The sequence below is a fragment of the Pan troglodytes genome, chromosome 3 (genome assembly GCF_028858775.2).
Source record: "Pan troglodytes isolate AG18354 chromosome 3, NHGRI_mPanTro3-v2.0_pri, whole genome shotgun sequence".
NCBI lineage: Eukaryota > Metazoa > Chordata > Mammalia > Primates > Hominidae > Pan > Pan troglodytes.
In genome coordinates, this window is record NC_072401.2 from 147116236 (window position 1) to 147188324 (window position 72089).

General features: G+C 38.9%; 1 protein-coding gene and 2 pseudogenes across 1 annotated transcript; 2 read left to right on the plus strand and 1 right to left on the minus strand.

Annotated features, from left to right (window-relative positions):
* The first annotated feature begins 17038 nt into the window (after positions 1 to 17038).
* LOC129143900 (tigger transposable element-derived protein 1-like) lies at positions 17039 to 41849 on the plus strand (annotated as a pseudogene).
* Positions 41850 to 47792: 5943 nt separating this feature from the next.
* RTN3P (reticulon 3 pseudogene) lies at positions 47793 to 49446 on the minus strand (annotated as a pseudogene).
* Positions 47952 to 50472, plus strand: LOC101059801 (reticulon-3-like). Its single transcript, XM_063809928.1, has one exon. It carries the CDS (start codon positions 48060 to 48062, stop codon positions 48696 to 48698), a length of 639 nt encoding a protein of 212 aa, XP_063665998.1. The 5' UTR covers positions 47952 to 48059; the 3' UTR covers positions 48699 to 50472.
* Positions 50473 to 72089: the final 21617 nt, after the last annotated feature.

Sequence of the window (72089 nt, forward strand, 5' to 3'; positions counted from 1 at the left end):
CAGGCTGAGTATCCAGAGAATATTGCTATAACTAGCCGTGAACTATGACCAAAAAGGACAGCTCTATATTTACAAACTGTGGTGGCTTCTGGGATGGGTAAAGGAGGAGAAAATAGAGGGAAGTGAAGTTTACGGTTCTGTAAATTACAGCCCATGGCAGGACCAGGATGCCTCCCCAGCCTAAGCCTGGAGGCAAGTCAGCCAAAGGGCGGCTACTCATACTTGTGTAATTAACGATGCATTTTTAGTGTAATAAAAAGACTTACATTTTGGCTTATATTTCCTTGTTAACTGTTATAGTGACAGGCAATTTATTCCAAAGGACAACTGCCAGGATAGTCCCTATTATGGGAATACAGTGAGTAACCCAACTCTAAAGTTAGAAAAACAAGAAAACAAAACGAACAAAATGACTGAAAATCAAGAACTGAGGAGAGAGAAACCCACAGTTAAACTCTGAGATACAAGACATTTTACCTTTATCCATGCCATTCAGAATTATTTACCTGTCAATAGCAAAATTTAGGGTAGACATCAAGAAATCCCTTCTAGTACATTGAACATTGAACCCACCACAGAGTGAAAGATTGCTCTCCCCAAGAACTTTTTTTTTTTTTTTTTTTTGAGCTGGAGTTTCGCTCCTGTTGCCCAGGCTTGAGTGCAATGGTGCAATCTTGGCTTACCGCAACCTCCACCTCCAGGGTTGAAACAATTCTCCTGCCTCAGCCTCCTGAGTAGCTGGGATTACAGGCATGTGCCACCACGCCTAGCCAATTTTGTATTTTTAGTAGAGATGGGGTTTCTCCATATTTGTCAGGCTGGTCTCGAACTCCTTACCTCAGGTGATTCACCCGCCTAGGCCTCCCAAAGTGCTCAGATTACAGGCGTGAGCCACTGTGCTTGGCCTCCCAGGAACTTTTAAAAGAAGAGTTAGCTATTTCTTAGGGAATGTGGAAATATATGGAATTTTCCAAGATGTATGTTTCTGATGCAAAAGGAAAGCTAAGTAATTGATATACATTAGGTTATTTACTACTCTCTCTCTCTCTCTCTCTCTCTCTCTCTATATATATATATATATATACACACACACATTTAAGGTTATTTTACTAAGAATAACCATATAAATTGATAGGGTTTGGCTCTGTGTCCCCACCCAAATCTCATCTTAAATTGTAATCCCCACATGTCTAAGGGAGGTTATTGGATCGTGGGGGCAGTTTCCCCCATGCTGTTCTCATGATAGTGAGTGAGTCTGCATGAGAACTGATGGTGGTTCCCCCTGCCCCCCTCTCTTTCCTGCTGCCATGTAAGATGTGTCTTGCTTCCCCTTTGCCTTCCACCATGATTTTAAATTTCCTGAGGCCTCCTCAACCATACAGAACTGTGAGTCAATTAAACCTCTTTTCTTTATAAATTACCCAGTCTCAGGTAGTTCTTTATAGCAGTGTGAAAATGGAGTAATACATAAATGTGTGTATATATATATTTATTTATTTATGGTCCAAAGGGTCTGGAGCATAGCCATTGATTGGTCAGTCTCTGAGAACTTGGTAGCCTCTGGACTCCCAAGCCTTGAACTAATTGAGCAGTAATTTGACTTGCGTGGCTGGGCACAGTGGTTTGCACCTGTAATCCCAGTACTTTGGGAGGCCAAGGCAGGCAGATCACTTGAGATCAGGTGTTTGAGATCACCCTGACCTACATGGTGAAACCCTGTCTCTACTAAAAATACAGAAGTTAGCCAGGCATGGTGGTCTGTGCCTGTAATCCCAGCTACTCGGGAGGCTGAGCTCAGCATGAGAATTGTTTGAACCCGAGAGGTGGAGGTTGCAGTGAGCCAAGATCGTGCCACTGCACTCCAGCCTGGGTGAAAAAAAAAAAAAGGAAGTCCTTGGTGAATTCTTTGAAAGTAGGGTCTACTGATCTAAGGCAATTTGGTCATACACAATTCTTAGGTTATTTCCAGAAGATAATAGTAGCCATTGAAGAAGTTGAGGTGGGTAAGGGTTACTTAGTTATTCCTCAGCCTTGGTACAAGTTGATAAGTAATGCAAGTTTCAAACCAAATTCTGCCCCATATACAGATATTTATTCATCAAATATTGATGAGCAAGTAGGTCCAAAACTATTTACGCAGTTCTGTACATTTAATGAAGGCTCAGCTGTCTATCATCTTAGATTCTCTGAAAACTCCCATGCCTGCTTAGAGGCTGACACAGTCAGGATCTTTTACCCCTGTGTTATAGATCAGGCCATCAGAAGTCATCATAACCAATAGCTAGACACAAGACTGTGTAGGGGGCAAATCCTGGGCTCCACCTAAAGGGTAAAGGCTAAGTCTTAGTTTGCTTTTTTTTTTTTTTTTTTTTTTTTTTTGAGATGGAGTCTTGCTCTGTTGCCAGGCTGGAAAGTACCGTGGTGCAACCTTGGCTCACTGCAACCTCCTTCTCCCAGGTTCAAGTGATTCTCCTGCCTCAGGCTCCTGAGTAGGTGGGATTACAGATACCCGCCACCATACCTGACTAATTTTTGTATTTTAGTAGAGACGAGTTTCACCATGTTGGCCATGCTGGTCTCTACTTCCTGACCTCAAGTAATCTACCTACCTCGGCCTCCCAAAGTGCTGGGATTACAGGCATGAGCCACTGCATCTGGCCCTTTGTTTACTTTTTATACCCTACTCATGCAAGCTTGGAGAGAGTCTCTAACATATTTGTAACCACTCTCCTCTTCATGCATCACGAATACTTTTAATTTCACCCATGATGTCGAATAGCTAACATTCCATATTCATCATGGCAATCAACACCATTAAACCCAAGAGATTTGCTTCTGGCATTCAGTATGCTAATCAGCAGGTTGTAGGGTGTTGATTTTGAGGTACAGAAAACTGAATAAAACTGTAGTTGCTCCCTCTGGTATGTGGTCTGAACATCCCTGAACTGATTTATGATTAAGCCACTGTAATTTAATCAAATAATATTTTAAAGTAAATTACAGACTATTTTAATACTGACAAGTTCACCAAACAAAGTACCTGGCCTAGTGGAGCCACTCAAAGTTCACTGAATTGAATGGGGTGTTTAAAGGGCTTGTAAATTGGAATATGGTTATGTCAATTAGACTACATATTCATAGGCAGTTTGGGTGTTAAGATTTGGTTATAGTAACTCAATCAAATTTTGATTTGATTGATTTGGGCTTATTTTGATTTTCCAGTTCTCTTGGGGCACTCTGGAGAAAGCCCTTGGTTGGCTTCAGGCTCCAGAATTAGCAAATTCTGTCATGTTTCTTTTGGGAAGGTCATTCATTGGTAGACTTTGCCAATAATTGCTTTGAAGTGATGGTTCAAATTGTATATTTGTGAGAATTGCTTAAATATTTTCAGATAATAAGTGTAATTGTTTATAAAAGAGTGGGCTTTTTTTTTTTCTTTTTAGGGGAAGCAGAGTGGGGTAACATCCACACATTCCTGAGAAACAGGCCATATCACTGTCAATCTGCCTCACTATCTTCCTCTGATGTGCTTGGGCAATCCAGAAGTGGAAGCCATAAAGCGGATGATGGTGCAGCTGGATTGTTGACTGTCACATATGTCCTTTTCCAAACAACGCTAGGTGAAAGAGCTACAGAAAAGAGGTTCCAAGCCTTCCCCCACAAACATCAGCTGATCCACAGGAGTCACACATAGAACCCTCTCAGCTCCGACAAGGAAGTGAAGCTCCCAGGTTCCCATATCTGGATCTCAAGGCCTAGCATATGGTTCAGAGTCACGAAAAAGGATGAATATCATTTAGATATTCTTTTTGGAAATATCTTCACTTAAAATTTCGTTTAAAAAATTCAGAAAGTCATAAGCTATTTGCAACCATCTCTTGTTTCCTAAGTTACCTTAGTTTGAAAAGCTTACTCTTGGGATGAACGGTAATGTCTCTTTAATTAAAGAGGCTGTGTGTGATAAGCATCAATTCCATTTGCTTCCTCCTCACCCTAGAACACATATTTTCCTTCCCACACCCCAGTCCCTGGAGAAAAATCTGTGGCCGCACCTGTAGTGATATGTATCAGGTGTTCCCAACTAACAAATGCTTTGTCTGCAGGCTTCGAAAGCATCCTCGTGTTTTGCCTCCTCGCTCAAGAGAAAACACGCACTTCTGCACTCAAGCTTTGATTTCTTTCAGTCTGTGGCTTACTGGAATAACATATGTGCTTGCTCAACGTCTTTATTTTGCCAACAAAACACCCACAATCTCAATGATGTTTTCAACCCCTTGTATGGTATCCTGATGTCTATTTATATTGACATCCAGACATTTTAGTCTCACTACTGGCACAGAGATGACATTTTCGTGACTAATTATTATTGTGATAATGTAATGCAGTCTCTCTCCAGACAAAACCCCTTACTGCCAGCCACAGCTCAAAAATTTCCTTTTTGAAAGGTTTTTCTGATCATTGTCTTTGGCTTCTAAGAAACCATCCATTTAATGTTGTGTGATTTCAGGAGATTTTGAAGAGCAGAGGGCCATGCATTCCTCTTTAAAGCTAAGTGTTTGTACCAGCATCAGAAGATGGGTATTATTATTCATGTGACCAAAACACTTGACTTACACATCCTTGGCCTTCCTAATATTGGCTTATTGTCGGATCATATATATTACTTATCCTAGAATATGGAATAAAAGAAGCTCTACAATGATTTAAATATATATATTTAGCCTCTGCTGTTAGGTGAGAGCTTAACAGCATCCTAACATGCTGTTAGGATGGGGTGGGGGGAGATGAACATGTGAGGCTATACTAGAGTAAAATGCCATGATGACACACCCTAGGATAATGAAAATTTGGTTATAATCCAATTAGCTCCTATCTTCTGACCAGGCGCCATCCTTAAATGCAGGTGTGTTGATGTTCTTATGTTCTGGGAGGTGGGGTGGGACAATAAAGGGAGCATGAAGGTTGACAGGAAGGCAGCAGGTGATCCCAACTAGGAAGCAGGGTGCCAGGGCAGAGGTCTGCAGTATTCCCATTGGTCCAGCCTTTCAGATTGGGTTGGCAAAACAGCTTTCAACAGAGCAGGAGGTTCCTGGAGTTACTCTGCTTGTCGTTGGAAGTCCCAACCATGCACAAGACCCAGAAGCCTCTACACTGATATTTAGGCTGGGCAGCAGGGGGATAACTCCCACTAGGTGGTTCCCAAATGCATCAGGGACTTGGACGGGTTTGGATCATACTAAGAATTCCCTATGGTAACTCCCAGCCAGCAGGCAAGATTTTATTAGCCTCACAGTAATGCAAGCCCACAGGTGACACAATCTATAGTAAGTCTTTCTGGACTCCACTTATGGTGGGATTCTACCATAGCTCCCTACTTTCTATTAAAATATGACTGATGTTTCCTTAACATTATGGAACTCAGACAAGTGTATCATGACATTGACTCTTCAGTGCAAGTATCTTTTTCCTATTCCTCAAATATATTCTATCAAATAAGGTTAAGATCATGGTTTTCAGGCAGCTTTGCAGTGGAAGGGCAAACTACATTCCAGATTTTGGCACTGGGATATATATGAATGTGTGTGTGTGTGTGTGTGTGTGTGTGTATGCAATACATATATTTACATATTTAAATATGCTGCTATTTTTACTAATTAAATGCAAAATCATAGGTGAATTTAGCTTTGCATTTAATGTACAGAGCATGAGATGGTAATGTACAGGTTGCAAGTGACAAGTAAACCAACAAAGCAACACAGTATCTGTTATGGATACCCTACCAAACTAACACCCAGCTTGCAATTCGAGCATTTACATTTTTTCATCCTATTTTCTTTCTTTCTTTTTCTTTTTCTTTTCTTTCTTTTTTGGTGACAGTCTCGTTGTGTTACCCAGGCTGGAATGCAGTGGCGCAATCTCGGCTCACTGCAACCTCCACCTCCTGGGTTCAAGCAATTCTTGTGCCTCAGCCTCACAAGTAACTGGGATTACAGGTGTGCATCATGCCTGGCTGATTTTTGTATTTTTCGTAGAGATGGGGTTTCAACATGTTGGCCAGGCTGGTCTTGAACTCCTGACCTCAAGTGATTCACATGCCTCAGCCTCCCAAAGTGCTGGGATTACAGGCATGAGCCACCACGCCCGGCCTTTTTCATCCTATTTTCAAAGATAGAAGTTGGCAGCTGCTTTAGTGTACAATGAGTCTGTAGGAGAATTCAGTAAAGCAGGTAATTATTGTTTGGGGAAGAATCATTTAAGTGGTTTCCTCACTTCCGTAAGCGTGGTGTGAATAGACTCCATTTTCCTGATGGACAGTATCACTTTGAAAAAATTTTCCTTTTTCTGGGAAGGGTCATGCAAGTGGCCTTGCTTAGTCACTTAAGTGCAGGGCGAGTTGGCTGGTATTCTGGAAAAGGAGTATAATCAGAACTTTGATGTCTTAAGTGTCTTTATAAAGTTGTGAGGTCATTGCTGCAGAAAAAGGTGGGAATTTCCCTGGCCAAATGCTCCTGGGGTCATGTTCCATTCTGAGAAGTGACCCTGGGCAGGAACTGAAAAAGTTTAGTCACTAAGGGATTCTTGAGCTCAGAAATCTCAGATCAGGAGGATCTTGTAATGGGACAAGATGTTGGGGATGGTCTTTCTTTATAAAGAAGTGATGTGAAAGGAGGGAATAGAGGATTGAGCCTCCTCTATTGAGCTCCCACACTGCCCTCTGCATGTGGCTTCTAGGGTGTTGGTTGCTTTTCATCTTCTTGTATTGCTCCAGAGAACTCCAAACAAATATTCTGGGACACCTCTCACCCCAGGTTTCTCAGCCTTGAGCACCCCTGGATGTACTAACATTTGCACATCCAGCCCATGCAGGCAAACACAGACCTTACCTGCAGGGTTATCCTGAGAATTTTCCCTGGTTTGCTTTGGGCATATCTGGACTTAGTCAACACCTACATTATCCTCTGTAGTTACTGCTCTAGTTTTCTCTTCCTCTCTCCTTATGTTTCTCTTTTGTTGTTTGAAATTTTGAAAATTTGTTTAGATACTTGCACCTGAGGGCAAATAAGACAATTTCCTGTATGAAGGAATTTAACTTCATCTTTGAGCTCTGTCTGGGTGCTGTATGAAGGGGAGGACCATTCAGGCTTTGGATCCATGTCCATAGGGGTCATCTCATATCACTAGCTAAGAGATTCTCTTTTTGTGGTGTATGAGCCTGTTTTCATGCTGCTGATAAAGGCATACCTGAGACTAGGCAATTTACAAAAGAAAGAGGTTTAATTGGACTTACAGTTCCACATAGCTGGGGAAGCCTCACAGTCATGGCTGGAGGCAAGGAGGAACATGTCATGTCTTACATGGATGGCAGCAGGCAAAGAGAGAGAGCTTGTGCAGGGGAACTCCTCTTTTTAAAACCATCAGATCTCGTGAGACTTCTTCACTATCATGAGAACAGCACAGGAAAGACCTGCCTCCATGATTCAATTACCTCCCACTGGGTGCCTCCCACAACACATGGGAATTCAAGATGAGATTTGGGTGGGGACACAGCCTAACCATATCACATGGGGAGTCAGAGATTACAGTCTTCACCATTGTCTCTGGGGATTAAGTCGGGGGTGGGAAGAATTCAAATTTTCATTTTTTGTCTTTCTGCCAAAGATCAGTCATTGGATACTTAATGCCTAATCAACCCACTGGTCACTACAGGGCCAAGTATAGAGGATCTACCACTTATTCTCAAGTCTGGCTTTGGAATACAAGGACTCTGCTTTAGGGTGTGCTTCTTCACCTTCTCCAGGTCTTTGCTTAAATGTTGTCTACTCCTGAGGTCATCTTGGATCACACTATTTAGGGTTCCCACCTTCTGTCCCCAGCGATCCCTGTCTCTTTCCTCTGCTTTATTTTCTCCATAGCACCCATCAACATGTGACCTGCCACAAATGTAACTTACATACCTTCTTCATTGTTTCTCTTCCCATTAGATACCATAAATTTCATGAAGGTGTGATTTTTGGTCTCTTGTTCATCACTGCAGTCACAGTGACTAGAACAGTGTCCAGTTCAACACTATTTGAGGAAGGAAGGAAGGAAGGAAGGAAGGAAGGAGGGAGGGAGGGAGGGAGGGAGGGAGGGAGAGAGGGAGGGAGGAGAGGGAGGGAGGGAGGGAAGGAAGAGGATGAGAAAGGAGAGAGGGAGGGAGGAAGGAGAGGAAGTAGAGTTCAGGGAAGGAAGCCAATAGCTTCAAAGAATCACTAATGGAAGACAGAATTACTATTTTGGTCTCCTCTAAAGGTTCTAGTCTATGCTTGAGAGAAACACTCATAGACATGTGGACAAGAACCCAAGGGTCTTTTAGGACTTATCAGATTACCACACCTTAGAAATGGCCACAGAAACTGCTGTTATACACACATGCTCATACACACACTTAAATCTCTGCATGACATGTTTATTTGTGTTTGCAGCCTTTCATATATCTCTGCATGGAAAGGTAAGGAAAAAAAAACTTTATTTCCTTGAACACAATGTTAATGAGGTCATGACTGCAGGTTCAGTCCTTAGATAGCCCAAGTATATTGGTGTTGTCTAACTGCCCAGAGTGAGCTTCTAAGTCTAGCCATTGCCTGAAAAATGCTTTAATTAATTGTTTAGTTCCATAGTAATAGGGCAAATGAGTGAGTGTGGGAATGTAAATGGATTGATGCAAATCCATTACTGCTCCTAGAAAAGCAGCTCAAAATTTCTGACCCACTGCAGTTGGCTCAAGAGATCAGCAGATCTTTAGTCCCAAAAGCTAGCATATAATGCCCATTTCCCACCCCCTGCCAGATTTAGAAATACAACTTGTCTTCAAAGTGGCTAAGTACAGAAGTCAATTCAGAATAAATGATGAAATCTCTAACTTCTTCCAGCTAAGGACAAAAGTCTGATTATCAGACCCTTTTCTTCTAATGTTAAGAGGTGGATAGGCAAGCATATGAAAATAATATCCCTTTGGGGATAGTTCCCACTGCCTCTCACACTGTTGGCTAACAGTTAACAACCTTGGAACATCCAGAGGTTATTTTTTCTTACTAATATTATTCACTTCATTTATAAACTTTTTGAGAATTTGCTATTTGTAAGGCATAGAACTAGCTTTGCAGATGTCAAAAATGAATCTGACACAGACATCGCATTTATGAACTTATGGAGTCCATAAGAACTTATGGACCAATAAGCAGACAAGACAATAATGTCTTGTCAATATCCTGTTGTTTGCCACATTTACTACGCGATTGAAATCAATAAGAACACTATAAATAATTCTGTGTTTGCTTTTTTATTCAACATACACAAATGTGCTGCTAGTTCTTTGAACAAAAAGAAAAAAAACTGAAAGCATCCCCATGCACACCATTCTAGGTTTCCCTAATCATATTCAAACACCTTTGAGCAACACCCTCAAAAGTCTAAAATCTTGCAGCAACTGAGCTGTAGTTAAAGCTGCAAGGCTAGCAAAAAAACAACAGAGAAACAAGAGTGAGGTATTGCAAGGAGGAATCCCAAAAAATAATCTCAATCTGAGTTTTCCCAATTTAAGATAAACTTTAAAATGTCTGAAGTGAAGAAAAGATGTGGACAGTTATGCAGGAACAAGCTGGGTCTCCTGCTGAATTTTTATCAGATTATCAACTGGGAGAGGCAGTGGTAAAAGTAGTAAAAGTTGAAGTTGATTTTATTTTTTAAAAGCCTAAGAACAAGATTAAATGGCCAAAAGCATATGAAAAGATCTTCAATGTTAGCAATCATCAGGGAAATGCAAATAAAAAACACAAGGATATAACAACTTATACCTGTTATCAAAAAAGACAAAGATGACACCTATTATCAAAAAAGGCGAAAGATGACAGATATTGGTGAGGTTGTAGGGAAGCTGGAACTCTTGAATACTGTTGGTGGGAATGCAAAATGGTGCAGCTGCCATGGAAAATAGCATGGAGGTTCTTCCAAGACTAAAAAATTGAATTACCATACGACCCAGGAATCTCACTCCTGGCTATAAATCCAAAAGAACTGAAATCAGGATCTCAAAGAGATGTCTGCATTTCCATGTTCATTGCAGCACTATTCAAGATAGCCAAGATGCGGAAATAACCTCAATGTCCATCACCAGATGAATGGATAATAAAAATGTGGTATATACATGTAGTGAGTATTATCCAACCTTCAAAAAGAAGAAGATTCTGCCGTATGTGACAACATGGATAAACCTGGAAGGCATTTTGCCAGCAAAATAAGCCAGTCACAGAAGGACAAAACTGCATGATTCCATTTACATGAAGTGTCTAAAAAAGTCACACTCAGAAGTGAAGAGAGCAGAACAGTTGTTGCTGGGGGCAGGAAAGAGGAAAAAATGGGAGTTGATAATTAATGGGCATAAAGTTTCAGTTATGCAAGATGAAAAAATTCTACAGATCTGCTGTACAACACTGTGCCTACGGTTAACAATACTGTATTGGACACTCAAAAATCTGTTAAGAGGGTAGATCTCATGTTAAATGTTCTTGCCATAATGAAATAAAAATTGAAAAGCCTCAGAAGTTATCCTGTTATAAACGGACTTGGTTAAATAGGTAGAAACAGATTCTTATTGGCGTTCTCACGGTGGTTTCTGCAAGGATTGTGGAGATGTCCATCTCCCTTATATTGGAGCAGTATTTCCAACTGAGGTGTGGAATTGGGGGATACAACTGCTTCTAAGCATTTATTGCCAATAGGAGAAATGGCTGGTGGCAGAGTCCATGGGGTAGAACATCATTCTTGGTAGCTCTGTGTGCATGCACATGTGCATATGCATGCGTGCACACCAAACACACACACACACACAGAGTGGAAAGACCTCGAGGTCTGTCCTAAATTTCATCAGAAGCCCCAGGCCACCTTGGACCTGCTCCTCCTGTTTGTAGAGCCCCTACGAGCCAGAAGCAGGCGGCTTTTAGTTTAAGCAGCCACTGTGGGCCAGCAGGAGGGGAGGCAGCCAGTGCAGCGACTGCTTCTGTGGCCATTTCTAAGGTGTGGTAATCTGATTAGTCCTAAAACCCCTTTGGTTCTTGTCCACATGTCTATCAATGCTTCTCTCAAACACAGACTAGAACCTTTAGAGGAGACCAAAAGCAGCTATCTCCACCGTTCCTTTCAATGTGGCTTTCACCTCCAGCCCTCTTGACCTTTTCCCTTTTCCTAGGGTGTGTTCTTTTGGGCCCAAATGGTTAGAGTGTGGTGACAACTGTTTCTCTCAGCTTTTTTTTTTCCTTCTTTTTTTTTTTCTTCTTTTGAGATAGGGTCTCCTTATGTCACCAAGGCTGGAGTGCAGTGGAGCAATCATGGCTCACTGAAGCCTCAACTTCCCGGTCTCAATCAATCCTCCTGCCTCAGCCTCCTGAGTAGCTGGGACTACAGGCATGCACCATCATACCTGGTTAAGTTTTTTTTTTTTCTGTAGACACAGGGTTTCACCATGTTGCCCAGGCTGGTCTCGGACTCCTGGACTCAAGTGATCTTCCTGCCTTGGCCTCCCAAAGTGCTGGGATTACAGGCACAAGCCACCACACCTGGCCTCTCTGTGTTCCTTTGGAAAGAAAACTCCCAACCATCACAACCCCTAACTTTTGCTCTCGATGTTTCTGCTTTAGCTTAATATGGTGAGAGCTTTCAGGCCTTACTGTAGTGTCTGGTTTTTTCAATACTTACTATTTGGCTTTTCAAATGACCTGAAGTTCCTACTTAAAAAATGGATATTAGAGTCTTAGAAGAAATGAAAAAAGTGATCATGAATGTGATTGGGAAAAATAATTACCGACAGACATCTTCCACCTCTTGGCTATTGTGAACAGTGCTGCTATAAACATGAGTGTATAAATATCTCTTTGAGATGTTGCTTTCAATTATTTTGGATATACACTCAGAATTGGAATTGCAGGATTATATGATAATTCTATTTTTAATTTTATGAGAAACTGCCATACTATTTTTCGTAGCAGCTGCACCATTTTATATTTCTACCAACAGTGCACAAGGGTTCCAGTTTCTCCATATCCTCACCAACACTTGATATTTGCTGGATGTAGAGTGTTTTGCTTGTTGGCTTTTGATAGTAACCATCCTGATGGATATGAGGCAATATCTACTGTAGTTTTAATTTGCATTTCCCTAATGATTAGTGCTGTGAACCGAAAGTCCCCTCCAAAACTCATGTTGAAATTTAATTGCCATTGTAGCAGTGTTTAGAAGCAGGACCTTTAAGAGGTCATGAGGGCTCTGCCCTATAAAGGAATTAATGCTGTTATCACAGAAGTGGGTTAGTTATTTCAGGAGTGGGCTCCTGATACAGGGATCAGTTTGGCCACATTTCTTCTCTTTGTATTTTTTGCTCTCATGTTCTTCTGCCATGGGATGACCCTCATCAGATACCAGTGCCCTTGGACTTCTCAGCCTCCAGAACAGTGAGGCAAATAAATGTCTATTGTTTGTAATTACCCAGTCTGGATATTCTGTTACAGCAGCAGAAAATGGACTAAGAATTAGTAATGTTGAGTATCTTTTCATATGCTTGTTAGCCATTTGTACATCATCTTTGAAGAAATGTCTATTCAAGTCCCTTGCCAATTTTTATTTGGGTTACTTTTTGCTGTGTTGTTGTTGAGTTGTAGGATTTCTGTATACCTTCTGGATATTGACCCTTTATCAGATATATGATATGAACTTTTTTTTCCATTCACTAGGTTGCCTCTTCACTCTGTTCATTATGTCAAATGTTAAATTTGAAGAAAATTGTAACAGGGAAATCTCAAGGTCTAGAGTTTTAAATTTCCTCAACATTACAGAAAATAGATTTACTCCTTATACAAACAGGTCTGCCTCTGAATTTTCTAAAAACTATAGAACTCTAAATTTAGGAGACTAGATGTCAGGGTTGGAAGTTTCCAACTTTGATAAAGCACAGTGTATTTTTCCCCATAAAAAGCATGATTTTGCTTGATAAAAAAGAAGTGGTACGTAAAGGATGTAAAATAAACAGGCAGGTACAGATCCTGAGGCAAGCCGGCACCTAGAATAATGAAGGGAATGCAGAACAAACCATGTAAATACCATTGTAAAACACCAGGATTCTAATCTGGAAACCTAAAACAAGAAAAGGGGACCCTAATCAACTTACACAAAATCAGGAAGAATGAAGAGAGAGAACAGTCACAAGATAAGGTGATTTAAGATGTAAATTTGTTTAAGTAATTCATACAGGTTACAATCAAGTAAATCAGGAATATTTATAGTGTAATACCATGAAGACTGCCAGGAGAACAATAGGCTTCCGAATAGCTGCTTTGTGGCTATAAAGGAATAGATGGCAGCAAAAAATCACAGAAAAAAGAAACAACAAAACTTACTTTATATTTTAAAATTTTAGCACACATAACAATGCTTTATTTAAAAATTCAAAACCTGAGAGCACAGGAAATTGGACTCTTTTGACTCTCAATCGCCAGGCCTACCACATGGCCATTGGCAAAGAATTTGTCCAGAATACTCTGTATTTCCAGCTGGAGAGTCAGTCTACAGCCTCAGGTGACCCTGGCTGTACAGCAGAAAAATGGATAACTCACAATATTCTAGTTCTGTTCCACACTGGAGGCCTACCCAAGTAAACTGGCAGGTGCCAGAGCAAATAGAAACATCAGATATTGATTTTGGAAACATCCCAGAATACTGACCTGGACCAAAGGGAACTTAGCATTATGGATGTAAATGAGGAAGGCAGCAACCTGTCAGAGGACTGCTAAGAGTTAGAGAGACCTGAAGAGAAAGACTTCCAAACAGGCCGAACCAGATCTGAGCATCTGTTGGACAATGATCTCAATTTTTAAAGAACAGACCATTAGGCACAAGCAGAAACTGACTTAGATTTCTATTTATCTTACACTAAAAAAAGGCAAAAACAAAAACAAACCAAGCTTAAGCAAATAAAATGGAGTATTTACAGCAGGCTGCGCTCTGCAGGAGAATCAAGAAAGTCTAGGCCACCTAACTCCACTGCAAAGCATTCCTAGAAACACATGTAAAAATAGATCTTCATACAGCAGACTGTACCTTCTTGTAGGAATGAGATTGTAATTTGGGGTTCGCTTCCTGATCCAGGGTATGACCAACTATACATTATAAGGCAAAACTTCACATATGAATTTCTACAATTTTTAAAATTATAAAAGTGTGCTTCAAGTCCCTATAAAATGCACTTTACATACTGATTATATAAAAGCAAACTGGGCATGGTGGCTCATGCCTATAATCCCAGCACTTTGGGAGGCTGAGGCGGAAGGATCACTTGAGGCCAGGAGTTTAAGACCACCCTGAGCAATATTGTAAGACCCCATCTCTATAAAAAATCTAAAAGGTTAAGATAGGCATGGTGTTGTGCACCTGTAGTCCCAGCTACTCAAGAGGCTGAGATGGGAGGACTATTTGAGCCCATGAGCTCAAGGTTACAGTGAACAATGATCATGCTACTGTCCTTCAGCCTGAGCAACGGAGAGAGACCCCCATCTCAAAAAATGATAATAGGCCAGGTGCAGTGGCTCATGCTCATAATCCCAGCACTTTGGGAGGCTGAGGCGGGCAGATCACAAGGTCAGGAGTTCGAGACCAGCCTGGCCAACATGGTGAAACCCTGTCTCTACTAAAAATACAAAAATTAGCCGGGCCTGGTGGCGCGTGCCTGTAATCCCAGCTACTGGAGAGGCTGAAGCAGGAGAATCGCTTGAACTCGGAAGGCAGGGGTTGCAGTGAGCGGAGACCACGCCACTGTACTCCAGCCTAGGTGACAGAGCAAGACTCCGTCTCAAAAAATAATAATAATGATAAATAAACAAAATAATAATAAAAATGTTAAAAGCCAAATAAGCTCTAAACTGTCAACAGAGTACATAAAAATATAGATCTGTGATTTCAACTTTGTTTTATTTTACAAAATGTGCTGCTACAACATAGATAACACAACTGCCTGTATGTATTAAGCACTTACTAAGTGTCCCCACAAACTAAGAGCTTTATCTGCATCATCTTATTCGATCTTCTCAATGAATCTATGGGGAAACTGAGGCTTAAAATGGCAACATCACTCATCCAAGTACAATTATTTAATAAGTGACTGAATTGCAATTTAAACCCAAGGCATCTAATTCTAGAGCTAGTGAAACAAAGCTCTGAATTAGGGTGAAACAAAGTGAATTTTAAGCATTTCATAAATCTATGGAGTTTGAGAGCCTAAAGAGGCATCAGATAACATTTAGCTCAGTTCCTTTATGTTATAGATAATGATCATAATTTCAAGAGAAGTGAAATTACTTATAAGTGTTTCTTAGTGACAAAGCCAAGGCCAGAATTCTATTGATTTCCAAATTAATTTTTTTCCCACTTTATCCAGTTGACTCAAGACAGTCTCTTCTCACTTTAGTCCAGCAATTTTAAGATGTGTACAATTTCCATATACAGAATGACTATTCAAGTTCCCTGAAGGAATACTGCAGTCCCAATTGGTTACCTAATTAATCTATTACTTCAAAACTTAGTGGTTTAAAACAACGAACATTTACTGTCTCAGAGTTTTTGTGGGCAGGAATTCAGGATGGGCCTTGCTGGGTTGTCCTAGCTCAGAGTTGCTCATTCACTTTCAGTCAGGCTCTTCATGGGTCAGGACTGCAGGCAGCTGACTGGGCTTCCTCACTTGCCTGTTGGCAGGAAGCCTTAGTTCTCGCCACGTGGGCCTTTCCATTGGCTGTTTGAGTGGCATGGCACCTGGGGGCAGAGGGGACATTGTTCAACTTTTTGAAGTGGGAGGAATATCAGAGAATTTGTGGGCAGATTTTAAAACCACATCTACCTAGCAGACATTTTCTTCTTTTTCTTTTTTTTTTTCCTCCGAGTTTTAGTTTGGTTTGGTGGTCCTCCTCACTCCTATGTAACCTGGAGGTAAATTTTAATTAGTCTGAAACAATCATGGCAATCCTGTAAGGGACATAGATTCAATCTCAGCAAGAATATATCACGAGATGTCTGCTGGAGGCTTTACGAGAGTGGGTTTTGTACACCAAAAGTAAAATCCTAAGCCCCCCAACCAACTGGTGGACCCCCTTCTCAGCCAAGGGCATTCCAGAGAAATCTGAAAAACTAATTCAGCTCATGGTGGGAAGGGGGGTTGGACATACCTCATTATACCCTCCTCCCTGTGGAATTCAGGCACACCACTGTGTGGACCAGCATTAGCATTAAAACAGAGGCCTTAAGACTGACAAAACAGACTCTGTGTAGCAAAAGATACCAACATGATAGCTAGCAGGCCCTGAGATAAACTGAAGTATATTACCCCAAAATACATTTCTTTGACATATTTTGAAATGGCCCTGCAAAGCCATTTGCAGGGGGAAAATCTACATTCTGTAGAGAATCCCTTTCCCTTTCCAGGTCTTTTCCCTGATCCAGGAGAGATTTTACCAAGAGTCTGGCACATTTTTAAGTCTCATAAGAAACATTTATAATCTATTCTCTCTGAAGCCTGCTACCTGTAGTCTTCATCTGCATGACAAAAGCCTTGGCCCTCAAACCCTTATCCTAACCCAGACACTCCTTTCTGTTGATTCCAGGTCTTCAGATAATAGCTTAACTTTTTCAACCAATTGCCAGTCAGAAAATTTTTGAATCCAACTATGACCTGTAAGCCTCCCCACTTCGAGTTGTCCCACTGTTCTGGACCCAGCCAATGTATGTCTTACATGTGTTGATTAATATCTTATGTCTCCCTAAAACATATAAAACCAAGCTTAAGCCCAATCACCTTGGGCACCTACTCTCAGAACCTCCTGGGTCTGTGTCACAGGTCATGGTCCTCACATTTGACTCAGAATAAATCTCTTCAAATATTTTAGAGTTTGGCTCTTTTCTTACTCTTAAAAAGAGGCACATAGGAGGAGATGGCATCTTCCATCTGGGATCTTTTTGTGTCTCGATGGGACATCTGGAACTGCTGCAGCCATCGCACAACCATCAGGAGAGCCAATCTGAGGACAGAGGTAATGTGTTCAGGGGATGGCAGAGAGAAGACCTGGAGAGAACCTAGGTCTTCATGGTGGTGTCCAGTCACTCTCTTAACCAATCTTGGAGAATATTCCCAACCTCTGCCCTTTTTATTACATGAGATAATACATGGCCTTTATTGTTCAGGACATTTTAAGTTGTGTTTTCTGTTGCTTTCAGTTAAAAGCCATCTAATATCCTATGTAAGATTTCATTCCTGCTCCAAAATGTGGAGTTGCTACTTTTCTTGGCCTAGTCCCAGGCCAGAGCTGTATAGCACTTAATAGTTCAGAATCTAGAGTGAATAACACAGACTCAAGAGGGCTTTCCAGAATACAAGGACAAAAAATTGGTTTTCCCCATTCAGCCATTACACCCTCACCCCGCCCCCCGCAACAGTTTCCAATTATTTTCCATTCATCTTTGGAAATTAAGTTTGGGGTAACGAGAAGGAAGGGAAGGGAGGATAAATGCTTGACCTACTGGCATTCCTCTGCTCACTCTGTACTTATCACCTAAACTGTCTTCTCTCTTGTCCCTTCTAACTAGCTAAGTCTAACCTCCTCTTCATGGTTTTTCAAGTCACTTCTTGTTCAATAAATTTGAGAGCAGTGCAGTTCCTTTCACATTGATCTGTAATTCCTTTGGAGTCATAGTAACACATTTGCTAACCAACTGGAGCCATCTCTAGGGTTATATATTCCACATTGCTTTTCTCTTATTTCTTGCCCTCCCTTGTACATTCTAAATTTCCCTGAGGTCAGAGACTCCATATGGTGCCTACCTGCATATGGCGGATGTTTATAACTAGGTCTTGATACACTGATTTAAAGGAGAAGTGAAAATGTGGGGACAGAAAGAAGACAAGAAGAGGAAAATCTAGGAATGCGTGTAATCTTGATTTGGCCTATCTTGGAATTTACAATGTCTGGATCTGGTTGCAGTGTGATGCAGATGCCTTAGGATTCTTAACACAATCATGTTATTTTTCAGTCATAACTGCACCTAGATATCAGAAAAGGAAGATGGGGGAAGCTGAACTGAGTCATGAATGTAGATTTGCTGGGATTTCAGAGCTAGCCCCTGTTCTCCATTTTTCCACAGAATTTCCTAGGAGTATTTGCTAATACTCTTGGTCATGGCTTGTTTCACTTAAATGTGTTTTCAGCCTGGTCCCTCTAAGTAGTGGTTCTAACTGCTGCTCCTCAGGGTATAAAATAACAAGTAAAAGCAGTTGACACCACCGACCGTAATTTTTGCCAAGAAATTTTTAAGCAAGTTCCAAATGGACCTGATGAATGCTCATATATTAGAGTACTGGACAAGGAAATTTCCAGGGACAGTAGCCTCTGCTGGCACCTCTTCCAGCCCTAAAGAAGTGCCATTTACCCAACAGGCTTCTGCCAAATGCTTCACTGCTCCCTAGAGTAACATATATTTACCTTCAGGGTTGTAGCCGGAGCTGTAAACTGCATGTTTTCAGTCCCCTAGAAAGGGGAATGTCTCAATAGAAATACGTTCAGTGCATCTAGGGACCCCTTTCTAAAATTTTTTCCTTGTAATCCTTTGTGACCTTAAGTTGATCTAAGTTGATTCTTTGAAGTTTTATCTCAGATATACAGGATGCAGGAAGATGCTTACAATTCAATCAGATGTCAGGATTCTGTTTCTTTATATGCAAAGAAAAAAACTGGATGAAAAATTATTTAATTAAAACATAGGGTCACAGTTCTTTCTGGACAACTTCTGGTAGTGTTGCATCTGTAAAAAAAAAGAAAAGAAGAAGAAATCTCAAAGCAACCAGATTTCTTCTTTGTTCTCTCTCTCAGATTTTCCTCTTTTGTTTTTTCACATTTGTATTTTTTTCCAACTCCTATAAGAAGTACTTTCTCTGTCCCCTTGTCTTCTTCGTAGAATTATCAGCAGTATTGCTCCTGACTGATGACCTCAACAATAAACAAATGTTTGAACAAGGCACATGCCCCTTGTTTCAGCTTTTATACTTCACTCTGGCTCTTTATTTCCCTTTAGAACCATGATGGTCGGAGCATACACATTTTCTGATATTTCTTCAGAATATTTTATCAGGACACTGCTTTCATTTCCTTTCTTCATAAACTCTCGATTTCTACCAAATGGCTTCTGTGGTGAAAGAGTCTTTGGGCCTTCCCGTTGCCCATACCCAACCTTTGAGCCTAACAGTAGTTCTGGCTGGAAGATGCCCTTTAGCTCACAGTTAAGAACAAGGGGGCATTTTACCCCACCGCCGGTCTAGTTAATTTACAAACAAACAACAGAGCAAATGGCCCAGCTGCTGCATGGGCCTTTTCCTGTGTCCATGTCTCTGACCCCCAGAGGAGTGGGTTTCCCATCACTACTAAGGTCAACTGGTGCCTGATCATGATCCTGACTGCCCCTCAACCTTTGTTTTGAGTGATATGAATGTAATCCCATATATAACCAGACTCTAAATCTGAATTCACAAAGAACTAACATTTTCAAAATGACAGTGGCTGCTTCTTAACTGTTAGCAGTAATTCTTAAATCTTAGTGTGTTTCATAATGCAAACTCCCTGTTCCTTACCTCAGATAATTGAAACAGATTGTATGGGAAAGTGATTCCCAGGAATCTGTATTTTCAATAAGCAGCCCTAGGTACTCATGATGAAGGGAATCTAACAGACTAGTCTGGAAACATTGTCTTAGAAAGTGTATTTTTCTGGTTCTAATGATTGATAGGGAAAAAATGCTTATTTTAATAATAGTTTATTTTATTGGAAGATTTCATTCATCCAACAAATTATGTGCCAGGTTTGCACATTGTACTGAAAACACTGGGATTAGTAATACAGCATTTCTCCCATCAGAGAACCTCAAATAATCCACTAGTTTCTTTTAACCTAATGATCTAATATTTAAGAGCTCAGGCTCTAGAGCCAAGCAGACCCGACACTGCCAATTACTAGTTGTGCGACTTGAGCAAATTACTGAAGCCTTCTGAGCCTGTTTCCACATTTGAAAATGGGGATAATAATACCTACCTTATAAGATTTGTTGTGAGGAGCAAATAAGATAAGGCACGTCAAGGGTTCAGCACTTGTGATAAATGCAAGAGGAAGATAAGAGGGAAGGTCACCGGAGAATCTCCGACAAGCATGCTCACTGGGAGGATGGGGTGGAGCCACAGGAAGTTCTAGCCCACTGCAGCGGGGAGGAGCCTGGGCTCTCCTGTTCCTAGGTGGGAACCTGGGATTCAATCTGTGAGGCAGGAAATCTGCTAACAGGACTCTCTCTTGCTTTGTGGAGAATCATTTTTCCTTTTACTTTTTGCCCACTAAATTCCATTTTTCCTCACCCTTCAAAGTGTCTGCATACCTAACTCTTCCTGGTCATGTGACAAGAACCTGGTTTCTGCTTTTTTCTACAACACTTCTTTCACTCAAGTGTCTGGAACATAATAAGTGGTCAGTAAATGTTAAATAAGGATGAGGATGGCTAATGATAATCATGATATGACAACAAAAATACTATTTATAAGAATTAATTAGCTTCTTAAGAGTCTTACAAAGATAAATCCGTTTTCCTTCTCATATGAGGAAATTTTGCATTATTTCTTCTGACAGATATGCTACACAGACTTCACACCCCCAACTCAAAAGAGTGACCACTTATAAAAAATATGTATTTTGGGGGAAATCTAAAATCTGCCCCTAGGAAACAGTCACAGGAAGTTCTTATTCCTTGGCCTCAAGAACCTCTCATTTGCCAAAAACGAATAGAAGATCTATAGAACACAAACTAATTTAAAATAAAATTCATTATAACTTTAGTCCAATAGGTGAGGTAAACAAGAAAGATTACTTCCAAAACATTTCTAATTCATAAGCATTTACTGAATAACTTTCTATATACATGCTCAAAACCATTCGTAAATGTAAGATTTGTTTCTTATATACATGTACACAACAACTGAATTATTTAATAATAATTCTGGTAGTTTTTGAATAAGTTTCAAAGTCAGTGCTACAGACAGTGAGTATTCTGGGAGTAAAGAGAAGGAAGGGACATGGTGGGCAAGGAAGGTTCTGGAAAATAGAGGGGAGATTTCAGCAAGGCATTGAAATATGGGTGATAAGACTGGAATAAGGAGAAGATCTGTGCATGGGAGTGAAGCACCCCCTACCAAAGCAAAAAAAAAGAGGAAGGAGAATGCACTAGAGCATACCACATACCAAGTGAGGGAATGGCATTTTGAGTGACAGAACCATATTCTCATACATGCTTGTCAGTTGGAGCCAAGCACAAAGAGGGATGAGAAAGAACAATGACCCCACAAAGATGACTGTGTCTCAAAGGAGGTTTCTAATCTAAAACACAGAACCAGTTTTCCCCAATGTACAGGCTGCCTACTAGAAGTAAATTAATTAACTTTGGAAGTTATTGTTATCTACTTTGATTTAACTACGATTATGTCTATCTTATTTGATGGGGGACCCAGTGCATGCAAATTTAATTTTCAAAACACACTGTAGATATAAACATATAACCCAATTTTGATATTATACATTTATGTCAGTTGCTTACATCCAATCGTACCTACATGTGTATATGTCAGATTAATTTTGAATACCATATTTGGCTATAGTATTTTACTGTGTTTATTCAGACTTTACAATATCATAATTTCTTCTATCTTCTGAAAATATTAGAGACATCCAAGTCAGGTGTGACCAAATTACATTTGAAAAAATTATAATTTACAATTGAATATCTTAAAGTCTATTTGACCAAGGTCATTGGAGCATAAAGTTGCTAATATAGAGTGATCCAAACATATGTCATCAAAATACTTTCTCTGTAAACCATGAAATCCTCATTTTGACATTAATTTTGTGATGTATAGTCAACAGTAATATGATGAAAGAATTTGGAATGGATTATTGTGTTGTTTAAAAACCTGTACTGAAAACAATGTAATGAATATTGAAGTATGAACAAACTGCTATAATGCTACTGCTGCTGCTGCTGAAAATTATGGTGATGCCTAAACTTACTAGCATTCACTACCTACCTGGCACTGTTCTAAGTGCCACACACACATATGCATATATATTTATACTTCTTTACTTTGTTAGTGAGTACAAACACTATATAGAGACAACTAGCTTCTAATTTTTTCCAAGATGATGAGTTTCTACATTAATCCTGCATAAATTAATATATAAATGTAAGTATGAACATATGCTTATAAATGTCCTTACTGAATGTAGTTCTAATGCTTGTGAGGAGATGAACTGAATGGAAATTGAAGAGTAAGGATTATTATATATTCACAAAAATGAATAAAATAAAAATATTATGAGTATAAAATTACATTAGTTTTCAATTTTTTATTGTGTTTATATATAATTCTATTAAATATGTGATATTAAAACTCAAAGTGAATGGAACACTCACTGAATATCTCAGGCCTTTGTGTTATACTGTGCAATTTTTATTTGAAATGTTTACCTGAGTCTTAATTTTGTCATTTTTTTAAAATGGGAGAACTGCATTGCTAATATAAAGTGATCCAAACATACCTCATGAAAATGGTTTCACCCTCTCTGTAAACCATGAATTTGCTGTAGCTGTATCTAGATTTTACTAAAATTCCCAGATAGATCTAACTTTAATTTACAGTTATGATCAAAAAAGCAGATGACTATGTTGCAAGAACAATCTCCGAAGATTGTGTATTAACATAGCTTAAAGAGTAATTAATAAATACAGTAAAAACTTAATCTCAACTCCTGGTTTCCTGTCTGGCATGTAAGGAGCTTGGGAGTTGTCACTTCCATTCTCACAAGAAAAATGCTGAACAAACTAAACATCAACAACTTTTCTTAGATCCATGGGAGAACAGAGATCACAGGACAAACTGCTGCCCCAGAATTGAAAGACAGACATTCAGGTACAGAGAATCTCAATTTATAGGAATAGAAACCCAGGAGCAGGAACCACCACAGGAATCAACCAGGGTAAGAAAACCAAACTATAATTGTCAACTTGCTAGAGGCTAAGTGTGGACAAACTTGAGGGATAAAAGCTGCAGGGGGAAGGGGACCATACCTTCATAAGTTTTACCTTTAGGAGCTCCACCAGGTTCTCATCGTGAGTATAGGAAGAAAATCTCTTCATGCTTCTGACACAGGGAGGGAGAAAGTAGCCATTTTTAAATATGTCCAGAACATTCTGTTCTTTTTAACAAGGCCTGCCTTCAAGGCAAATTATTTTACCAGAGTCTAACCAATCTAGAGGAAGGGAAACACCTGAATTTAGCTTCTACTAGCCTCGGATTTCACTGGGAGAGGGAGGGCAACTGAGAAGCATATGTGAAGATGACAGCCCAGGGGCACAGGCTCTCTAAAAGACTGAGAACTAATCCTAGGACTATAGAAAACTTCTTTTCCACACCTTACCACTGCATCAACAGGGCTTCTGTATAACAACAGGGAATTACAGCTGTAATCTGAATATCTCAGGCCTTATTTAGAAGAAATCTCTAGGGAAATCCAAGAACAACAGAGGAAACAAAAATAAGGACACAAGAGGAAATTTTTGCCTCTGATCTACAACTCCAGGAAACAGTAAACACAGCCTAACGCTTAGCCAAATAAACATAAAACCTCACACTAAAGTCCTATTTACTTCACTTCCTTTTACCCAATATATCATGTCTGGCTTTCAATACAACTTAATTTCATGCATTTAAGGAGGGTCATCATTGTCATTCTGCTGTTTGGTCTTAGGCACAGAAGACCAAATATATTAAATGTATATATTATACACACATACTTATTCATTCATTTATTTATAATTGTGTTACCTTTATATTGTCAGAGGGTTAACATTTTCTTTCTTTCCTCATCTTATTAATTCCCTAGCATCAAAGGCCACAGATTTACTGACACCAGGTGAAGATTTTTTCTTCATACACTAAAGTTGTCATCAATCTTCACTCCTAGCCTCTTACTTTATTATTCCCTCTTCACTGCCACCAACTTATCTCAGGTTTGAGGCAGTGTCTGAAGCAGGAGCTCCAGCTACTTTCTAGAAGAGCAGCCACAGGATGCTAGGCACCAAAGGCCTTTCAGATAGTGGTAACTGACCCATGAGATTGTGGACAATTTGCTGCCATAAGGCCTTCTTGACATTTCTCAGAGTGACACTTTGTGAAATTAACGACAGGCAAGGGAGGCTCACCCTATTGACAAGAATAGGACTGTGACTGCGTTGCCTGATGACTCATGATAGGAACAGTAGAAATTATTCTATCCAGTCAAATTATTAGATTTCATTTAAAAATGAATTCATTGTACATTCCTGGAATGCTAAGACCATGTCACATGCCTCTGTGCATCCCACACAGCTAGTTAGTACTCAGTAAAAATCATTGAGGCTGGACTCAGTGGCTCACACCTGTAATCCCAGAACTTTGGGAGGCTGAAGTGAACAGAGTTCGTGAGTTCGAGAGCAGCTTGGCCAACATGGTGAAACCCTGTCTCTACTAAAAATACAAAAATTATCCAGGCATGGTGGCGCATGCCTGTAGTCCAAGTTACTCAGGAGGCTGAGGCAGGCGAATTGCTTGAGCCCAGGAGGCAGAGGTTTCAGAGAGCTAGGAATGCACTACTGCACTCCAACTTGGGCAACAGAGTGAGACTCCATCTACAAATAAATAAATTAATTAATTTTAAAAAAAAAGAAAAAAAAATCATTGAAAGGAGTCTTGGGTTCTGAGGCATGAAGTCATAGAGGAGATTTGAGAGGGTGGCCCAGGCACTGCCTGAGGTCTTTGGGTCCCTCTCAAGCAGTGTCTCTATTCCTTATCACTCTGTCATCACCTGGGCCTCTCTCTGTTCACCTGTGCCATTCCATGCTTCATGCTTTCCATGTGTCCATAACACTGTGAACACATCCAGGATACAATGCCTTCAACAATGGGGATCTCAGTGGACACTGAGAAATTTATAAAATGAACCACAGTTAAGACTGAAATTAATCATTACTGGATCAAAAATTAACTATAATGAAGTGTTTGAAGATGAGCAGCATCTGTCCACCACAAACAAGACTGGAGTCTAGAAACCAGAGTAAAGGCAGAAATTTGAGGTATATCACTCACCCCTAAGAATATCATCATGATTATGACTATACCAGCTCTGAGGACATTAGAATACCACTATATCAAAAGGTAGCCCAAGTCCTTAAAACCACACTCAAAAGCATATCTGGATACCAGGAGCTGCTAATGTGGTCGGTGAAATCATGTCCCAGGCATGCACTTCCAGTAAATACATGAAAAATATCCCTGATTTTACCCTAAAAAGTGTTATTCTCACACCAATGTTATCAGAGCTTCAACTATATTTTAAGTAGAATCTAGAAGTACATTGTAATAAAGAACCCTGAAAATAATGTTAACTTCAAAAATAATAACAAGCAGTGAGTATTTACTAAGCGCCAGGAACTGTGTTATTCGATTTATAGGCATTCTCTCATTTATCAGTCACAACAATTTTATGAGAAATATACTAAAATTATTCCCAATTTACAGATGAGTAATCTGAGATGTAAGGAGGTTAATTACCTTGCTTGTAATCAGCTGAGAGCTAAAGCTTGAATTCAGCATTGTTAAACGCATCCTCTTAAATAGTGTGTGTTAGCTCAGGTCTTCCAAGAAATCGACTTCAAGAAGGTTTTAGCCGTGTAAAGTTTTTTTTTTTTCTTTTTTCTTTTTTTTTTGGGAAACCGTCTGTGCGACAGCAAAAGAGCTAAAGAAGCATGAGCGCCATAGGGCGCAAGGCCAGAGTGACCTGGCGAAGGCGCCGGGGCTGGCGGGGCTGGCGGGGCTGGCGGGGCTGGCGGGGCTGGCGGGGCTGGCGGGGCTGGCGGGGCTGGCGGGGCTGGCGGGGCTGGCGGGGGAGCCCGGAGTCCCTGGGGGCAGGCGGTCGTCAGGGAGGGGTCTGTTGAGGCGGGCGGCGCGGGGCCCCAGGGAGACGCGTTGCCTTTGCTATTGGAGGGGCAAAATCTAACTTATCAGGAGGATTTTCATTTCTCAAGATAGAAACCTGAAAACCCACAGCCTGAGTTCCCGGAGCTGCTAACTCCCTCTCCTGCCACAGAGGCGTGGAAACGCCGTGGGGTCGGAGTAGCTTCCACTAGGAGCCCCGCGGTCCCCAGCGCCCAGGAGAGGAGGCCTGCGCGGCTTCTCCCTGCTCCCCAAAGAACGTTCTTCTGCAGATAGTCCCCTGGGTTCCCAGAAAGCCCTCACTTGAGAGAGGGGCTTCTCCTGGCCATCTTCCAGAAAGTTCTCCATGAGGCATTTCCTGCGCCCTGGAGCCCATGGAAACAGGCAGGCAGTTGCAGGAGGGCGTCCTCGCTGAACACGAGGCTGGGACACCAGTGGCTCTTCATCTTCCCTCTCTGATATTTTCTCTTGCCCCAGTCAAGCCAACCTTTGTTTTCCCACAAAATACAGACAAATACGACAACCGTTTCCTTGATTTTGTTCAAGCCTCAGGAAAGGCAGGCTTTGTCCACCGTCCTGCACCCACTTAGGCAGGGACTGGGCCAGGTGTGACATGTTAATCTTCTGAGCTCTGGCTCCAGCTTAGGCTGTGTGCACACAATATGCATGCAAGGGCACTCAGTGGAGCCTTTGGAATATATAACATATATTCCTGTATATCAACACGCACACAGTAACATACATACATGTTCATTAAACTACCTGAACGAAAGGGTGAACCCTGCTTCTCCCTGGCGCGCCGAGCACCACAACGCAATGCATGCATCATTTATCAGCTTTTGCCCTCTCTATGGTGTTCGCCTGATGACTTCAGGACATACGTCCTGCTCTCCCACCACCTCCCAATGCAAATTGGAGAATGAACAAATGGAAAATATATGGGACAATTCTCATTTGTGACTAACAGGAACAGAGTGACAGAAGAAGCTCAATGGAACAAGAGGCAGTTGGACCCTTGGACGCTGGGAACAAACTGCTCCAGCTTCTCATCTCAGCTAAAGGCAGCCATGCAGTGGGGAGTTAGCCAACTTGAAGAAATTGAGGTAGAAGTCTGGACAAAACAGTAACCAAAGCTTAAAGCCTTCAAATGAAATGTCTTTTTGCATTTAGTCTTATTTTTTAAAGGAAGAATTGCCTTGCCAGATTATATTGTTTTATATAAATTTGTTTGCTTGCTTAAGGACAGGTAATATTTTTACTATTGTCTTGAAAGTAGTGTTTAATTTTACTGCTTCTATAGAACACAAAATGATTCACTCTTTCATGATCTATCACTGTCTCTTGCAAAGGGTAAGGATTGGCTTTTTAAAGAGCAGAGATTTCACAGTTAGTGCTTCCATAAAGCAGTGTTTAAACTGCCAAATACGGCATAAAAAATAAATTTTCGTCCTCCTCCAATGTCTCAAATTCATCAGGATTGTGTGCTGTGGGTGGAAGTGGAGGAGGAAGGGAAGGGCGGTGGTGAGGGAGAGTTGAAAGGCCAGGAGTTCTGAGGTTATAAATATACAGTACAATAACCCGAGGTCACAACCAATGCTGAGACAGCAGCAGCACTCCAGGTTGAGGGGCAGACCTCGGAATGCTTGGAGTTTCTGTTCACTCATGCTTTCTTCCCTCCCCGCCCTCGAATCCAGCCAGCAATGAAATCCTTCAAACCACTTACAGTTAGGAAAGCTCAAGACATTCCACAAGTTCCTGGTTTTGACATGGTTAAAAATAACAGAAAATAAAAAGGGATCTCACAGAATTTATAGTTCTAGAGCTGTGGAATAGAATCAAGAAATATAGAATGATGATGGTATTTAGCTCTTACACAGAGCTTTTCATGTTCAAAGGACACAATAAACAAAAACTAATTTTCACTGCAGTGTTGTGAAGAAGTACACAAGTATTATGTTCGTTTTATGACTATAGGACTTGAGACCAGCCCACAGAGGCCAAAAAGGAACCTTGGAAAGTGGCCTCCATGGGCTTTGTTGGTGTAGGTGGTTTAGTCTTTCCTCCAGTTTTTTTTTATTTTTCTCTTGTCACCTGGACATTGCTGTTAGTTTAACACTCCTTGGAATTCAGTTTTACAACACTGGCAGCTTCTAAAGATATAGGTATATCTGCTCACCAGATGGAAGGCAGGCCTCTGTAACAGATATGGGACAGGCCTGGATTGGAATCTCAGCTCTGCTACCTCCTCTGTGTCCTTGGCTAAGACTCAGTTTTCTCATCAATTACATGGCGAGCCATTGCAACTTCCATTTTCTCCTAGCCACTAAAACTAAGGACTTCCCTTCCATATTTCAGCCACCCCCCGAAGTTTTCCAGAACCCACTTTCTCCGTTCTCCTTCTGTGGGCTCTGTGTCCCCACCCAAATCTCATCTTGAATTGTAATCCCCATAATCCCCACGCATTGAGGGAGGGACAAGGTGGGAGGTGATTGGATCATGGGGGCAGTTTCTCCCATGCTGTTTTCATGATAGTGAGTGAGTTTTCATATGGTCTGATGGTTTTATAAGGCAGTTCTCCCTGCTCTTGCTAGCTCCCTCTTGTTGCCATGTGAAGAAGGTCTTTGCTCCCACTTGGTTTCTGCCATGATTGTAAGTTTCCTGAGACCTCCCCAGCCACGTGGAACTGTGAGTCAATTAAACCTCTTTTCTTTATAAATAACCCAGTCTAGGGCAGTTTTTGATAGCAGTGTGAAAACAGACTAATATACCTTCTTTGCTAATACATCCCAGAGCCTATTAATTGAAAGAGAGAGCACGAGTTAGAGACTGATCCCAAATTGGGCTGTGCCTCAGAATTAGTTGGAAGGCTTGTTAAACCCACCAAGGTCCCAGCCCCATCCCTAGAGATTCTGACCCCATAAGGGCCCTAGAATTTTGTTGTTATTGTTTTGTTGCATTTCATTTTTAAATACCCAGGTAATTTTGATGCAACCCAGAAGATTATACCAGCAACCAAATCTCTCTTAGCACCCTCAGCTCCAGGGTTAAGGACCTGCTAGGAGGTTTCCAGCATAATGCTGCCTTCTGTCTTATCACCCTCCCTGACTTTAAACCTGAGGTCAGCCTTTCCAAATCAGTGTGCCTCATTTCTAACCCTTGTTCTCTACTTGAAGTGAAAGGAAGCAGAGTGATGTTAAGAACAACCTTGAGGAGGAAGAAGAAAGGGGAGAGAACAAGGGCATTGCTTTTGCAAGGGGAAGGAGATTCCCGTGTCAGTGAAAGGACTTGCATGCCCTGGAAAATCAATCTTGACTTCTTTGTTTGTTCATATGATTTTACCTTTTAAAATTTAGCAAATACTTTTTGAGTGTGCATTGTATGCTGGGCACTATGACAAGCATCAAGGAAACAATGAATGAGATGGAGGCTACCCACAAGATGTTCACAGCCTAAAGGAGAAGAGAGAGAAAAACCACAAACTAAAACATGATCTTATAAGTACATATGCTGGCCGGGCATGGTGGCTCACACCTGTAATCCCAGCACTCTGGGATGCCGAGGCGGGAGGATCACTTGAGAGCAGGAGTTTTGAGACCAGCCTGCGCAACATGGTGAAACCCTATCTCTACTAAAAATACAAAAATCAGCTGCGTGTGGTGGCTCGTGTCCGTAATCCCAGCTACTCGGGAGGCTGAGGCAGGTGAATTGCATATACCTGGGAGACAGAGGCTTCAATGAGCTAAGATCGAGTCCCTGCACTCCAGCCTGGATGACAGAGTGAGACCTCATCTCAAAAAAAAAGTACGTATGCTGAAGAAAGCACATATGGATTGGGAACACAGAGGAAGGGACAATTAGGATAAGGGAACAGAGAAGTCATAGTGGATAAGATGTCACATTGAGAGGGACATGAAAGTTAAATTCATGAGAGGTGGAAAGGCATGTAAATCAGAGAGAAGTTATCAGCAAAGATCCTGAAGCATGAAAATGCCCAGATCCCTAACATCTGTCTTAAACCATTAGCCCACCCAAGACAGGACAAGGCCCTGCCACTTGAATGGAAGAAGCACACAGCCATGAGAACGTTCTCAGGTTTACCTAACCTTTTTTTTTCAAACTTTCATGTTTTCAAACTAATTTTCAGCATCACATTGAAATTTCGGGGAAACAATTTCAGTACTTTCATTTAAGATTCTGCTTTAGTAATATTCACTAAATAATATATAGTTGAGTCATTAATGATTTCCTAGAACTCCCCAATTTTGTGACTTGCTTTGCTGCTATTTGTGTTGGGTAATTCCTTACATGCTCCTTAGGTTAGTAGTATCCCTGTCATTTTATAGATGAGGAAACAGGCATGGAAAGTTGGAGACTTTTCTAAGTTTATAAGTATCAAATAAGAATCAAATTAATTATCTGACAATATATTCCATTTAAGTATACAGAAAACTTGTGTGAATAAACTTTAAATGAAGAGTTAGAAAGCTGGATTTTCATTTCATTACTACTATAATCTCACTGAAGAAAATCTATTAACTTTTTGCACCCTATTTTTGTCATTTGTAAAATGGAGTTAATAATACCTGCCTTGGATCCTCTTCTCATAAACCTTGAAAAGGTAAATGAGATAACTTTGATGTGATGCTTTGCATGCAGAAGCAAAGCACAAAATAAATACAAGGCATGGCTTTTATCGCTAGCAGTTAAATGACACAGCTAGGCCACAGCATCAAAGGGATACCATAACCATTTTTTAAAAAGAATAAGAGGTAGTTTCTGATATAAGTAACAAGAGGTGGGAAATTATTTTTATCAGCTGACTTTACCTATTTTAAAAGGAGAAATAAAAACATTAAATGTAGGATTATCATATGATCCAGCAATGTCACTTCTGGGTATATACCCAAAAGAAGTGAAAGCAGGGACTTGAACAGTTATTTGCAGACCATATTTTAGCAGCCTTACTTACAATAGCCAAACGATGGAAACAACTCAAATGTCCATTGACAAATGAATGGATAAATACAGTGTAATATAAACCACATTGGAATATATGATGCAATATCATTCACCGTTAAAATGAAAGCAGATTCTGATACATGTTACAACATGGATGAATCTTGAGGACATTATACTAAGTGAAAATGAAACAGTCACAAAAAGGCAGATGCTGTAGGATTCCACTTATATAAGGTACCTAGAGTAGCCATAGAGACAGAAAGTAGAATGTTGGCTGCCAGGAGGTCAGGGAGAGGAGAACGAGGGGTTATTGTTTAATGGCTATGGAGTTTTAATTTGGGGTGATGAAAAAATTCTGTAGATGGATGGTGGTGAGGGTGGCAGAACAATGTGAATGTACCTAATGCCACTGAACTGCATACTTAAAAATGGTTAAAATGGTAAATATTCTGTTATGTGTATTTTATCCCAATAATAATAATAATAATAATAATAAATCTAGCTCATAAAAAGGAGGAAGAGAACAAGCCCACACTGAACTCAGAGTTCAGAGATCTAAATTGGCTTCCAGCTTAATTTCACTGTTACATATCTTGGATAAGATACATAGGTTCTCCTCAGTTTTCATTTCTATTATACAAAGACAATAGTACCTTCTTTACATGTTGTAAGGATTAAATATACATAAAACATTCTATAAACTCTGACTTCTATACAATATAAAATATTGTATTCTATCTTACCAGTTTGGGAAGTGAACAATTTTAGAAGCAAAGAAACCTGAGATTCAAAGAAGGCTGTGAGTGGCAGAGCCTGGTCTGGGACTGAAGGTTCTTGCCTCCACTCCAGCACAGCCTGCTGCCTTTCTTATTGCTTTGTTTTCTTAGGAAAGCAAAACAAAGTGAAGCCAGCCCCAAGTAGCCTACCACCACCATCTGACTTACTGGTCCTCATACAAATTCTTCTCAGGTTGGCAGTACTGGGAATTTAATGATAGACTGAGGAGAAGAAACATTTCTTTCTGTGGGGACACTTGGAAAAAACTATCCTCTTGTTTATCTGGATTCTCTTTTACTTCATAAATCATGTCATTCATTCATCCCAGTTGACCTACCTCAGTTCATTTAATTTTTCATCCTGCAAAATGTTCTTAATGTCTTGGTTCCTAAGGAAAAAGTTTTGGGAGTGGAGAGGGGAAGATGTTCAGCCTTCTCAGTGCTGAGGCTGGGAGAAGGGCAGGGTTAAATGTGACCCATCACCTCTCGCTTTGGCCAGAACAGACCCCTGTCAGTTAGCCACAGGGCCAAGAGACTGCATAAAGCTCCACACCTGCACTCCTCATCTCCTTATCCCCATGGCAGTATAAGCCATATCAGGTTTCATGTTCCAACTCATGTTCCAAAGGAGCAGCTCTCAATTTCTAGGGAGTCAGGGTAAAGTAGGGCATTTGGCACCGATGACAGATATAATTGTGTGTGTATGATACTCTTTTACTCATTAACAACGGCAACAGGAGCTGCCAAAAATCTTACAGAACAAGATTCATTTTTTTAAAAGAGTCTTTACAGATCCTGAGTCCATTTTGTGGAATCTCTGAGTGAACTTACACAAAGGATTTAAGTCTGTTTTCCCAGCACTGAGTCTGCATGGGTGAGGACCCAAGCCAGTCTGCTTAGAGACCTTGGAGATGAAAGGCCCAGCCAGGACAGCCAGCCAAACCCGCTGGAAGCTGGCCCTGCCACAAATGGAGCCAAAGGTTGGATTATTCCTGCTAGAATTTTCTTTTTCTGAAGGACTGGAATGTCATAGGAATAAGAAGTCCTGGTGAAGAAAAGTCACCTGTAACCTATGTCACCACTAAGCATTAATCATTATTTTCATCATCCTTGTGGCAAAATTGTCATTGGACATATGAGGATAGATAATATACTAGATATTTACAAGTTGATGCTGCCAACCAAAAATAAACAAACAACAACAAAATGGATTGCTGGGACTACAGACATGTACCACTACGCCCGGCTAATTTTTTTTGTATTTTTTTTTTTTTGTATTTTTAGTAGAGTCGGGGTTTCACCGTGTTGACCAGGCTGGTGTCAAACTCCTGACCTCAAATGATCTGCCTGCTTTGGCCTCCCAAATTGCTGGGATTACAGGCGTGAGCCACCATGCCCGGCCTGTTGCCCACTTCTTATGAGGCTGTATTGCCTAATGATCTGTCACTGTCTCCCATCACCCGCAGATGGAACTGTCTTGCTGCAGGAAAACAAGCCCAGGGCTTCCACTGATTCTGCATTATGGTGAGTTATATAATTATTTCATTATATATTACAATGTAATAATAACTAAAATAAAATGCACAATAAACGATGTACTCGAATCATCCTGAAACCATCCCCTGCCCCTCACTGATTCATGGAAAAATTGTCTTCTGTGAAACCACTCCTTGGTGCCAAAAAGGTTGGGGACTGCTGCTATGCACTGTAGTCAACTAAAGTAACAGCATCCTAAAACCTGTTAACCCTTAACATAATCCTATTTCAACTTCCATTTACCTTGTTAAATCTGTAAATTCACTTTGAATCTCTTTTAATTTTTTTAAATTAAAATTGAATTGGTGGCTTACATAAAACATTCACCCACATAAACCACATTCTGGGTCATAAAACACACCTAAACACATTTAAATGAATAGAAATCATACAAAGTATGTTCTCAGACCAGAGTGGAATTAAATCTGAAATCAATAACAGAGAGATAGTTATAATATTCCAAAATATTTAGATATTAAATGATATACTTCTAAGTAACAGATGAGTCAAATAAGAAGTCTCAAGAGAAATTTTAAAATATTTTGCACCAAATGAAAATTAAAAATACAACATCAAAATTTGTGGGATCCAGCAAAAGCAATAATTAGATGGAGATTTATAGTACTGAATGCATATATTAGAAAAAATGGAGGCCGGACACAGTGGCTCATGCCTGTAATCTCAGTACTTTGGGAGGTTGAGGCACACAGGTCGCTTGAGCCCAGGAGTTCAAGACCAGCCTGGGCAACATGGTAAAACCTCATCTCTACTAAAAATACACAAACTAGCTGGGGGTGGTGGTGTGCACCTATAGTCTCAACTACTTGGGAGGCTGAGGTGGGAGGATGGTTGAGTCTGGGAGATGAAGGTTGCAGTGAGCCAAATTGTGCCACTGCACTCCAGCCTGGATGACAGAGCCAAACCTTGTCAAAAAAAAAAAAAAAAAAAAAAAAGAAAGAAAGAAAGAAAGAAATAAAAGAGAAGGAAAAAAGAAGGATCTAAAATCAATAATCTAAGATTCCACCTTAGGAAACTAGAAAAAGAAAGCAATTTATACCTAAAGCAACAAAAAACTAATAAAAATTAAAGCAAATATCAGTGAAATTGAAAACAAGAAATCAATAGAGAAATTAATGAAACTAAAAGCTGGTTCATTGGAAAGATCAATAAAACAGATGAACTTCTAGCCCAGCTAACCAAGAATAAAAGAGAAAAGACATAAATTGCCAATATCTGAAATGAAAGAGAGATCATAACTACTGATCCCATGGACACTAAAATGATAATTAAGGAATATTATTAATAACCCTATGCCCATAAATTTGATCACTTAGATTAGATGGACTAATTCCTTGAAAGACCACAACTACCAAAACTTACATAGGAAGAAATAGATAATCTGAATAGTCCTATGTAACATGTATGTATACATGTTACATAGGACTATTCAGATTATCCTGAACTTTGTTATGGAGGGAGACAGACAGACAGAGAGAGAGAGAGAAGAGAATGATTGATTATAAGGAATTAGCTCACGGAATTATGGGGCCTGGCAAGTCCAAAATCTGCAAAGAGGAGAAGAAGGCTAGAGACCCAGGAAAGTTGATGCTGCCATTCTAGTCTGATTGCCATCTGCTGTAGAGCCAGGAAGATCCAATGTTGCAGGTGAGATCCAAAGGCAGTCTGCTGAAGAACTCTCTCTTGCTTAGATTAGGGTAGGCAGTTTTTTTGTTCTGTTCAACCCTTCAGCTGATTAGATGAGACTTTGGAAGACAATTTGCCTTCCTCAAAGTTCATAGATTTAATTTTAATCTCATTAAAAACGCTTTCATGAAAACACCCAGAATAATGTTTGAACAAATATCTGGGCATACCATGGTCTAGCCAAGTTGGCACATAAAATTAGCCATCACAGACTATATCTACTAAAGAAATTAAATCAATAACCAATAACTGAAAAAAAGAAAGCACCAGACACAGATAGTTTCATTGCAAATTCTACCAAATATCTAAGGAATAAATAATACCAATTCTTTACAATCTCTTCCAGAAACTGAAAGTGAAGGGAACACTTCCTAGTTTATTTTATTAAGCCACCATTACCCTAATACCAAACCACATAAAGACATTACAAGTAGGGACAACTACAGACTAATATATTTCATAAACATAGATGCAAAAATTCTCAACAAAATATTAGCAAGTCATATCCAACAATGTATATAAAGAATTATACATCACAAGCAAGTGGGATTTATATCAGGTATGCAAGACTGCTTCAACATTTGACAATCATTTCATCTAACTAATTACATTAATAGGCTAAAGGTGAAAAATTATATGGTCACATCAGCTGATGCAAAAAAAAAACTTGACAAAATACAATACCTGTTCAAAATAAAAACTCTCAGAAAACTAAGAATAGAGACAGCTTCCTCAACTCGATAAAGAACATCTATTATAAAAAAACATGGCTAACATCATACTTAATGATGAGAAAGAGATGACTTCTCCCTAAGATCGGATCAAGACAAAAATGTTTCCTCTCCTATTCAACATCATACTGGAAGTCCTAGAAAGTGCAGTAAGACAAGAAAAGGAAATAAAAGATACACGGATTGGGAAAGGAGAAATCAGATTGTTTTGTTTGCAGATGACATGATTGATTATTTAGAAAATTCCAAAGAATTGATAACGACAAAAAAACTTAGAGGTAATAATCTGATTTTTAAGTCAGCAAACTTCCTCAAAAGAAGACACACAGGCCAGGCACGGTGGCTCATGCCTGTAATCCCAGCACTTTGAGAGGCTAAGGCAGGCAGATCACTTGAGGTCAGGAGTTCAAGACCAGCTTGGCCAACATAGTGAAACCCCATCTCTACTAAAAATACAAAAATTAGCCAGGTATGGTGGTGGGTGCCTGCAATCCCAGCTACCTGGGAGGCTGAGGCAGGAGAATTGCTTGGACCCCGCAGGCAGAGGTTGCAGTGAGCCGAGATCATGCCACTGCACTCCAGCCTGGGCGATAGAGCAAAGCTCCATCTCAAAAAAGAAGAAAAGAAAGAAGACAACAAATGACAAACATGTTTATGAAAATGAGATATCATCTCACCCAGCTGAAGTGTCTTTTATCCAAAAGACAGGCAATAACAAATGCTGGCAGGAATGTGGAGAAAAGAGAACCCCCATACACTGTTGGTGGGAATGTAAGTTAGTACAACCATTGTGGAGAACCGTTTGGAGGTTCCTCAAAAACTAAAAATAGAGCTACCATATGAGCCAGCAATCCCACTGGTAGGTTTATACCCCAAAGAAAGGAAATCAGTGTGTTGAAGAGATTTCTGCACTCTCATGTTTATTGCAGTACTATTCACAACAGCCAAGATTTGGAAGTAACCTAAGAGTTCATCAACAGATGAATGGATAAAGAAAATGTGATAAACATACACAATGGAGTATTTTTCAGCCATAAAAAGGAATGTGATCCTGTCATTTGCAAGAACATGGATGGAACCAGAGGTCATTATGTTAAATAAAATAAGCCAGCACAGAAAGACAAATTTTGCATGGTCTCACTTATTTGTGGGAGCTCAAAATTAAAACAATTGAACTCATGGAGATATGGAGTGAAGGGTGGTTACCAGAGGCTGGGGCAGGTAGTAGGAGGTGTTGGGGAGGGAGGATGATTAATGAGTACAAAAAATAGAAAGAATGAATAAGATCTAGTATTTGATAGTACAACAGAGTGGCTACAGTCAATAGTAATTTAATTGTACATTTAAAAATAACTGAGTATAATTGGATTCTTTGTAACACAAAGGATAAATGCTTGAGGTGATGGATACCCTATTTACCCTGATGCAATTATTACACATTGTATGCCTGTATCAAAATATCCCATATACCCCATAGCTATATATACCTACTATATACCCACAAAAATTAATATTAAAAAAAAAACTAAAATGGGCTAATATCTGTACAGACATCTCACCAAAAAAGATATAAAGACAGCAAATAACTGTGTGAATAGATAGATGTGCAACATCATATGTAATTAGAAAACTGCAAATTCGATCAACAATGGGATATCCTACACACCTATCGGAATGGTGTAGGATATCAAAACAACTGACAGTAAATGGGACTTATTCATTGCTGGTGAGAATTTAAAATGATACATCCACCTTGAAGACAGTTTGGCAGTTTCTTAAAATACTTGACATATTCTTACCATATGATCCAGTAATCATGCTCCCAAGTATTTACCTAATTGAGTTGAAAACTTATGTCCACACAAAAAGTTGTTGCAGGGATGTTTATAGCAGTTTTATTCATAATTGCCTAAACTTGGAAGCAACCAAGATGTTTTTCGGTAGGTAATAAATAAACTGTGGTACATTCATACAATGAAATATTATTCAGCAATAAAAAGAAAGACACTATCAAACAATGAAAAGACATAGACAACCCCTAAATGCATATTGAAAGAAGCTAGTTTGAAAAGGAGAAAAACTGAAAAACACTAATTGAGCTAGGTAATTGAGGTCAATATCAACAGTCATATTAATAAGTCATGTAGATAGTATAATATGATTAACAAGTATTTTAACTTTGTGATCTTCCTTCCAAAAACTGAAACTATCTAATTATGAGAAAAACACTAGAAAAGTTCCCATTAAGGAGCATCCTACTGTAATCCTGACCAATACCCCTCACAGCTGTCAATGTCATCAAAAATTAGGTAAGGCTAAGAAACTCACAGCCAAGAGAAGCCTAAGGAGACATAGAACTAAATGTAAGATGGTATACTGAAATAAGAAAGGATACTAGGACAAAAAATAAGAAAATCTGAATAAGCTATGGGCTTTAATTAATAATAATGTTCCAGTATTTGTTCATTAGTGGTAATTAAGGTACCATACTAATGTAAGAGATTAATAACAGAGGAAAATGGGGTGAGGACTCTCCATATGGGAACTTTCTGTACTATCTGCTCAATTTTTTTGTAAATCTAAAACTCTTCTAAAAAACTACGTATACTTTTCTTAAAAACAGTTAGAAATTGAATTATTGGCTTTTAAGTGTCAGCTCTTTCTCTTTTCTTTAATAATGGAATCTAACATCATTAAAGTAGAAAAGTTGTCCTTCCAGTGTCCTATGTGGTATTCCTCTTTAAGTGTGAGATCACCTGATCCAATCTCTAATAATAGTAAAGCAACGTCAGAACTTTTGGCCACAAATGAAAAATCCTACATCAAAAATTTTACATTTTGGGGGTAGGAGAAGGAAGAGATATAGGAATTCTAATACTGGAGGACTTCAAGATTTCAAACTCTTGTAATTTATAAAGTTAAAATCCAATTTAAAAACCACCACTGTGGCATTTTCCAAGATGTTAATGTCATCATTCTTTTGCAGAAATAAATAAAATTAAAAGGACTTTAAACTTAACTTCCAAGTGCATGAAGGACACTACCACATTTGAATAAGCTCCATCAAACTCGCTTAATTTTAGCGTGCTTGCCAAGTACCTATTCTCCTGGCTTTTCAGTTGGATGTGATTGTGGCTAACCTGGGGCTCTTAGGAAATGACTGCTCCATTGTGCAAAAGTAGAAACGAAGTCCAGTGGATGTGTGAATGCTACATCAGGCTGTTGCCTTTGTGCTTTGTAGGATGGCAGATCCTGAAGAGTAAAAACAAACAAAACAGAAACCTTCCACTCTTTATGTGTACAAACTAAGGCTCAACAGGTATAAAAATTAAGCCAATTTCACAGAGTTAATTAGTAGTATAATAACAATTCTTGGTTCACGATGCAAGATCACTATTTCTGACACCTAGCTCAAGAGCTATGTTTCATTATCACACTGTCTCCTGGTGCCTGAATTCCAGATAGTTATTTAATTAACGTATGCTGTTGTGTTGACTACCCTAATACTATACTCACAAGCATGTGCAGGTATGCCTCATTTGATTGTGCTTTGCTTTGTTGCACTTTGCAAATATTGCATTTTTAATAAATTGGAGGTTTGTGGCAACACTGTGTCAAGCAAGCCTATTGGCACTGTTTTTCCAACAGCACGTGTTCACTTCATGTCTCCGCATCACATTTTGGTAATTCTTGCAATATTTCAAATATTTTTTCAATATTATTATATCGATTATGGTGATCTGTGCTCAGTGATCTTTGATGTTACTATTCTAATTGTTTTGGCATGCCACAAACCACACTCATGTAAGACAGTGAACTGAATCGATAAATGTTATGTGTGTCCTTGACTACTCCACCACCCGTTTCCCATCTCTCTCCCTCTCCTCAGGCCTCCCTATTCCTGGACAATCAACAATAGTGAAATTGGGCTAATTAATAATCTCTAAGTGTTCAAGTGAAGGAAAAATTTCACATCTCTCACTTTAAATCAAAAGCTAGAAATGATTAAGCTTGGGGAAGAAGGCACATAGAAGGATGAAATAGGCTAAAAGCTAGACCACTTATGCCAAACGGTTAGCCAAGTTGTGAATGCAAAGAAAAAGTTCTTCAAGGAAATTAAAAGTGCTATTCCAGTGAATGAACAAATGACAAGAAAGCAAAAGAGGCTTCTTGATGATAAGACAGAAAGTTTGAGTGGTCTGGATAGAAGATCAAGCCAGCCACAACATTCCCTTAAGCCAAAGCCTAATCCAGAGCCAGGTCCTTAATCTCTTCAAATCTATTAAGGCTGACAGAGGTGAGGAAACAGCAGAAGAAAAGTCTGAAGCTGGCAGAGGTTCAATCATGAGACTTAAGGAAAGAAGTTGTCTCCATAACATAAAAGACCAAGGTGAAGCAGCAGGTACTAATGGAGAAGCTGCAGCAAGTTATCCAGAACATCTAGCTAAGATAATTGATGAAGGTAGCTACACTAAAGCACAGATTTTCAATGTACAAAACAACCTTTTATTGGAGGAAGATGCTATCTAGGACTTGAATAAGGAGCTAGAGAGAAGTCAATACCTGGATTTGAACCTTCAAAAGACAGGCTGACCATCTCATTAGGGGCTAATGGAGCTGGTGACTTTAAATTGAAGCCAATGTTCATTTGCCATTTCAAAAATCTTAGGGCCCTTAAGAATTATGCTAAATCTACTCTACCTGTGCTCTATAAATGGAACAACAAAGCCTGGATGAGAGCACATCTGTTTACAGCCTGGTTTACCAAGTATTTTAATCCCACAGTTGAGACCTACTGCTGAGAAAAGAAGATTTATTTCAAAATATTACTACTCATTGGCAATGCACCTGGTCACCCATGAGCTCTGATACAGATGTACAAGGAGATTAATGTTGGTTTTGTGTCTGCTAACAAAACATCTATTCCACAGCCCATGGATCAAGGAGTAATTTTGACTTTCAGTATTGTTATTTAAGAAATACATTTTGTAAGGCTAGAGCTACCATAGATAGTGATTCTTCTGATGGATCTGAGCAAAGTAAATTGAAAATCTTCCATAAAGGATTTACCATTCTAGATGCCATTAAGAATGTTCATGATTTATATGAGGAGGTCAAAACATCAACATTAACAGGAGTTTGGAAGAAATTGATTCCCACCCTCATGGATGAGTTTGAGGGGTTTAAGATTTCAGCGAAAGAAGTCACTGCAGAAGTGATGGAAATAGCACAAGAACTAGCATTAGAAGTGGAGCCTGAAGATTTGACTGAATTCCTGCAATCTCATGATGAAACTTTAATGGATGAAGAGTTGCTTCTTATGGATGAGCAAAGAAAGTGGTTTCTTGAGATGAAATCTACTCCTGGTGAGGATGCTGTGAACATTTTTAAAATGACAACAAAGGATTTAGACTATTACATAAACTTAGTAACTGAAGCAGCGTCAAAGTTTGAGAGGATGGATTCCAATTTTTAAAGAAGTTCTCCTGTGGGTAAAATGCTATCAAACAGCATCACATGCTACAGAGAAATCTTTCATGAAGGAAGAATCAATCAATGTGGCAACCTTCATTGTTGTCTTATCTTAAGAAATTGCCGGCTGGGCTCGGTGACTCACGTCTGTAATCCCAGCTCTTTGGGGGGCCGAGGTGGGTGGATCACCTGAGGTCATGGGTTTGAGACCAGACTGGCCAACATTGTGAAACCCTGTCTCTACTAAAAATACAAAAAATTAGCTGGACATGGTGGCAGGCACCTGTAATCCCAGCTACTCAGGAGGCTGAGGCAGGAGAATTGCTTGAACTCAGGAGGCAGAGGTTGCAGTGAGCTGAGATCGCACCATTGCACTCCAGCCTGAGCAACAAAAGCGAGACTCCGTCTAAAAAAAAAAGAAAAAGAAATTGTCACAGCCACCCCAGCCTTTATCAACCACCACCCTAATCAGTCAGCAGCCATCAACATCAAGGCACGAAGCCTCCACCAGCAAAAACATTATGGCTTGCTGAAGGCTGCAATGATCATTAGCAAGTTTTTAGCAATAATTTATCTTTAAATTAAAGTATGTGCATTGCTTTTCTTACATTTTTTTTATTTCCGTAAGTTTTTTGGGAACTGGTGGTATTTGGTTACATGAATAAGCTCCTTAGTGGTGATTTGTGAGATTTGGGTGCTCCCATCACCTGAGCACTATACACTGTTCCTTGCTTTCTTAGACATAATGCTGCTGCCACAGTGATATTATACATATGTATATGTGCTTTACTTTATGTTTGTGTCCATGGTTCTTGGCTTATAACTCCCATAGCCCTTCTTACTCCCACCCCCCCACTTGCTCCCCCCGCCCCCCCACACACATTTGGTCACAGAAGTCTTTTGTGTTGATTGTTGTGCTGGTGTGAGAGCAAAGAAAAAACATAGTTTGAGTTTCTTCTTAAACATACATTTCATGAACTACAGTATAGTGTAAATATAATTTTTATATGCACTGGAAGACCAAAAAATTCGTGTGACTCTCACTTTATTGCAATACGGCGGTCCAAAAGCAAACCTGCCATATCTCCAAGGTATACCTGTACTATACACAGAATACGCTTGATACTGCTGATAGTAGAAAAACATTCTCATGGTTTCAACTCATGCAGTCTTTGAGATAATCCCATTTCTGAAAAGAATGTTTAAGCAAGGTAGTCATCAGGAGTAATTATAACCTCCTTCCCTGAGAACTGTGATTATTAAGCAGAAGATGAAAATTTACCCATGATTCAATTTCCCAACATGTCACCAATGTTAGAAAGGTAGTAACAAAAGCATAGGATGAAATTGCATATAACACCGCTTCCTTAAAGAGAGTGGCTGTAATCCTAGCTACTCAGGAGGCTGAGGTGGGAGGATAACTTGAGCCCGGGAGGTAGAGATTGCAACCTCTACCTGTAAGCCAAGATCGCACCACTGTACTTCAGCCTGGGTGACAGAGCAAGCCCTGTCTCAAAAAAAAAAAAAAAAAAAGAAAAAGAAAAAAAAGAAAAAAGAAAAAAAAGGTAAATTTCGGCTGTATAAAAGTATTCAATCTGTCGTTCAACACATACTTTTTTAATGTCTGCTCTATGCCAAACTGTTTGCAGAATTGGGAACACAGCACTGAACAATATATACCAGAATTGCTTCCTTCAGGGATTTATGTTCTAATAGAAAAGACACAGTAAATTAGATTATTTTTAAAAAGTAAAATGCATACCAATATGATAAAGGACATAGGAAGAGTTTGGTTGGGATAGAGTGAAACTTTAGGTAGAGAGTACTGGTAAGGTCTCAAAGAGAAAGATACTTACGGGTAATAAGTTAACTGAATAAAGACCAGGAGAGAGAAAGAGCAACATTTTTGAGGATTTCTTCATTTTATGAATATGAAAGTTGAGGGTGGGGGTAGACTGGCTCTAGGTCAAAGAGATAGTGTATGGTACAGTTAAGTGGGATAGATCTTCTGACTCCAATCCAGTGTCCTTGAGACTACACCACAATTGCCTCGCACAGGAACCAAAGAATAGAGACAGTGAATCTGCCATTTTGCCAACTCCCCAAGTGGGCTCTTTTACCTACCATTAAATGAAGTTTTTCAGACACCAACTATGAACACAAAGAACGTCAGAAGACAGGGGAAAATATATCCTCTTTGAACAGGAGAGGACGGGTAAATATGTTTTCTTCAATTGAAAGAAAAGAAAAACCTAGATTATTATCACATATTCTTTTATTTTTCTTTTATTGTTATTATTTTACTTTAAGTTTTAGGGTACATGTGCACAATGTGCAGGTTACATATGTATACATGTGCCATGTTGGTGTGCTGCACCCATTAACTCATCATTTAGCATTACGTATATCTGCTAATGCTATCCCTGCCCCCTCCCCCGACCGCACAACAGTCCCCGGTGTGTGATGTTCCCCTTCCTGTGTCCATATGTTCTCATTGTTCAATTCCCACCTATGAGTGAGAACATGCGGTGTTTGGTTTTTTGTCCTTGTGATAGTTTGCTGAGAATAATGGTTTCCAGCTTCATCCATGTCCCTACAAAGGACAAGAACTCATCATTTTTTATGGCTGCATAGTATTCCATGGTATATATGTGCCACATTTTCTTAATCCAGTCTATTGTTGTTGGACATTTGCGTTGGTTCCAAGTCTTTGCTATCGTGAATAGTGCCGCAATAAACATATGTGTGCATGTGTCTTTATAGCAGCATGATTTATAATCCTTTGGGTATATACCCAGTAATGGGATGGCTGGGTCAAATGGTATTTCTAGTTCTAGATCCCTGAGGAATCACCACACTGACTTCCACAATGGTTGAACTAGTTTACAGTTCCACCAACAGTGGAAAAGTGTTCCTATTTCTCCACATCCTCTTCAGCACCTGCTGTTTCCTGACTTTTTAATGATCACCATTCTAACTCGTGTGAGATGGTATCTCATTGTGGTTTTGATTTGCATTTCTCTGATGGCCAGTGATAATGAGCATTTTTTCATGTGTCTGTTGGCTGCATAAATGTCTTCTTTTGAGAAGTGTCTGTTCATATCCTTCGCCCACTTGTCGATGGATATCAAACAAATTTCTTGTAAATTTGTTTGAGTTCATTGTAGATTCTGGATATTAGCCCTTTGTCAGATGAGTAGGTTGCAAAAATTTTCTCCCATTCTGTAGGTTGCCTGTTCACTCTGATGGTAGTTTCTTCTGCTGTGCAGAAGCTCTTTAGTTTAGTTAGATCCCATTTGCCAATTTTGGCTTCTGTTCCATTGCTTTTGGTGTTTTAGACATGAAGTCCTTGCCCATGCCTATGTGCTGAATAGTATTGCCTAGGTTTTCTTCTAGGGTTTTTATGGTTTTAGATCTAACATGTAAGTCTTTAATCCATCTTGAATTAATTTTTGTATAAGGTGTAAGGAAGGGATCCAGTTTCAGCTTTCTCCATATGGCTAGCCACTTTTCCCAGCACCATTTATTAAATAGGGAATCCTTTCCCCATTGCTTGTTTTTGTCAGGTTTGTCAAAGATCAGATAGTTGTAGATATGTGGCATTATTTCTGAGGGCTCTGTTCTGTTCCATTGGTCTATATCTGTGTTTTGGTAGCAGTACCATGCTTTTTTGGTTACTGTAGCCTTGTAGTATAGTTTGAAGTCAGGTAGCATGATGCCTCCAGCTTTGTTCTTTTGGCTTAGGATTGACTTGGTGATGCAGGCTCTTTCTTGGTTCCATATAAACTTTAGTTTTTTCCAATTCTGTGAAGAAAGTCATTGGTAACTTGATGGGGATGGCATTGAATCTATAAATTACCTTGGGCAGTATGACCATTTTCACGATATTGATTCTTCCTACCCATGAGCATGGAATGTTCTTCCATTTGTTTGTATCCTCTTTTTATTTCATTGAGCAGTGGTTTGTAGTTCTCCTTGAAGAGGTCCTTCACATCCCTTGTAAGATGGATTCCTAGGTATTTTACTGTCTTTGAAGTAATTGTGAATGGGTGTTCACTCATGATTTGGCTGTCTGTTTGTCTGTTATTGGTGTATAAGAACACTTGTGATTTTTGCACATTGATTTTGTATCCTGAGACTTTGCTGAAGTTGCTTATCAGCTTAAGGAGATTTTGGGCTGAGACGATGGGGTTTTCTAGATAAACAATCATGTCATCTGCAAACAGGGACAATTTGACTTCCTCTTTTCCTAACCGAATGCCCTTTATTTCCTTCTCCTGTCTGATTGCCCTGGCCAGAACTTTCAACACTATGTTGAATAGGAGTGGTGAGAGAGGGCATCCTTGTCTTGTGTCAGTTTTCAAAGGGAATGCTTCCAGTTTTTGTCCATTCAGTATGATATTGGCTGTGGGTTTGTCATAGATAGCTCTTATTAATTTGAGATATGTCCCAACAATACCTAATTTATTGAGAGTTTTTAGCATGAAGCGTTGTTGAATTTTGTCAAAGGCCTTTTCTGCATCTATTGAGATAATCATGTGGTTTTTGCCTTTGGTTCTGTTTATATGCTGGATTATGTTTATTGATTTTCATATGTTGAACCAGCCTTGCATCCCAGGGATGAAGCCCACTTGATCATGGTGGATAAGCTTTTTGATGTGTTGCTGGATTCAGTTTACCAGTATTTTATTGAGGATTTTTGCATCAATATTCATCAAGGATATTGGTCTAAAATTCTCTTTTTTTGTTGTGTCTCTGCCAGGCTTTGGTATCAGGATGATGCTGGCCTCATAAAACGAGTTAGAGAGGATTCCCTCTTTTTCTATTGATTGGCATAGTTTCAGAAGGAATGGTACCAACTCCTTCTTGTACCTCTGGTAGAATTTGGCTGTGAATCCATCTGGTCCTGGACTTTTTTTGGCTGGTAAGCTATTAATTATTGCCTCAATTTCAGAGCCTGTTATTGGTCTATTCGGAGATTCAACTTCTTCCTGGTTTAGTCTTGGGAGGGTGTATGTGTCCAGGAATTTATCCATTTCTTCTAGACTTTCTAGTTTATTTGTGTAGAGGTGTTTATAGTATTCTCTGATGGTAGTTTGTATTTCTGTGGGATCGGTGGTGATATCCCCTTTGTCACTTTTTATTGCGTCTATTTGATTCTTCTCTCTTTTCTTCTTTATTAGTCTTGCTAGTGGTCTATCAATTTTGTTGATCTTTTCAAAAAACCAGCTCCTGGATTCATTGATTTTTTGAAGGGTTTTTTGTGTCCCTATTTCCTTCAGTTCTGCTCTGATCTTAGTTATTTCTTGTCTTCTGCTAGCTTTTGAATGTGTTTGCTCTTGCTTCTCTAGTTCTTTTAATTGTGATATCAGGGTGTCAATCTTTCCTGCTTTCTCTTGTGGGCATTTAGTGCTATAAATGTCCCTCTACACACTGCTTTGAATGTGTCCCAGAGATTCTGGTATGTTGTGTCTTTGTTCTCATTGGTTTCAAAGAACACCTTTATTTCTGCCTTCATTTCATTATGTACCCAGTAGTCATTCAGGAGCAGGTTGTTCAGTTTCCATGTAGTTGAGTGGTTTTGAGTGAGTTTCTTAATCCTGAGTTCTAGTTTGATTGCACTGTGGTCTGAGAGATAGTTTGTTATAATTTCTGTTCTTTTACATTTTTTGCTGAGGAGTGCTTTACTTCCAAGTATGTGGTCAATTTTGGAATAGGTGTGGTGTGGTGCTGAAAAGAATGCATATTCTGTTGATTTGGGATGGAGAGTTCTGTAGATGTCTATTACGTCTGCTTGGTGCAGAGCTCAGTTCAATTCCTGGATATCCTTGTTAACTTTCTGTCTCGTTGATCTGTCTAATGTTGACAGTGGGGTGTTAAAGTCTCCCATTATTATTCTGTGGGAGTCTCAGTTTCTTTGTAGGTCACTAAGGACTTGCTTTATGAATCGGTGTGCTCCTCTATTGGGTGCATATATATTTAGGATAGTTAGCTCTTCTTGTTGAATTGATCCCTTTACCATTATGTAATGGCCTTCTTTGTCTCTTTTGATCTTTGTTGGTTTAAAGTCTGTTTTATCAGAGACTAGGATTGCAACCCCTGCCTTTTTTTGTTTTCCATTTGCTTGGTAGATCTTCCTCCATCCCTTTATTTTGAGTCTATATGTGTCTTTGCACGTGAGATGGGTTTCCTGAATACAGCACACTGATGGGTCTTGACTCTTTATCCAATTTGCCAGTCTGTGCCTTTTAATTGGAGCATTTAGCCCATTTACATTTAAGGTTAGTATTGTTATGTGTGAATTTGATCCTGTCATTATAATGTTAGCTGGTTATTTTGCTTATTAGTTGATGCAGTTTCTTCCTAGCCTTGATGGTCTTTACAATTTGTCATGTTTTTGCAGTGGCTGGTACCGGTTGTTCCTTTCCATGTTTAGTGCTTCCTTCAGGAGGTCTTTTAGGGCAGGCCTGGTGGTGACAAAATCTCTCAGCATTTGCTTGTCTGTGAAGTATTTTATTTCTCCTTCACTTATGAAGCTTAGTTTGGCTGGATATGAAATTCTGGGTTGAAAATTCTTTTCTTTAAGAATGTTGCAGCCCTCTAGCTGCACTCGGCTGAGTCAGTCAGTCTGTCAGAGTCTGTCCTTGGAGCAGGCGGAGTAAAGGGACTTGAGCGAGCCAGTTGCCGGATTATTCTATTTCCCCTCCCTCTCTCCCACCCCGTGTCTCTTTTCACCCTTCTCCCACCCTCGCTCACGTAGCCATGGCGGAGCCATCGGCGGCCACTCAGTCCCCTTCCATCTCCTCGTCGTACTCGGGAGCCAAGGCGTCCGCGCCCGGCAGCAGCGGAAGCCCAGGAGCCTGCCCTGCCCTGGGGACGAAGAGCTGCAGCTCCTCCTGTGCGGTTCACGATCTGATTTTCTGGAGAGATGTGAAGAAGACTGGGTTTGTCTTTGCCACCACGCTGATAATGCTGCTTTCCCTGGCAGCTTTCAGTGTCATCAGTGTGGTTTCTTACCTCATCCTGGCTCTTCTCTCTGTCACCATCAGCTTCAGGATCTACAAGTCCGTCATCCAAGCTGTACAGAAGTCAGAAGAAGGCCATCCACTCAAATCCTACCTGGACGTAGACATTACTCTGTCCTCGGAAGCTTTCCATAATTACATGAATGCTGCCATGGTGCACATCAACACGGCCCCGAAACTCATTATTTGTCTCTTTCTGGTAGAAGATCTGGTTGACTCCTTGAAGCTGGCTGTCTTCATGTGGCTGATGACCTATGTTGGTGCTGTTTTTAACGGAATCACCCTTCTAATTCTTGCTGAACTGCTCATTTTCAGTGTCCCGATTGTCTATGAGAAGTACAAGACCCAGATTGATCACTATGTTGGCATCGCCTGAGATCAGACCAAGTCAATTGTTGAAAAGATCCAAGCAAAACTCCCTGGAATTGCCAAAAAAAAAATGCAGAATAAGTACATGGAAACCAGAAATGCAACAGTTACTAAAACACCATTTAATAGTTATAACGTCGTTACTTGTACTATGAAGGAACATACTCAGTGTCAGCTTGAGCCTGCATTCCAAGCTTTTTTTTTTAATTTGGTGTTTTCTCCCATCCTTTCCCTTTAACCCTCAGTATCAAGCACAAAAATTGACGGACTGATAAAAGAACTATCTTAGAACTCAGAAGAAGAAAGAATCAAATTCATAGGATAAGTCAACACCTTAATGGTGGTAGAGCTTTTACCTGTAGCTTGAAAGGGGAAAGATTGGAGGTAAAAGAGAAAATGAAAGATAGAACACCTCTGGGTCCTTCTATCCAGTTTTCAGCACTAGTCTTACTCAGCTATCCATTATAGTTTTGCCCTTAAGAAGTAATGATTAACTTATGAAAAAATTATTTGGGGACAGGAGTGTAATACCTTCCTTGGTTTTTTTTTGCAGCCCTCAAATCCTATCTTCCTGCCCCACAATGTGAGCAGCTACTCCTGATACTCCTTTTCTTTAATGATTTAACTTTCAACTTGATGAATAACTTATAAGTGATAGTGATAATTCCTGATTCCAAGAATGCCATCTGATAGAAAAGAATAGAAATGGAAAGTGGGACTGAGAGGGAGTCAGCAGGAATTCTGCAGTGGCCGTCACTCCCTCTGCCACTATCCCCAGGGAAGGAAAGGCTCCGCCATTTGGGAAAGTGGTTTCTACATCACTGGACATCAGTTCTAAGCGTTAGTTTGAGAACTCGTTCCCGAATGTGCTTTCCTCCCTCTCCCCTGCCCACCTCAAGTTTAATAAATATGGTTGTACTTTTCTTATTATAAAATAAATGTCTGTAACTGCTGTGCACTGCTGTAAACTTGTTAGAGAAAAAATAACCTGCATGTGGGCTCCTCAGTTATTGAGTTATTGTGATCCTATCTCAGTCTGGGGGGGAACATTCTCAAAAGGTGAAATACAGAAAGCCTTTTTTTCTTGATCTTTTCCCAGTTGTTCTTTTCTTGATCTTTTCCCAAGATTCAAATCTCCGATTCCCATTTGGGGGCAAGTTTTTTTCTTCACCTTCAATATGAAAATTCAGCGAACTTGAAAGAAAAATCATCTGTGAGTTCCTTCAGGTTCTCACTCATAGTCATGATCCTTCAGAGGGAATATGCACTGGCGAGTTTAAAGTAAGGGCTATGATATTTGATGGTCCCAAAGTACGGCAGCTGCAAAAAGTAGTGGAAGGAAATTGTCTTTCTACGTGTTCTGGGAAAATTAGTTAGGAATTTGGATGGGTAAAAGGTACCCTTGCCTTACTCCATCTTATTTTCTTAGCCCCCTTTGAGTGTTTTAACTGGTTTCATGTCCTAGTAGGAAGTGCATTCTCCATCCTCATCCTCTGCCCTCCCAGGAAGTCAGTGATTGTCTTTTTGGGCTTCCCCTCCAAAGGACCTTCTGCAGTGGAAGAGCCACATCCAGTTATTTTCTTTTGTTGCTGCTGTGTTTAGATAATTGAAGAGATCTTTGTGCCACACAGGATTTTTTTTTTAAGAAAAACCTACAGATGAAAAATTACTAATGAAACTGTGTGTACGTGTCTGTGCGTGCAACATAAAAATACAGTAGCACCTAAGGAGCTTGAATCTTGGTTCCTGTAAAATTGCAAATTGATGTGGTATTAATAAAACACACACACACACACACACACACACAAAGAATGTTGCATATTGGCCCCCACTCTCTTCTGGCTTGTAGAGTTTCTGCTGAGAGATCAGCTATTAGTCTGATGGGCTTCCCTTTGTGGGTAACCTGACCTTTCTCTCTGGCTGCCCTTAGAATTTTTTCCTTCATTTCAACTTTGGTGAATCTGACAATTATGTGTCTTGGAGTTGCTCTTCTTGAGGAGTGTCTTTGTGACATTCTCAGTATTTCCTGAATTTGAATGTTGGTCTGCCTTGCTATATTGGGGAAGTTCTCCTGGATAATATACTGCAGAGTATTTTCCAACTTGGTTCCATTCTCCCCATCACTTTCAGGTACACCAATCAGACTAGATTTGGTCTTTTCACATAGTCCCATATTTCTTGGAGGCTTTGTTCGTTTCTTTTTATTCTTTTTTCTCTAAACTTCTCTTCACGCTTCATTTCATTCATTTCATCTTCCATCACTGATACCCTTCCTTCCAGTTGATCGCATCGGTTACTGAGTCTTGTGATTCGTCACGTAGTTTTTGTGCCTTGGTTTTCAGCTCCATCAGGTCCTTTAAGGACTTCTCTGCATTGGTTATTCTAGTTATCCATTCATCTAATTCTTTTTCAAAGTTTTTAACTTCTTTGCCATTGGTTCGAACTTCCTCCTTTAGCTCGGAGTAGTTTGATCTTCTGAAGCCTTCTTCTCTCAACTCGTCAAAGTCATTCTCCATCCAGCTTTGTTCCGTTGCTGGTGAGGAGCTGCGTTCCTTTGGAGGAGGAGAGGTGCTCTGATTTTCAGAGTTTCCGGTTTTTCTGCTCTGATTTTTCCCCATCTTTGTGGTTTTATCTACCTTTGGTCTTTGATGATAGTGACGTACAGATGGGGTTTTGGTGTGGATGTCCTTTCTGTTTGTTAGTTTTCCTTCTAACAGTCAGGACCCTCAGCTGCAGGTCTGTTGGAGTTTGCTGGAGGTCCATTCCAGACCCTGTTTGCCTGGGTATAAGTAGCGGTGGCTGAAGAACAGCGGATATTGGTGAACCGCAAATGCTGCTGCCTGATTGTTCCTCTGGAAATTTTGTCTCAGAAGAGTACCTGGCTGTGTGAGGTGTCAGTCCACACCTACTGTGGGGTGCCTCCCAGTTAGTCTACTCGGGGGTCAGGGTCCCACTTGAGGAGGCAGTCTGCCCATTCTCAGATCTCAAGCTGCGTGCTGGGAGAACCACTACTCTCTTCAAAGCTGTCAGACAGGGACATTTAATTCTGCAGAGGTTATTGCTGTCTTTTGTTTGTCTGTGCCCTGCCCCGAGAGGTGGAGCCTACAGAGGCAGGCAGGCCTCCTTGAGGTGTGGTGGGCTCTACCCAGATCGAACTTCCCAGCCGCTTTGTTTACCTACTCAAGCTTGGGCAATGGTGGGCGCCCTTCCCCCAGCCTCGCTGCTGCCTTGCAGTTTGATGTCAGACTGCTGTGCTAGCAATGAGCGAGGCTCCATGGGCGTAGGACCCTCCGAGCCATGTGCGGGATATAATCTCCTGGTGTGCCATTTGTTGAGCCCATTGGAAAAGCGCAGTATTAGGGTGGGAGTGACCCAATTTTTGAGGTGCTGTCTGTCACCCCTTTCTTTGACTAGGAAAGGGAATTCCCTGACCCCTTGTGCTTCCCAGGTGAGGCGATGCCTCACCCTGCTTTGGCTCACGCACGGTGCGCTGCACCCACTGTCCTGCCCCCACTGTCCGGCACTCCCCAGTGAGATGAACCTAGTACCTCAGTTGGAAATGCAGAAATCACCCGTCTTCTGCATCGCTCATGCTGGGAGCTGTTGACTGGAGCTGTTCCTATTTGGCCATCTTGGCTCCACCCCCCGCCATTATTATATATTCTTATGCAGTCTCTGTATTTATTATAGTCAGGCCTGGAAGGGTTAAATTTTTCTCTTTCGCATATAAGAAAATCCACCTTAATAGAATTATTTCTAGTAAACAAACTGAAGATCAGAAGCCAAAACATGTGAAGTGCTCTGATTTCAAAAAGGAAATGTACATTTTGTTTTCTCTGTCCAAGAAACTGAATTAATCTTGTTCTGTCTCCAACTTTCAGATCCATTAGCTTTGACCACAGGATGGGCACCAATGGGCATATTTGCTTGCTATTTTTCATTAAGCATAAATCTAAAGAACAATATGCACTTTCAAAGTCTTTTGAATTTGCTTGACTGTGGATGAGTTGGAATTGTAACCCCAGGTTCCAGTCCAGTACCTGCAAAAAATTAGACCAAATGAAAAAGGATTTAGGCAGCAGTTGAGAAAATATATTAACAAGAACCGGTACACTTTAGTTGCTGGATTTCACTGCCTTTAGCCATATTCTGAGTCATACTGTGTCAGTGAACATAACAACTTTTGTTCCTTTAACATTGGAGTGGATTGTTGGGTATTATATAGGCTAGTGAATTATTCATAGAAATTTGAATTATTCAAATATATCAACAAATTTCTCTTATTCTGAAGCAATAAAATGTAAATTAATTAATACTCGACAGTTCTATTCAATGTTTTGTTAAGGAGCTTTCTAATACTATAAAAGTAAATTTACTAGGCCTTGAGTATTCTAAAATGCTGTTGTCACTGCTAGCTTTAAACATGTAAGGACATAGAAGCAACAAAATTGGCCAAGGACAAAGAGAGAATGTGTCAGCACTGAAACTGAAGTCTTGGATCCACATCTGGGTGTTACATTACCAAACAGGAGGAGATAAAGATGGATACTTTATCTGCGCTGGGCTAAAAGGTGCCATTTCAATGATTTGGGAAGAAATTGAGTTTGCAAAAATGAATGTAACATAAGAGGCAAGAAACAAGATAGAGGAAACTCAATTTTCATCCTGAAGAGAACATTTGGAGGGCATTTGAATGTGTTCTTTTAGTATATCTAAGAAAACAAAAATCTCAATAAGGTAGTTAAAACTATTAAAAGGTAGCTCTCTATTTGAAGAATCACTATGTGGAGGAAAGATAAATCAAATTTCTTACTTAGAAACCAAAACTTACCCTTCTTTGTCAGATAGGCTGGGTTCAGATTCTGATAATGTCATTGGCTAGCTGTGTGATCGTGGGCAGGTATCTTAGTCTCTCTAAAAGAGAGTTGCTAACAGTACCAAATGAAGTAACACATGGAAAGCATTTATCCATTTGGCCCATAGTATGCATCCAATAAATGGTAACTACACTACTGCTACTAATACTACAGCTTAAGCAAGCACATGGGGGAATCTGGGCATGCATGGAAAGCATATATTGCAGCTGAAGGGGGCTAGGAAGTCCTTTTATCCCTTGGGGATGATGAATAAACTGTGTTGTGCACCTGCATTTTGACTGACAACTGTCACATGAGATCAAGTGTGGAATTTTGCACTTGTGACGTCATATCAATGCTCAGGAAGTTTCAAACTTTGGAGCATTTTGGATTTTGGATTTTCACATTGGGGATGCTCAACCTGTAGTAGTAGCAGTGGTAACCACTGTGCATTATTTACTGTGTTTTTATTGCTTGTTCTCTGCTCTATGGGGATAAATATAATGTTGAAAATGTTAAAAAAAAAAAAAAAAAGGCCTGCATAGCACCTATAGGGTAGTGAAAGAATTCCAAAATCTGAAATACTTCTGGTCCCAATGATTTCAGCTAAGAGGTACTCAATGTGTACTACTACTATACTATTATTTGTTCCCCTTCGTTTCACTATGTCCCCACTCACTCACTTGCCTTTTCATCCCTCCTACTTTATTCAACTACATTATAATCTAGGCAAGGAATAATTGAGTCATAAAACTGACATAATTAATGCTCAGATCAAAAAGCTCAATTGCCTCAAAACTTGAAGTTCTTTTTTTTTGTGATGTGTTTTTTATGAAAGAATGGTTCCACTTAAAATGACTTCATTTCTTACCTTTCTAAAATGATGGAGGTCATCTGAACATCTGCTATGAAGCTGCAACTGTCTCTGAGTATGTCTTTACTTTTTTAACCTCTAAAATAACCTTTTTATCTTTTTATTTCAGAGAGAAAGGTATTCTTCCTCCTTGGAAGTTACCTTTCCACAGGTTTTCAGTATCCTTGAGAAAACTGCTCCCACATTTTCCCTATTCTTCTTTCCATTCACCTCAAAAATATCACAAGATGTTTCGAAGTTTTTTTTAAAAAGTGGACATATGAATATCTGACTAGAAAAAAAAAGTTAAAAGACGCACAAAATTCTACCACCTAGAATCACTATCATTATTAGCATATGTGTTCATTTCAGACATCTCTTTTTATTTGCACATGGAAAGAAAAAATAATAAATAGATAATAACTCTTCAAAAATCAAACAACTTTTTATATTCAAACTACTTTTTAAATTCAATATTAAAAATATTGAATTTATTGTCATTTGAAATCTGTAGACAATATAAAAAATGAAATTGAAGGAATTGATGAACTTTAGGTAGATGTTTCTCTGCCAAAATAAATATTATTTCCTAAGAAAAACTTTAAAGTTTGATGGGGGGAAAGACAGGAAGTTTGGGACTTCTACTTCTAGCCCATATGAAATACCAGGGACAAGATATGTCCTCCTGTCTTAAAGAAGTAAAGAACGGAATGAAATCTATGGAACAATAGTTTTAATACATGGAACAACAAACATTGCAGGAAAGTGATTTCTGAGGGAAGGAAAACAAATAATGTAAGCCCTATGTTTGTCTCAGGGAACTTCTAAAGAGAATTTCTAAGCCTCGGAACAGGTAGTGTAAACCAAAAAGGAGCCCGGTAGTCTCTCTGAGATGAGGAGTCAGAGTTCAGATTTTAAAGGGGCTAAGGTGCATGCAATTAATGGAATGGAGTCACAGAAAGGAAAAATCTTCAAAGACAAAGAGTTCCGAAGATCTATAGAGGGTTCCCCTTGAATCTTTAGCTCATCATTGCATACGTTGAGGAAACTGTAAAGGCAATGAAAGAACTACTAGGAAGGAGCAGGTGGAACAATCCTTGGAGATCACACGGATTTGGGAATAATACATCTTTCCACCAGCCAGAGTGGAAAGACCTCCTAACACTTGAGACAATCAACTAGAGCTATCAAAACAGTATTACCTCAGTAATGAAACCAATTAAGCTTGAAAAGTCACCAGCTTAACTGTTCCAGCTTAATTGGCTCCATTACTTTCAGGAGATTTAGATTTTCTGTTTGAATACCTAAGTAATTTTTTGTAATGTCATAATTGATTCAATGTTGATTTTTCTATATCAGTTTTGGCTATAATATGTTGTACCCTTTCAATCTGGTTATTAATGTCTTCTATTTCAAAGAAAATGTGGTATGCTATATTATATATCTTCTCTATTTATTTGTATTTATCTACTTTAGAAAATCTCCTATGTTGGATCATCTTTGTCTGTCTTCCATATCTATTATTTTTCTCTATAATTTCTTTTTCTTTTAAAAACTTTTCTCTCTGTGTATCAGTTTGCTAGGGCTGCCATAAAAAAATACCACAAACTGAGTGGCTTACACAATACAAATTTATTTTCCCACAGTTCTGAAAGCTGGAAGTCCAAGATCAAGGTGCTGGCAGGATGGGTTTCTCCTGAGGTCTCTCTCCTTGGCTTGTAGAGCCCACTTTCTTGCCGTGTCCTCACATGACTCTTTCTCTGTGCATGTGCATTCCTAGTGTCTCTTCTCCTTCTTATAAGGGCATGAGTTCTATTGGATTAGGGCCTTATCCTTCTGACCTTATTTTAGCTTAATTACTTCTTTAAAGGGGTGTGTGTAAACTTTTATTTTAGATTCAGGAGGTATATGTATAGGTTTGTTGCATGGGTATATTGTGTGATGTTGAGGTTTGGAATATAATTGATCCAATAACCCAGGTAGTGAGCATAGGAAATTTTTCAGCCTAAAGCCCCTATCCTTAAATATATCACATTTAAAGGTACTGGAAGTTAGAGCTTCAATGTATGAATTTGGCCGTGGGGGTGGACACAATTCAGCCCATAACATGTTGTGATAACATAGAGTTATCACAAGTATTTTCTATACTTTAGTCATATATTTGCTATTCCTTGAAGTTTATGGTTTCTTGATTTTGAAATAGTGTTGTCTTCAATCCTTAGCTTTCAATCTCCACTTTCAATTTGTCTAGTGCTTCTCACTGGAACTTGCATTCTTGTTCTATTGTATCCATGTTCTCAAATCATGAAATACTCGTAGAAAATTACCTTCTGTTTTATGAGTCATATTTTCATCGAAATTGGATTCTTCATCTCTACTTTGAATAAATATCCCTTTCTTCTTTTTCACCCCGTAGAGTACTTGCATGATTGTGGTGGTTTTTCATTTCATTTTGTGTTTTGTTAACCTTGTTTCTACATAAGTTGGGAAGCTTTTCCCAGATCTCCTACTTATTCCGGTGGTGAGTTCCTTATTTCTTTTTTATTTAATTTGAGAATTGTATCTTCCTTTTGCTTCCACCAAGCATAATTTAGAAAATTCAAGGGGAGAAAGAAAGCCAATTGTATTTACCCATATCTTCACTCTTTCTATTGTTCTGTCTTCTTTTCTGGTGTCCTGAGATTCCTCCTTTTTTCGTTTTATTGTTGTTGTTGTTCATTTGTTTCAAGAATTTCATTTTGTCGTTCTTTTGAATAGGTCTGCTGGTGACAAATTCTCTTGGTTTTCTGAATCTGAGAATGTCTTGAATTCTTCTTTAATCCTGAAGTATATTTTTATTGGACAAAGAATTCTCAGTTGAAAGTTTTTTCTTTTAGCACTTAAAATGATATTCTATTTCTTTCTAGTCTCTATGATTTCTAATGAGAAATCACTCTTTTTCAAGTTATTTTTCCCCTACAGGTAAGGTGTTTCTTTCTTGCTAACTTCAAGATTTTTTTCTTTGTCTTTAGTTTTCAGAAATTTCACTGTGTTGTGTCTTAGGATGAATCTTTCATTTTATATTGCTTAAGTTTCTCTCAGCTTTCTGAATCTGAAAGTTTATGTCTTTCAGGAATTTTCAGCTATTACTGCTTTGAATACTTTTTTCAGCCCCACCCTTTTCCACCAATTCTTTTAGGACTCCAATGACACAAATGTTAGATCTTTTGTTAGAGTCCAATATGTCCCTGAAGCTCTCTTTGTTTTCAGTCTATTTACTCTTTATTTTTTAGATTGAGTAATTTCTATTGTACTGTCTTAAAGTTTACTGATTCTTTCTCTTGTCCTATTCATTCTTCTGTTGAGCCAATCCAATGAGCTTTTAAATTTTGGTTATTTTACTTTTCAGTTCTAAAATTTTTATTTGATTCTTCTTTATATCTTCTATTTCTTTGCCAAGGCTTCCTTTTGTGTTTCAAACATGTTCATAATTTCTTGTTGAAGCATTTTTATGATGGCTGCTTTAAACTCCTTGTCAGATAATTCCAACATCTGCATGGTGTCTGCTGGTTGTCTTTTCTTATTCAACTTGAGATTTTCTTGGTTCCTGATATGACGAGTGATCCTTGATTGTGTCTTGGACACTTTTGGTATTATGTTATGACACTTTGGATATTATTTAAGTTTTCTGTTTCAACAGACCTCCTGTGACACTCCACTGGTGGGAGAAGGGAGATGGTACCTTGTTTCTGTCAGGTGGGAGAAGTCTAAATCCCCCACGCAACATGCCAGAGGAAGACGGAAGGGATCCTCATTAGTGCTGGCAGTGTTGGAAGTGCAAACTTCCCACTAGGCCTTCCACCCTGACTGGGAGGGTGAAGGACACCTTGTTACTTTTCCCCACATGGTCTCTGCTGACACTGAGTTGGGGGATTTTTTTACCATTGGAAGTTGGTGAAAGTCGGACTTCTCACTTGGCCTTCTCTGACATCATGCTGGTGGGAAAGGGGAGGAATGCCTCATTACTACCAGGTTTGTTTGGAAGTTTTAGGCTCCCAATTTGGTCTCTACTGACACCCCTTGTCGTAGGGCATGGCTCCTTGCTGTGTGAAAGTTCGGGGTCCTGACTCAGCTTTTGCTGATGTGCTAGCCATGAAGTTGCAGTTTTTTTCAGAATGTTTGGTTGGGTTAGAGGAGTTAGTTATTGTCTGAAAGTTTTCTATCTTACTAAACTGTCCCTTTCACCATCCTTTCACTAGACAGAGTCACCTTTTCTTGTTGTTTATTGTTTGTTTCTGTCTGTGCCCTTTGTGATTTCTGAGTTGCCAGCTTGTCCCTAACCCAGTATGGGATACACGAAGCAAAAAAGAAACCCAGGGAACTCACCTCTCTTTTTTCAGGTTTCAAAATCCCTATTCAGTTGTTTCTCTTCTTTCCACCTTTCAGCATTATGTTTTGTTTGTTTCATACGTAATGTCTGGAAATTTTAGCTGTAAAGTGGGAAGAATAGGGAGAAGGTTGTCTACTCCAAATTGTCCTGTGTCTTCCTTTTTCAGCAACAATGTGAGAGCTGGATATTGAGTTCAATCCACTTTTCTATAACCTGATGTTATAGAAACGTGGTAGCAGGAGAGCTCTGTGCAATTGTGAATTGCTTAATTAGAGAAACTGTAGTTTGTTTTGTCTTTAAACTTTGTTCCTAGCTTTCATATTGGAAGATACCCTTGCATATTTCTCCACGTGAGAACTTATGTCTGAGAGAGTCTCTTCTGGTTATTTTATTACTGTTGATCCTTTAACAATGTGGGAGTTAAGCGTGCCAGCCCCCTGTGCAGTCAAAAATCTGCACATAACTTTTGACTCCCCCAAACTTAACTACTAATATCCTACTGTTGACCAGAAACCTTAAAGCCTTACTGATAACATAAACCATTGATTAATATATTTTTATGTTATACATATTTTATATATATGTTATATATATCTTTATATATATAGCTAAAGAAAAGAAAATGTTATTAAGAAAATCATAAAGAAGAGAAAATATATTTACTATTCATTAAGTGGAAGTGGATCATCATAAAGGCCTTTATCCTCATCATTTCCCATGGATTAGGCTGAGGAGGAAGAAGAGGGTTGGTCTTGCTGTGTTTCAGAGAAGACAGGGGAAGAAGAAAATTTCTGTATAAGCAGACCCACATAGTTCAAACCCATGTTCAAGGTGACACTGTACTTTGTTTTACCTACTTCTTGCTATGTAACTTTCGTACATGCATGCATTCTAACATAAAATAATTTTTCAAAGGGAGAGGTAAAGTACAAAATTCAACCAATCTTCTCTCCCACTCTTACAGTATCAGTGGAAACTCTCAGGATTTGTTGACTCACCAGTACTGTTTCTGACGTGTTGAATGGGTTAGATCAAGGTTTCTCAACTTTGAGGCTATTGACTTTTTTCCTTGTTTTTGCCCTGAATAATGTTGGTTATTTAACAGCATCCCTGGCCTCTACCTACTAGTAGAATATGCCCCACTTGTAAGAACAAAATATGTCTCCAGACATTGCCAAATGTCCCTTGAGTGGCAAAAAATCAGTCCTGGTCGAGACTCACTGGGTTAGAACAAGTGCTATATTATTCTTTCCTTAATCCTCATTTTCATTCCTTGGCAGATCTGTTAACATTTATGTCAGAAGATTGCACTTTTTTCCTGTTTGTTTACTGCCAAAATAGCTTTGGGATCCACTCTACTAGATTTTATTCAGTTCATTTAACACTGAGGTACAGTTTTCTCCTCTTTATTCTTCCTTTATTCGTATTTTTACTCTTTGAACTTTTCCTGCATCGATATTCTCTAATGTGGAGAAGAAAACATTAATACACATGGCTTTGCTGGCTCCTCCATGTCTCTTCTATTTCTTCCAAATACTTCAAATAAGTTGTATACATGACATCTGTTATTACCTGCCATTTGATTATTAAATAATCTCCTAAATACAATAGGCCCATTAGTTTTCATCCTGGTTGATGTCTTTTTTATCTTTTACCTCTTCTTGAATCATAGTAGTGCCTTAGAGACCCCATCTACTTTGTTAGCCTCAACTCTTCACTATGAAGATCATCAAAAGAGTGAGTCTAACATGGCATCTTACCTGTGCTCTAGTTTCATAGCTCTATTTTCACAAAGTATCTACTTGCGTGTCCCAAATCTGACATATTTGAAACAAGCTTGTCATCATTTCCTGCAAATCACTTCCCCTCTGAGTTTCTTATTTCTATCATGTACCCAAGTATCCTTTGTATTTCCACTTCAACTACTGTAATGTTTCCTTTGTTACCTCATGCCTGGGTTATTTGAAATAGCTTCCTACTTATCTTCCTGTTTCTAGTCTCTCACATACCACCTGGTATCAGATCGATCTTACTTAAGTTACACTTTTGTAATATTAAGTTCCTGTTAAAACCAAAACTAAACAAACAAAAACTTCAATCACCATTCTTCTTTACTACTTTCAGAATGTGGTGCCAGAGGGATCAAATATAGAGACAATGGTACCTAAGATTATACTTCACAATCAAACTAGATAGTGGGTTAATGTTAGTGTGCAAGTCTGCAACTTATTTAAAGACATTCCAATTTGCCTTTCTATAAAACCACATAAACTAGCTTAGATTACCAGAACAGAAATAACCACTTCTACAGTAACTCCTCTGAATTTAGTTGTATTATTTATTTAAATATTTACTGTTCTGCAATTATTCTAAAATATATTCATAAGAAAACATGAATAAATATGGAAACAGTTTGATATGTTGGCTTGGGTGTGCTTGTGGTTAAACTTTTTTTTCTTTCCTTTAGAATTCTATTAATAGTAGTGCAATGTTTTTTATAAGCAAAAAGCTACAAAAATTAAAAGCAAAATATATTTATGATTTTATTTTTAAATTGGAATCAAAAACCTTGGAATGTTTTGCTCCATAAATGGATATAGGAATCTTTGCAACATAGACATTGTCGGAGGTAACCTGGATTATCATACAATAAAGTGGCAGTGATCAATCTTCTCTTTAAGAAGAGATAACTGATAAATTTTAAAGTTTGGCCTTGAAACCCAGCCCCAAAGGCGACTCAAAGTCTGTCCCATTTCCTCTCCATGAGTCCTTCCTTATTCAACCAAAAATTGAGGAGCATAAAACTAGTTGTCTTAAGTACTGTGTTTAGCTGCACCGAGGGGTGAAGTGTTGATGGAAAACCATGTGAATGGCTGCCTACTTACCAGCCTCATCTTATCCCATTCTCCTTTTCCCTCCTTATATTACAGCCATGCAATCATTTCAGTGCTTCAAATTTCACAGCTCCTTCCCATGTCACAGGAGCCACATGCATTTTCCTCTTCTAGCATGTTCCCCTACCTGTCCCTACCTCAGTTACTTTATTCCCACTCATCCTTCATTCCTCAATTTAAGTGTCAAGTCCTGGTTGATACTTAGAAATGGTGACTAAAGACAGGATTGCCCCCCGCCCACAACTCCTTTTTCCTATGAGAAATCATTCAAAAACAAGGAGAAAGAAAAACCAGAAATACTAACGTTATCTCCCACAACTTTAGCAGGTAGATGTAACTTTGAGCTGTAGGAAGGGAGGAAGAAATGCCAGATACAGGCAAGATAAAGTGGAAGTGCAAAAAGACACTCTGAGATGACTTTTAAAAAGGTAGTATTTACCATATTCTTACAATGCCACATGTACATGCATTATCTGCATGCCTTTTCAGGGACTGACCTCCTGTATTAGCCATTACAGCACTCAGTGAGATAAATGCTATTATGATTAGCCCTTTACTGCAGAAATAGAGTCATGCAGCTATTATGTGGCAGAGCTGTAATTCCAAATCAGAACTCATGGCACTGCCGCTGTGCTATGAGCAACGTGCAAATACCCAATTCATAAGGAATTTCCTTCATTCAAAGTTGAGTATTACCACAAAGTAAGCACACTGAATCTATGGAATTACTTCAAAAAAAAAAAAAAGAAAAAGAAAAAGAAAAAGAAAAGAAAAAACTGTTGAAGGAATGGGGAAAACAAATAGTACAAATGGCAGATGAAGAATATATCCCAGAAGAATTTTGTTATGAACCAGAAGAAAAGTATTACCAAATATATTGCCATGAATTTAAAACATTTGATGAAAGATATATTTATATAAAATGATGACTCAAAATACATCTAAAGAGTTTGGGAGGAAATGTGCTGAGAAGAGAAAAAAATCAAAGATGAGTGGAAAAGAGAAGTAAAATCTCGTTCAAAATGAGAGTTAAAGTAGAATAAAGGAGAATAGTTACTACTGAAAGCATAACATATAAAGGAGAAGATTTCAAAAATAAATAAGATTAAAGAAAAATGATAAATCTAGAGATAAAAATGAAGATTAAATATGCATAATGGATATCCCTAAAGAAAATCAACACATAATTGAACAGAAGCATAGATATAGCTTAAGGTCCCAGAAATAAAATAAGACATTAATCAAAAGACTGAAAAGACATACACTTTATAATAGTTACTGGCTATTTTCATCAATTTTTGCCTTAGGAAAAAGTATCAGACCATGATACGGTTGTGATCGCTGGGAAGGAAGGAAAGAAGGAAGGAAGGAAGGAAGGAAGGAAAAGGGAAGGATGGAGAAGAGGAGAGAGGGAGGAAGGAAGGAAGGTCTTTGACTGTAATGCATTTCTGAGAACATTTTGACAAAACCAGTGGAGAATCCTCTGGCCAACACTGTCCATTACAGGAGCATCACATCTCCCAGGAATAGTCCTGCCTTCGTATCCCTGCCACACTTTGTCACTGAGTAGGAGCATCTCATGGGAAAGAACAGCCACCTCCCAAACATAGTGTTGGGTTTCAGAGCATAACAGCTGAGGCCCTTTGTCAATTATGTTTCCTGCAGCAGGACATCTTAGAAGTGTGTTTTCACGGCTGTAATAGATGGAATTATGCATTTATCTCCATTCCCTTTCAAAACTCTACTGAAAGGGTGGTATAGAAATTAAAAGACCAACACACACACACACACACACACACACACACACACACACACACACACATGAAAAGAATTGGAGAAAAGAATAGCATATGTCAACAACATTTTGAAATTGGAGAGCAGGTGGTAATTGACACAGCAGACCAGAGAAGGCTGAAAGTTAGGCCGGTATGCACGTGAAGCTCCTTAGAAACAGAAACAAAATGATTGCTCTCATCGTAACTCAAATATTAAAGGTAACTGGTAGCTCTGAAGACAGAAAGGCAGGGCAAGTTCTGATTGTAGGTATTTTTAAAAATCAGTTAAACCCCTTCATCCCTTCCCTACCCCAAATAGCCATGAGACCTCCTCTCCTGAGCCTCAGCAGATCTCTGGATATTACTTGCTGGAGAACCTGAACCATACAGACTAACTCTGCACTTGGGAACATCATGAATACCTTGTGGGTAGGAGTAACATAAGTTTACTTACTGAGAGGTGAGAACCACTCCTTCGACTTTCTCTTCTCATGTCCCAGAACCGTAGCAAATATGCTTAATCCTTGCCCAATCTCAACTCACAACTGAGAAATTTCTCTCAGGTGGAAGTGACTGAAATACTGTATGTTCTCCCTTATCAGTGGGAGCTAAATGATGAGAACTCAGGGTCATAAAGAAGGGAACAACAGACACTGGGGTCTACTTGAGGGTGGAGGGTGGGAGGAGGGAGAGGAGCAGAAAAAAAATAACTATTGAGTAGTAGGCTTAGCACTTGGGGGATGAAATAATCTATACAACAAGCACAAGTTTACTTACATAACAAACCTGCACATGAACTCCTGAACCTAAAATAAAAGGTTTTTAAAAAAGAAATGACAGGTTACAAGGGAAAAGACCACCAAAGAAAGGACTACGTCTCTCCTAATAGCTCCCAGTTTCCAAGCCCCATCAATGCATATTGAGTTCCAATTCACTTTGTAGTTCCTCACTCTTAAATATGAGTTGACACCCAATGATCACTAACATTTGAAGAAAGTCTCTAACACAAAAGACAGACAAAATGAAGAAAAACAATTGTGGAAATAGAAAATGAAAGGAGCAGCAGAAAACTTTAAGAAAAGTAATAACTCAGCAATATAACACATTACATCCATAAAACGAGAACATGCACATGTATACAGATGTTCCTCTACTTATGAAGGGGTTATGTCCCAATAAACTCATGGTAAGTAGAAAATATTACAAGTTAAAAATGCATTTAGTATGCCTAACCTACTGAACATCATTGCTTCACCTACCGTACTTTAAACATGCTCTTTTTCTTCTTACTGGAAGGAGGAGACACAGTTGGACGTTTCGTAGACATGATGGGATGCAAAAACACAAAACACAATATCCAAAAATCGCTGACAACAGAATACCCTTTGGAGTATCAGTTGCTTACTCTCATGATTGCATGGCTGATTGGAAACTGCTGCTCACTGCCACTGCCCAGCATCACTAGAGGATCATACTGAGTATTGCTACCCTAGGAAAAGATTGAAATTCAAAGTAAGGTTGCTACTGAATGTGTATCACTTTTGCATCATCATAAAGTTGAAAAATTGTAAGTCGAACCATTGTAAGTAAGAGACCGTCTGTATTTACACATGAAACATTCAAAAAAGAAATTTTCTAAATTCATTGTCAGCACAAATTAAAATTTCCAAACAAAAATTAATAGATTAGCTGGGCATGGTGGCACACACCAGCAACTTGGGAGGCTGAGGTGGGAGGATAGCTTGAGCCCATGCAGTCGAGGCTGCAATGAACCATGATTGCCCTACTGCACCACTCGTGCCTGGGCAACAGAGCGAGACCTTGTCTCCAAAAAAAAGAAAAAAAAGAAAAAGAAAAGAAAAGAAAATTAATAGATTGTCAAGAGTTCACATCCAAATATTTAGATTTACAAGAAAAAAGAAAATGAAAGGAAAGTATTAAATAATAAAAATTTTCTTATTATTGAATATTAGCTTGGTGGAAAGTAATTGCGGTTTTTCCCAATAAAAGTAGGTTATCTAGATTAAAACAGTTGAGTGAATGCCAGCACACTGAATGGAAAACTTATATCCCCTGAGGTAGATTGTTGAAAATGTCTAGATCAAAGATAAAAAAAGAGTTTCTTAAAAAGAAAACAAACAAATGCTTTGAGAATCAGACTGGCCAAAGACTTTACAATATTAGTGCTAGAAGACAATGAAGCAATTTCTGAAAATTTTGATGCAATTACTTCCAACATATAATTCCAGATTCAGCCAAATGATAAATTGTGAGGGTGGAACAAAAATAATTTGAGACATGCAAGGTTTCAAGAGTTTTTCTCCCAAGCACACTTTCTCAGAAGGCTAATTGGAGATGTGACTTTGTAAAATAAGCACATAATAAAAAATGAAGATGTGCAGGTAACAAGAACTCCAGATGGGAAAGGAAACTCCTAGGATGTGGATAAGGGGAAGTTCTAGGTTGAGAGCTGAGCAAAGCCTTGAAATCTCACAGCTCAAAATACAGCAGAAGGACACAGGGACACAGGAAAGACATTTCAAGAAGAAAATGACGTTTTTAGAGTACTTGATGTGTTTGAACATATTTTAGGTAAGTTTTAAATTCTTATAAGACTTTTTTAAGACTTTGGGACGGCTACACACACACAAAAATACACAAACATAAAGCAGCCAATTTTTAACTTCAGAAAACAAACAAAAAAATGAAAAACCCAAAAAGTTGCACAAGAAAGGAAATATGATCATACAATACCATAGAGCTCAGTGGTGAATGAATAGTAGTTATATAGTCATGATAAAACCACTAAAAATTGATTTAACTCCAAACGTTGAGGAAGGGAAAAAGAGGGGAAGTGTGTAGTTATACGTATGTGTGTATGCATGGATGATGTGGGTTGAATTGTAAAAGATCTAAGTCCTCCATTGTAAGAAATCAATGGATAATATCTTTAACTGAAAAATTTTGAAAGAGCATCACTTATTAGGACATAGACACACCAAAACAAATATCTAAGAGCATTGAAAGTTGCTGCCTTGGGGTAATAGGAATTGGGAGTGGAGATGGATAGGATAGGCAAAAATTAACATTTGACAAAAGAGTGAATACTATGAGTATTAGTCAGAATATTTTAGTCACTTCACGTTACTTTAAACTTCTTCAAATCAACATTCAATACTAAAAGGAGGTGGAAGAGTGCTTGTAAAATGTTTAAGAAACAAATTGTCATCCTAAAGTTTTCTTTCTTTTTAAACGGTTTTACAAGTGTAAAGGCAACAACAAATATATTTTTTTAATGTACAAGAACTCAAGGAATAATGATCCCATGAGCTCCTTGATGAGGTCAAACAGCAGCCAATCAAATTACAAGTGAAGAAACTATAGCCAAGGGATTGCCTGAAAACATTTAATTTAGTTGGTGAAACTAAAGCAAATTGTGAGGAAAATGGTCCAGAACAGATGATAAATGTTATAAATTATGACAAAGTATAAATTAAAAAACTAAAAGTCAGGGGGAAGCAGGGAAGAAGATGAAAGATAAATATGCAGATTTTTCTATCTTTTATAACCAGGGTAAAAAGATAAATGAGTAATGCAGATATAATTTTACTTTAAGGCATAAACAAAAACACTAAGAAAAATAACACAATCAAATAAAACAGGTGGTTGAGGGGTAGGAAGTGAGGAAGGAGAAAGGAAATATGCAAATTTTGCCGTTACTCAGAGTGGCTTCGGGTCAATTTTCTACAAGTCATTCTGCAAACTGGCCATAAAGCAAATTGACTTTTGGTGAATCTGTTCAGTGAATTAGCTTTGGGAAAATATGCTTTTGGTGAATCAGCCTGTTTCTGCTTGAATAAGAAGCTACTAAATACTGCCTGAAGAAACAGGGGATTAAATACACATACACACACACATAATATACAATACCTTATCTATATAAATATTTTATATAAAATTACGGTGCATAACGATAATACTAAAACAAAGACATAAGCCTTTCGAGCAATCAGAAGTATTACACATAAACACATACAAGGAAAGGAAATCGTGAAGGATTATTTTAAAGCGATAAAACAGAAAGCATAACAAAATATGGCAAAACTAAAGCCAAATATAACTGTCATCTCAATAGGTAAAAATGAGCTAAAGTTATCCATTTAAGAAAATCTAACTGGATTTTAAAAACCCTTAACTGTATCCTGGATATGAGGCACTACAAAGAATAATTTACTAACAGTTGTGAAACCAGGCTGCCTGGATTTAAATGTATGTGATTTGGGGCAGCTTACTTAATAAGTCAGTGCCTCAGTTTCTTTCTTAATAAAATGAAGAGTGAACTAAATTTAACTCACAGAATTATTGGAAAGAATTAGTAAGCTAATATACATAGCATATTTAGAATGGTGCCTATCACATAATAAAAGCTCAGTAAATACTAGCTCATCGTTACATTAGACACATCTAAACCAAACCAATTTGCAAAGGTTGAAAATAAGATGATCAAAGGTATATTGATCAAATGCCAATACAAAGAAAGTAGGGGTTTGGATGGCAGTCTCAGAAAAGATCAAAGTAAGGTTAGGAGCTTTAAACAAAACAAAGAAGGGGACATTATTATGTTGATAAGCACAACATTAATATTCAGAAAGCAAAAAACACAGGAAATAAATAGAAAAATTGGAAGGAACCATTAGGGATCATACCAGGTCAAGATGATTTCACTGGTGAATCCTACCAAACTTTTAAAAATAGATAATTCCAATGCCATTAAACTGTTCCAGAGCAAGAAAAAGAAGAAAAGTTTTTGAATTGTTTTTATAAATTACCATAAAAATTATTCTAAAACCTGATAACAAAAAAAAGAAAGATACATACAGACCAATCTCACTTACTAATATAAATACAAAAGTTCTAAATAAACTATTAGCAAAGGATCTGGCAGCATATTAAAAGGATACTATACTGTGACACAATATTTGGAAATCTATTAATACAATTTATCATTATATGTCAAAAGAGGAAAAACACCTATGTTCAATTCCATAAATGCTAAAAATTAAATAGTAATAAACAGCTATCATTTTTGACAAAAAACTGTTAATAAAACAATAGATGACTCTTTCCTTGAGATAAAAATAAATGTATATATTGAACAAAAATGTATGGGGCTGTACTAAAAGCATTCCTATTAATGAACAGGATAAAACAAGTATGTCTAATATCACTGCTATTATTTAACATTTTTTCAGCAAGTATCATCCAATGTAGTTAGAGAAAGGAAGGAAGTAGTAACATACAATTTTGCTAAGGGATTAAATGTTGTGCAGAAGAAAACTGAGATAATGAACTGAAATATATTATTATATAAAAGAACATACCATAAGGTGGTGAGATTCAAATTTATAATCAGAAGTCAACAGTTTTTACATATGCAAACAAGATATAATGAAAAAGAAGTGTCCATTTACAATAGCAAAAAAAAGTTAAACAGTGTTGGGTTGCAGAGGATGCTACCCCAAAGTATGGTGCTTTGGCATGCTGAGCACGTTTGAATTAAAGGCAATTGGAAGTCTTTAGAAACTGCCTCAAAACCAAAGACTTTCTAACTTTCTTTTGCTCCCAACCCCTACAAGTACAGGAAGGGACTCTCTCTGGAAGTTGCCTTATCTGACTGAGAAAAACTTCTTAAAAAAAAAATGCCATTGTCTTAAGACTCTCTCCCTAAGAATATCATCAAATAACCAGAAAAGATTAACCTCCAGAGAAGAGAAGAGACTAAAAGTCATCACTGCACCCAGACAGATTTTTCATCTGTTCTTCTGAACACTTCCCTGAGAGATGACCTAAGAGACTCTGCATAATATGGTGACCTTTGTTCACAATGCAATTCTCCGGTCACCTTCCCATAACTTGTTGATCCCATTCAGCTTCCAAAGAGAATCATTTACAATAACTTCCTATTGACTGTGCTTTGGGCGTATTCAATTCCCTTGAAAACCATTTACTACCTCTCAAAATGTCCACATCCCCTGATCTCCCTGTCTCCTATGAAGAGGGTGCTATTTAACCCTCAGCTATCTGGCCTTTCTTTGAGTCTCATATTTGTGGGACTCCCATGTACATGTGCACAGTAATAAATGTATATGCCTTTTTTCTCCTGTCAGTCTGTCTATTGTCCTTTTATTTATCAGATTCTGACATCAAACCTCTAGCAGGAATAGGGACAATTCCCCTGCCTCTACAATTGCTAGGAATAAACTTAAGAAATGGGCAAGATCTACATGAATAGAACTTTTTTTTTTTTTTTTTTTTTTTTGAGACAGAATCTCACTCTGTCACCCAGGCTGGAGTGCAATGGCATGATCTCGGCTCACTGCAATCTCCGCCTCCTAGGTTCAAGTGATTCTCCTGCCTTAACCTCTTGAGTAGCTGGGATTACAGGTGCACGCCACCACACCCAGCTAATTTTTGTATTTTCAGTAGAGATGGGGTTTCACCATGTTGGCCAGGCTGGTCTTGAACTCCTGACCTCATGATCTGCCCACCTTGGCCTCCCGAAGTGCTGGGATTACAGGTGTGAGCCACCGTGCTGGGCCAAATAGAACTTTTTAAATGCTATTAAAGAACATAAAAGAAGTCCTAAACAACTGAAAAGGCATACCATGATTTGGGCCAAGAAGATTCAGCATCAGAAAGATTTTAATTCTGTCTGAAGTTATCAATAAACTTTTCAAAATCCCAATAAATGTACTGATAGAATTTTTTTTGAAATTAGATGAGCTGATACCGAAAATAAACAAGCAAGAATAGCCAGAAAAATCTTGGAAAACAAGAATAATGAATGGGGGCAAAACCTATTAAATATTAAAATATAATGTTAAAATAGGTTAGTACTGTAGCTGGGCATGGTGGTGCGTACCTACAATCCCAGCTACTCAGGAGGCTAAAGCAGAAGGATTTCTTGAGCACAGCAGTTGGAGACCAGCCTGGGCATCATAGAAAGGCTACATCTCTATAAGAAAATAATCATAATAGTGTATTGACACACATGCATAAAGAGTCAACTCAATGAAAAACAATAGAAAGTCCAGAAATTGATCTAAATATAGAAATTTAGTACATGATAAAGGTGTCATTTTAATTCAGTGGGAAAAAGTTGGATAGGTAGTTATAGTAGGCTGAATGATGGCCCCCAGAGATATCCAGGTCCTAATTGCTGGAACCTATAAATGCTACCTTAAATAGCAGAAGGTATTTTGTAGATTTCTTATTTATTTTTTACTGTGTTAAAATATACATAACATAAAATTTACCATTTTAACCATTTTTAAATGTGCAGTTTAGTGGCATTAAGTCCATTCACATTGTTCTGCAACCATACTACCATCAATTTCCAGAACTTCTTTATCTTCTAAAACTGAAACTCTGTACCCATTAAACAGTAACACCCCATTTTCCTCTTTCTCCAGGCTCTGGCAACCGCCATTCTAGTTTCTGTCTTTGTGAATATAACTACTCTAGCTACCTAATATAAGTGGAATCATACAGTATTTGTCCTTTTGTAATGGGCTTATTTCACTTAGTATAGTGCCTCCAAGGTTCATTCATGCTGTATCATGTGTTAGGATTTCTTTCTTTGTTTTTTTTAAAGCTAAACGATGTTCCATTGTATGTATATACCACATTGTGTTTATCCATTCATCTGTCGATGCACACTTGGGTTGCCTTCACCTTTTCGCTATTGTGAATAATGCTATTATGAACATAGGTGTACAAATATCTGCTTGAATCCCTGCTTCCAATCCTTTTGGGTGTATACTCAGAAATGGATTTGCTCTATTACATGATAATTCTATGTTTAATTTTTTTTGAGGAACCATCTTATTGTTCTCCACCGTGGCTCCACCACTTCACATTCCCACCAGCAATGCACAAGTGTCCTGATTTCTCTGCATGCTCACCAACACTTATTTTCTGGATTGTTGGGTTGTTTTTGTTTTTTGGTTTGGTTTTTTGATAATGCCCATCTTTGATTTCAGTCCAGTGAAACCCATTTCTAACTTCTGGACTCCAGAACTGTTAGAGAATATATTTTTATGGTTTTAAGCCACTAAATTCATGGTTGTGTGCTATAGCAGCAATAGAAAACGTATACTGGGTTCCCTCTTTTTCCATTGATTGAAATAGATTCAGAAGGAATGGTACCAGCTCCTCTTTGTACCTCTGGTAGAATTCGGCTGTGAATCCGTCTGGTCCTGGACTTTTTTTGGTTGGTAGGCTATTAATTATTGCCTCAACTTCAGAGCCTATTATTGTTCTGTTCAGAGATTCAACTTCTTCCTGGTTTGGCCTTGGGAGGGTGTATGTATCCAGGAATTTATCCATTTCTTCCAGATTTTCTAGTTTATTTGTGTAGAGGTGTTTATAGTATTCTCTGATTGTATTTCTGTGGGATCAGTGGTGATATCCCCTTTATCATTTTTTATGGCATTTATTTGATTCTTTTCTCTTTTCTTCTTTACTAGTCTTGCTAGGGGTCTATCAATTTTGTTGATCTTTTCAAAAAACCAGCTCCTAGATTCATTGATTTTCTGAAGGGTTTTTTGTGTCTCTATCTCTTTCAGTTCTGCTCTGATCTTAGTTATTTC

Bases quoted from the DNA above. Each gene is read 5' to 3' on its own strand.
- LOC101059801 (XM_063809928.1), top strand. From the start codon at position 48,060: ATGGCGGAGCCATCGGCGGCCACTCAGTCCCCTTCCATCTCCTCGTCG.